Raw genomic sequence first — 72,089 nt, 5'->3', positions numbered from 1 at the left:
CCCTGGCTAGTATTTGCATGGGAGACTAATAATGGATACAAGATGCTATAGGTTATATTGCAGAGGAAAGAATCAGCAAAATATTGTCTTAGAAAATTCTATGAAATTCATAAAATCACTGTAAGTCAACAGGTGACCTGAAAGCACGTACATACATGGACTGGTTAATATTCTAGCTATACCCACTTTATCTAGGAACTTATCTCCATGCTGTTGCAGCAATCTGCTTAAAATAAGAACATAAAGGTCATTGCTAGCCAAAAGTAATATGTCAAGGGTGTTTACTATAGATCGTCCCTTTCAAACACAAAGTTCCAAAAGCAACCTGACACTAAGCACAAATAGCAACAACAGGGAGTCTCACATTTCCATTTCATGATAGAGCTAGGAAGGAAGAGAGTTGGTAATGAAAATGCATTTAATGCTCAACCAGTAGCAACACAGTAGGAAATAGGAAGAACTAAATACATGGTTCCCAAGACTTCCAGCCCTTCTATTAAAGAGGCTCCGTCCTATGGAATCCTGAGATTTGTAATTTGATGAGATATTTAAACACATCTCTAAACACATTACAGGTAAAAATAGCTGGTGTAGACATATTCAAAATGTATACCATTACAGTCCATGGTAATCTGGAATTTTGCTTCCTTATAGCAATATCATAAGATAAACGAGTGGACAGAATCACAGAGCTGGAAGGGAACATAAAGGCCATATAAACCAACCTGTTGCTATGGCTTGGAAAGAGATGACTGGTTGGGCTCAGAAGACTAAGGCCCCATCTACACTACCATATAATGCAGTTTAAACCCATATAATGTGTAGACCCATATAATGCAGATTGAACTGCATTGGATGGGATTATATGAGTCTACACTGCAGGTAATTTGCATTCTGAAACTGTATTATATGGCAGTGTGGATGGGGCCTCAATTACTCTTTAAGACCAAAGACTGTACCTTTGAGCAAGAAGTGTGGACCACTTATGAAGATACCTAACCTGGATTGAGAAGATCCAGGCTGATTTCTTCCGTTTCTTACAGAAGTTACTCAGTTAAATGATTGCTGGCGAGTCACTCTTAGGGCCCATCTACATGTTACCAAAGCTGGAGGCTTATCGAAGCTCAATTGTGCCTGAAAATGACACAATGGAGTTATCAATGGGATAGGAGGGAATTCTCCCCCTAATCCCCACACATCATTTTCAAGTGCAAAGGAGCCCTGAGAAGCTTCCAGCCTTGGTAACTTTCTATTTTAAATTGTTTTGAAGGCAGGAAATAGAGTAATGTACAATGGGGGCAATGGGCCATAGCCACTATCCCCCATGCCAATGCCAGTTCAGCAAAGGGAGGAATATACCGCCCATTACCAAAAAAGCAAGATTTTGGCCCTCTGTGTGGGCAGAAAATGTGCAAGGAACCAGAATTTTACATTCCTGTTCTCTGCACATTTTCCGCTTTTTAGAAGAGCCCCTAGATGAAACTGATGTTCTAAACTCATTTATCTGGATTTCAAGATTAATTTATAAACAACAGGTCCCCTGTCACCCTGTGGAAAGTTAGATGTGTTCTTTTTCTCTGTAGCAGTGTGCTTGATGTCTACCATGTGCTTTTTTCTGACTTAGACAAAAACTTTATAATTCAGTTCAGTATTAAGGCTTTTCACATACCTTCCAATATTTCACAGATGAAAAGGAATGCATGGACAATCAACATCAGAGTGTGGTTCAGATGGTAAAGATTTTTAATGTGGACAGACAGAAAAGTTAATAGAGATTCCACTTTGCTTTTGCCTGAGCCTACTAGAAAGGGCAAGACTTCACCATCCCCTCTCTTCCCTGAGAAGTTAATTGTGTTGAATACAAACTACTGCAAGCAAGTACAGTTAGTGGAGGACAAAGTGGAAGGCTGAAAGATTCTGGGATGTCTTTTAAACATATTTACTCTTTCAGGCCATTGCTTGTTGCTCGATGGTTGTTTTTATACTCTGTTATGTTGTTGTTTTTTATATTGTTTTATGATGTTGTCTATTTTAACTATGTTGCTATTTTAACTATGTTGATCAGGCTTGTCCCCATGTAAGCTGCCCCAAGTCCCTTTGGGGAGATGGAGGCGGGATACAAAAATAAATGTCATAAATAAATAAATGTCGTAAATAAATAAATAAATAAATACAAAAATACAGTTATTATTAAATAACTGAAAAGTTGACTCATCAGAAGATTAATCAGGACATCCCCTGTCAAATTGAAAAGTATGTTTCCAGTTTCACCATTTTGAGTGTACAATAATGCTTTTTAGATTGTTGCATTTTACTTTGTTTGTATTTTATTGCTTATTTAATTTGTTTTAGATTTTATTCTCTTTTGTGGTTTTTGTTATTTTGTGAACTGCTTAATTATAATCAGTGTAGACATCACGTAATAAGCTAGAGGAAATAAAGTTCTGACTCAGGGCAGACAACTCCAAATCTTCTAAAAAGGATTTAGAAGGACACATGGCATGGTGGTTGTACCAGGATTCCAAAAACCAGTTTCAAAACCCTGCTGCACCATGGGAATCCATTGAGTGATTTTGGGCACATCATACTTCCTCAGTCTCAGAGATAGGCAATGATAACTTCCCACTGAATAACTCTTACTCAGAAAATCCTGTGACAGGTTCTCCTTAGGAGCCCCCTAAGATGTAGATTACTTGGAGGCAGACCTGTAGCCAGGATTTTGATTCGGGGTGGGGGTGGGGGAGGGCTGAGTCTGCCCTAGCAAACCTTTTGTGTCGTTACCCCAATACCCCCATGCATATGGGATATGTTGAGTATGGTGATCAGATCATGATATGAATAAACATAACAGTTTAAATAATGCACCAGTAAGGCCTTTTCGTGAACCACCATGAGAATTTCGGGGGGGGGGGGGCTAAAGCCCCTCAAGCCCTCCCCCCAGGTACATGCCTGCTTGGAGGGATGCAACAGCAGTGAAGATTCTGCCCCCAGTTATAGGCTATTCTGTATTGCAGATCATTTAGCAACAACTGTTTTAGCAAATGAAAAAAGTAAAGAGAAGTAGAGTTAAAGTTGAGAAGTGAAGTGGAATGATGCAATAAAATTACAAGCAGAACTTCACATTCATGTCTTTGGATTCAGATAATAAAAAACTACATTATGTACCTAGCACATTCTTCCCACAAACCCAGACCCTATTTAAGATATAGATACAGGCTTGCTTCTCTGACAAATATTTCATAACACTGTGTGTGTGGAATAAGGTCTTAAGGAGGGATAGTAAGAACAACTTTCTGAAGAGTAGAGGTTCTCCACATGGTCATAAAAAGTTATTTATATTGTCGATGAATGTGTAATGAGCCTTCACAGGTTCTCTACTTCAGGCAGTTGTGGAGATCAATGTCATGGAGAACATAGGAATGGAACTAACATGCTCCCAATTTATTTGCTGTTTGTTTTAATGCCTGAAGGGGGTAATATTCATCTAACCATCTAATACCTTTCTCTCTGTGTCTTTGTACATACATACATTTACACACCTCTATGTATAGTCAAATTTAAAGTCAGCACCACAGATAAGAGGATCTGTGCCCAGCAAAATAGCAAAATAAACCAGTACAGAGAAGTCACTCACCAGAGTGAAGACAGGTTTATTCAATTTGGCCAGAAAGGATACATACAAAAGGAAAAGCTTTTAATGGTAAAGCATAATAAGAATACAGAGACACAAGGTTTTATATATTTGACAGCTATTCAAACCTCCTGCTCATTCCCCTGATTGGCTGAAAGAGAGGTTTGGATCTGCGCCCTGATTGGCCATCCAGGCAGGGATTCTTTCAGGCAGGAAGGAGATGACAGGAGATTGATCTGAGAGGGCCAATCAGCTGTAGGGGATATCCCCCAGGGAGGGGACGAGTTCCAGAAGATCTGTATTTATATTTGGAAAATGGAAATGAGTTTCTGAGTGGCTTAATTGTGGAGCTCCAGGTGACAGAAAATGTCTTTAGGGAAAAAAAGCAAATGGTCCCAGGAACAAAAAGTGACAATCTGTTTTGACCAAGCCTTGGACCTGAAATAAAAGGAGTCTGCAAATGTACATAGCCTAAACTTCTGTTTCTGTTATCAGCAATCTCTCAGTCCAAGTGAGATACTTGACAGCTGGATTTATCAGATCAAGCATGGAAACTGTCTATTATTCTACATGTACACACAATGGATCTTGATTATTACTTTGCCAGGTATAGTTGGGGGATTACTCAGCCTCTCCTGTTCCAGGAAATGTCTCTGTGCAGTGGCTGAAAGGTGAAGGCCTCTGAGGTTCATCTTGGCATACATCATATATATTATATACACATATAGGGATAGAAATAGCATTAAAGGAGAGAAGACACCACAGTAAGAAAGTTGGAAGAAAGATACATTTTATTAAGTGTCTGGAAACAATATAGTCGTTCTGGGAGAGTTTCCACTGGTCTGCTGCTGGTACCATCCTTTTCCATAATTGCGGAAGTCCAGAGAAGAATTAAAAACTAAAAAATATGTTTTTTTAATGCCTTCAGGAAACTATAAATCATTGTGTGAGGTATCATGTTCGACAACATATATACAAAGAAAGGTGCAGAAAGTTAGTTGGAAGAAAGTATATATTAACATAACAGCAATCTGCTGGAATCACCATCCCAAACAAGATGGTTACTGCTTAATATTTATAGAATCCATTCAACTGACAACAAGCCTCTGAGCCATCTTTGCATTTTATACCAGGAATGAAGATACACAAAGTGAGGATTGCAAGGATAAAGATTCAACATCCTACATCAAAGTTCTGTTAGCCATAAATCTTCTTGAGGCTGATGCTATAGAAAAGAACACAGTAAATATAAGCCTTTTTTTTTTTGCTTGCTTGCTTGGTTATGCAATTGCAGCAAATAATCTGACAACACAAACACGAAGCCTTTTAAAGGTTTCAAGTGCCCTGATTACAACCGTATTAAATCTGTGTCCTTTTGCATAGAAACTCTGGGTTTGACAGGGACTAAAATGACTCTAAACCTCATCTACTCCCCCCCCCCCCAACTTGGTATTTTATAGTCCCTGCTGTGTAGCATCCGCTACTAAGCTGACATGCCCGAACAGTGGCTGAACAAAGAAGAACCCATTGAAACTGCATTTATTTTCTAAATCTGCATAAAATGACTGTTGCAAGAAGGCACCATTCAACCACAGACTTCAAAGTTGTTGTTGTTTTCTTTTTTGAAAGGCAATAATCAGCTTGGAATGTAGAATAGTGTATTATCTCTAAAAGCAGGAAATTTGGTTTAATTTTATAATGCACTAAAATGGCTAAAGATTCAACATAAGAAAGCTAGGGTTGTTGCTATTTTTTTTAACAAAAAAAAAATCCCCATGGAGACAAGATAACAAATATAAGTACTTTTTTCCAGGGGAAATTAGGGTTCCTTCGGGAGCAAATCACCCCCATCTGCTGTTTTTGAAAACAGTGTTATGTGGCAGTCTCTCCTACTTAGTGATGCTAAAACAGTGCAAGAACAAAGCCCAACTCCAGTACATGCATACATTTTCCCCAAATTTACATAAAATTAGAATTTCTGGAACACATAATGCACCAGCCATCAGACACCCAGCATTCTGCCTTGAATTTCACAGGGGTTCATATTTCATAAAGTAAATATATATTTAAAAATCCCCTACTGTTTTTTAAAAAAAATATTTTTGATACTATGATTTAATGGTTGCTATTTGACATTGTCCGTTTTCTCAGGTCATGGCATTGAGCAATATTAGAGCTGGGTTGTGTACAAGTGAGTATATGTCTTCATTGAGTTTGTACGGAGGTGTCTTTACTCTTAAAAAAAGACAAGGAGTTGTTTTAAAAGAGTCCTGAGCTTTTTACCCACAGGTAACTGAGCAAACCATTTCATTGACCAGGAGAGCTACCCCTACTCCTCCCATACAGACAACTGGCAGATGCTTAATCACATTAGCTGCCTCTCTTTTCCCATCCTCTGCTTTAGGGGCATTTGAGACATGAATAGCATACTGCTGTTGTGAATGTTCGTTAGTGTCAGAATGGGAGAGAGTTTCAAAATGAAACCTACAGTATGCGTGAGTGCAGGTCTGGCCTAATGAGTGCTCGTGGCAAGTCACATCTTCATTGTTCTTATTTTTAAGAGAGACAGGCAGGAAGGCTCCAGCTGCAGCAAGTGATTCTATGCACTGCTCATATTCCAAAAATAAATTTTCTAATTCATTGTTATAGGTAATCTTATTTGTCTACATCATTGTTGAAAGTAATCTGCGCTTGAGGAGAAAATAGCTCAGCTAATGCATTGGGAGTTTGGCACACTGAGATATACTAGTTATAGTGTTGTGGTGGGAGATCCAAGCTATAGCCCCACGGAGCTATAGACTCACTGGGGGCAGCTTTATCCTGTCACTTTATCCCAGCAGCCAGTTGTGTCATAGCAATCACATTGTTTAAAGATAAACAAACCATTTTGGGATGATCTTTTCATATTTGGCACAAGTGCATAATACTGGCACTTTATAAGGCAAATTCCTGCACTAAGTTTTCTGCACAGCCTCACTTCCTATCCGTATTAGTCCTACCCAGCGTTTTTCTATTCTTCTTTATTTTCCGACTATATTGGGCCACTACACAGTTGTGCAAATTCATCATTTTTGTGAGACCTTCCTCCAAGTCACAATATTGCGACTGCAGCTGAAGGAGATTATCATGCAGTGAAGAGCAACAGATCAGCAGTGAGGATGGATTCAGTGATGGGTTTTCCTGTCAACTAAAATAGACAATCCAATGACGAATGAAGGACAATGTGACTATGGGACAGCCATGATGTCATGTGGTAAACCCCATGAACAGGCACTTTAATCTTACAATAATAATAATAATAATAATAATACCAACAACTTTATTTTTATACCCCACCTCCTTCTCCCCGAAGGGACTTGGAATGGCTTACATGAAGCCATGCATGATCAGTTAAAAAATGTAACACATTCGAATGTATAAAATCAATTTAAAACAGCATAAAACAACATTGTAACAATATATAAAACAAACATCAAAACCAACAACAATAGCATAATTCAGGACTCAGTATGGGTGGGTGGACTGGTGCAAAATTGCTTTTTACCAGCCTTGTGTGATAAAGTTCTTACACTAGTCTAATTCACGAGCTTGTTCTGTGGGCGAAAAAAAACCTACATATGCTGACTTGAACTAATTGAAAAATGCACAAATCTAGGATAGATTGCTCCTGGTCTGACAGCGCAAAGGATCTAGATAAATTACTAGATAATAAACATGAGTAAACAGTCAGATGCCACAGCCAAAAAGAGCCAATTTAGTTCTAGGTTTTATTTGTCGTGTCAGGGCAACCAGTCAATTATATTACATTTTTAACAGAACAAAGCAAACAAACAGGCAAAATACAAAATTTGTGAGTTTGGTAGTTGATTAAATGTCCTTTGATCAGTAGCATAACCATATTTAAATATGTGGAGGGATGTCATGTGGAAGTTGAGGTAAGTCTCCCCCTCCCCCCACTTGAGGGACTAGAACATGAAACAATGGGTTCAAATGACAAGCAAATACATCCTTACTAAACGTTACAAATAATTTATAGGAGTTGTACAACCGTGGAATAGTGTGTGTTGGCAGATGGTGCACTCTTTGAAGGTTCTTAAACTAAGGTTGGATGGTCATCACTCAGCGATGTTTCAGTTTGTGTATTCTTACACAGCAGCAGATTGGACTAGATCAGTGGTTCTCAACCTGGGGTCCACAGATGTTTTTGGCATACAACTCCCAGAAATTCCAGCAAGTTTACCAGCTGTTAGGATTTCTGGGAGTTGTAGGCCAAAACATCTGGGGACCCCAGGTTGAGAACCACTGGACTAGATGAACCTTATGTGTTATTCAAAATTTTTAAGCCTATGAAATATTAGTTAATGATAGCTTATGAGGGGTGGATTATTATAAATAAAGCACTTTGTGGGACATCTCAAAGAAACTAGTAGAGCTAATTTATGAGTAGATATGCACTGGATCACACTACGAATTTATCAGTTTTCTGCTCTTTCCCAACAGATGTACTCAGGACAGGGTGAAAGAATATGGTATTCTCCAAATATTATTTTATGCAATTCTCATTAGCCCCAATTAAGAAGGTCAGAGGTTGACTGTTATGGAAATTATCTTCCGAAAAAAAATCTTCAAGGTATTTTGCATACTGTTAGTTTTTGCTTCAGAGTTATCTTGTTGCAAATATGTTCTTCCTTTTGGTAGCCTATATTTTTATTTTAATTTCAAGACAACTCTGCATGTTTAAAAGTAAAATCTACCTAATTTCCTGAAGTTTCAATGAGCCTCATTGAGTCATGATTTTGAGGGCAACCTTCCTGAAGGCTGGAGCACAAAGTTTATGCTACCATAAGTCATGAATTAATTATTCTAAAGACTCTAAAGTAGCAATGTCACATACCCATAGGCTTGTTAGCACATAATGTCAAATAGATACTAGGATGTCTTACAAGGAGTTGTTCTTAAAACTAGAATCTCTTCTTGCCATTATAACCTTTCTCTTTGGCAGTCCTGGGACTAAATCCAATTGCTAGTCCCAAATTGAGTAGACCCATTGCATCAGGTGCTGAATAAGTCAACACTTGTATAAATTCCAGTTATCTGAGGGAGCAACTCTTTGGAATTACAAAATGGTTTTAAGCACTGATTGGGCAGTGATACCAACAGCCCAAGCTCCTTGGTTTGTTTGTTTTCAGTACTGAAGAAGCCAAAATTCACCAAGCTAAATATAACCCAAAGGCATATATGGCCAATCCACCAGCAGTCAGCTAAACACATTGTTTGTCTACCTGCCTGAAGCAGTAAGTGAGGTCAGCATCTGATATACCACAATATGTGGTCGATACACTGTGTTGGAGGAAAGTTCAGAGAGTGCCTTGGACTGGGAGAAGTCCACATTGGTGACTAAGAATGTGACATCTTTGTTTTCTAATAGTTCAATGCATACATGTTTGTTTCATAAACAGTATTATTTAAAATATTGTATAATATGACCTTCATGCTATTGTGTATAAGCTGTATATGAAACCTAAATGAATTAAGATTTTGGCCCCTTCTACAAAATGTTTTATTATGTACATATCTGCATATATAAATATTCCAAATTTTAAAAAAATCCAAAATTGAAAGCACTTCTGGTCCCAAGCATTTTGGATGAGGGATGTTCAATATGTATCTGTTACCTGCAGATTCTAGTGGACAAACTGCCACAATTGAATATCATTATGGCTATCAAGCTCAAAGATAATTTTGTTTCCACTTTTGTCATATGGTTAAAGTAAACATTCATAAGTATGGATCACTGCTTTTCAAACATCTACATTTTTGGTATAGAAAGCAAGTGTGCATTGGTATCAAACATTTAAGACATTACTTTTTTGGATTTTCACCTTCCCAGACTATGCTGGATGAGAAATTTTGGGAGGTATAGCTCTGTTTTGTAGTAAGGAAGAGGAAATTTAGTATTCTAGACTATATAAAAGTTATCCTAGAAGCATGTGCCATTTCTTGCAACAAGTTTCTTCAGGCATTCTGCACTCACTTGTGCTCTTGCAGCCCATCTGCCTTGACAAACAGCTCCAGATGGTCCTTTGACCACTTCAGCTAGTCTAAAAGGTCAGGCCAACATTTGCTAGTGTTAAATTTCTTGCACTTTAAGCCTCATGATATTCGACAATTCTAAATTAATGAACCGTTTTGTCTAAACATTTCTTTCCCCCGACAACCTGCACATTATCAAATTAGTGAAACAGTGTCTTCCTGTACTCTGGGTTTATGATGCATTTGGCATGTGATTTAAGCAAAGGTCAAAGCTGCAGGACAGAAATGGCAAGGGAGCCATGAGATGTCACATGAAGGGGAGGAAGCAGTAGCCTTCCCTAAATTTGGCTTTTAGCACACACTCACCTGATAGTCACCCGTGCAGCTTCTCACTGTCCCTATAGAGAATGGGATATTGCAGCCATGAGAATAATGACACCAGACACCAAGACTTGCTTGAACGGGAAGACTTTATTTTAACTGCAAACTGATTTAATCTTCAAAGCAAGGAGCAATCTAGTGCTCCTCACTTTATCTTTGGCAAAACCTTAACCTCAAGGAGAGATCAAAAACTGGGTTGTTCTCCAGCTGGCCAGCAACTGGAAGGCCAGCCCAAGAATCCTTTCACCATGCATAATAACTTATTCTATAAAATGTTTTATAAGTATGTGACCCAATAAAATGTTTTTTAAAGTCAAGATAATAGTTTCATCAAATTAATGAGCTTGGATAAGAGTTGATTACAACTTAGTCTGCTCTTATTGGAACTAACACTTAAATTTAGGGTTTGTTTTTTTTAAAAAAAATCCTTTAGGCTTGAGAATGGACAACAATCCTTCAAAAATATAATGTGCTCAGGGATGTCATTAAAATAGCTCCACACTTTCTACAACAGTGTCTGCTGAAAAACACAACAAACATGTTGATATGAAATATGCAGATTTTTTGCTAATTGATTTTATTTATGTAAAAAGAAATTATGTCTCTTTCACAAAAATGAAATAAAGACCCAAATGTTTTACTTTGTGACTGATACCTTACCATTCAGCTTCTCTTCTCTTTATCTTTCTTTACTCTTGGTTTTTTTCCCCTATCCTTCTACCCACTTATTATTCAAAAGGGTTATGTGAGTACTAATTAATTTTACAAAGCCAGGAAACTCTTGATAATGCATCAAAATTATCCTCCTACTGAGGACCATGTTTTGCTTGTTGACTGATCTAAGTCTTTAAAAGTTGAGGTAGGAGGCATTTGAAGATCTACAGAGGAAAAGGTGCCGTACGGTAACAGATCTGAATTTTTGCCTCTTCAGATGTTTGGACTTGCAGAATGTCCAACCAACATAGTCAATAGTGTGGTATTTTGAAACATGAGTAAACTGATCTATATTCTATCAAAAAAAAAAAAGAAAAAAAAAGAAGAAGGGTATAGACAGAAATAGACTGGAAACAAGTTACAACATATCTAGTAAAAGAAAAAAAAACATGAAAATAATTATCTAAAAGGAAAAGATGGATAATACGAAAGAAGGGAGAGCAAGACACAAAAGAACTGGAAAGGTTAAAAGACAAGAAAAAAGGAAAAGGAAAGGACCTCACTGAAGATACCAGGAAGTCAAAAACCACACTTACACCAATTCAACATCACTCCCCTCATTGTCCAATTTCCGTTTCCACACTTTCTGCACAATATAAATTCAGCAACCGAAGTCACTTTGTGGTTTCTGACATCCGGACTGTTTAACTCTCATCTCCTCTTCCCATATCCAAACCTACTGACCTTTATCTATACTCTTGTACCTCTTTCTTTTTTCCCACTCTTGTCCAGTTACTATATTTTATCAATACAAAAGTTTATTGAAAATTAATAAAGATTATTTTAAAAAACAGTGTGGTATTTTGGAAATGGATGTCCAAAAATTCTGGAAATCCAAATATTAAGGACCAGTATGATACAAACACTTTTAAATCAATATGTAAAAAGATCCCCTTACCCACCAATGAATGAACTAAACATATACTTTTGTTCTTTGCTTAAGTCACTTGTTGTTTGTTTGTATCTGTTACTTTTTGGTATAAAGTTATGCACATATGAGAGGATAAAAAATATAAATACCACTGAGGCTGCATGCATTTTTTCCTTAAACCTAAAACTGAGTGTTGCACTGTAGAAATCCTAGCTGACTAGGAGCTTACTGACGCTGGAGGGGAACTGTCAAAAGGTCACTCTTTTTCCCATCTTCAAGCTACCCACTTGTGGGATACTCACTTCTACACCTACTACTGCTCATTTCTGACATCTTTTGTCAAGATAATGTCTAATTATAACACCACAGTGTTTTTACTGGTTTTAAAAGCCCTTGTTTTGCCACAGTTGTTTCATATCTCTTAGCATTGCCTACCTTAGATGGCTCAGAAATCAAATGCAGACCTAATACTTATCCAACTGGAAACCAATGCAATTAACTTGTAATTTTCTTCCTTGGGTCTGATATTTGATTTCAGCCTGTGATTCGGTGACGGAAATGTTAAATAGAGCCAATTCTGCTGAGCACTATAACATCCCCCCCCCCCCCAAAACAGCATGGGTCAGGGATCAACGTCACAGCTACACTGACCGCTTACTTACCGCACCGCTTACTTACTGCAAAGGGCCAGTGAATCGGCTTCCTGATAATTGAATGATGCATGGATCTGGTCTGGGTTGATGCAGACCAAAGTTGCTTAATGCAGCCTCAAACCACATTAACCACAGCTTGATTCAAATTTCTTCCCCAGAATCTGGAGCAAACTGTGACTTTGGGTCCATGTAAACATTTGGGCCAGTTCCAAGACAGAACAGCCTCAACTGCTTACAAGGCCATTCTGTGTTCCTCGGGCTCTGTCCTGGCACCCTGGCTGATGGCACTCCAAATGACGAACAATCATGCCTGCCGGTCACCATTACAAGAAAGACAGAAGGGTGGTCATAAAATACTGCCAAACCAGGTTCAGCACCACTGGGCAGTAGAGCAACCAGTTATAATGTATTTCACAAAAATTACCATATTACTGCTAAATTTTGTTGGATCCACCTGGCTCATGTATTGCTTCTCTATTTCTTCCATATATTTAAAGTCATAGCCTCATTCCCACTGAAACCCCAATGTGTGGGATGACACCCCCCCCCCCCCCACACACACACACATACACACACACGATGTTGAGAAAGCTGCGGAGCTGATTTGGGGAGGAGGGATTATGGTGAAGTGTGAGGAGAGTGAGTGAGAAAGAAACAGAAACCATCCAGGAGAAGAGAGGAGTACCCATGCATAAATGATGCCCCTCTTCCCCTTTTGATTTAGGGAAAGCATGGTAGGATCCCTTCTTCCCCTCCGTATCACAGTAATGTGGAGTGGTTGGGGCCTGCCACTCACTGGCAGCGAGGAAAAGGAGGGCTTATGGGATATCCTCTTTATGAACATTTGCTGGAGTGATGTCACGCTGCAAAAATGTACCCAATCTCTCTTAAATTCATGGCTGAAGATTGGTCACCCTACAGAATGGTTAGGATCCTCCTGGCTTCATAGCGGCCAAACCAGATCAGCCCCGGGAGAAGTGGTCAATGTAGAACTGCCCCTAGTCTAGGCATCTTTTCCCTTGATCTCTTCCCTCCCAGGATTTATTTTACAATTTCACTTCTGCAGTCAAACACTAGAATTGTCTGCATGTTCAGAATGAAACTTCTAGTTAATTGAATTGGAATACATTCTCACATATGAAATTCCTCCACATGTGAGAATTGATGTCACTGCACAGCTGCTTTTGAGTTATCAAAAGAATCAGAAACTAGACCCCCCCCCCCCCAAATTATTGAAACGAGAACTAGAATTTTTCAGATTCAGCTCACGCTGACAGTTGAAACCTGAGTGCGGACTAAAGAAACTCCACAGCATCTTCACAGAACACAACAAAGTAGTTAGGATTCAGATGTTTCTTTTTGAGGTTTGCACGTATTCCACACAGAATCAAATCATTCAAACTTTCTTTATTACTGTTATTCAAGGCTCACTGAGCTTGCCTTTCTTAAACAACATGATCAAAACAATATAATTCATAAAGTCCAACTTGGAAAAAAGACACTAAACTTCAGCGAAATTCTTCCCTAGTGTTAAACATTTACAAAAATATAAACATTATCTGAAGACAACCAATCTGTATCCTCTGGACTATATCAATCCATTTGTTCTCTGGTGTGAATGAGAACCTGATTGTTCTGCTTAGTCTTTTGATTTAAAACACATACATCATAATTGCTACATTGACTGCTAAGAGTAATATTACTGACATAACTCATTATATTGGAAAAACAGCAGTTTATTTAACCACAAAGTGATTTCTCCTATGTATCTAGGCATGTTAATAATACTAGATCATTCAAGACATGGGGCATAATCCATATGTTCTTTAATGAGTCCCATTCATTTAATTGGTGCATGCATAGGACAACCTCCCTGTGGGTTGTGGCCATGGTCAATATTAATATGGCATATGCACATAGTATAGTTTGAATGGAGAGCAGAGCTCCAATTCAGTGACACAGATTCCTGCCCACTCAATGAAAAATTCTCATTTGTCCACCTGACAGAATAGGACAGTGGTGGGATGGGCATAGGTGGCATTGTCCACACAAAGGAATGGTAAATGAACACTTTACATGATTTGAGTGCTAGTGCAATACTTTTACTCCTTCCATTTGTGCTAACCTGACAAATATACAGTGCAGGAAATCCTGACTGAACATGCCCTATTACTGAGTTAGTCATAATGCCATTCCCTTTTTATGTACTAGCTATACAAAATCATTTTATTAAAAAAAAAAGAAAGCTCAGAAAGTGAAGCTATATGATGACACAAGTAGATGTAATAAAATCGGAAGAGACGGGAGCTTCACATCTTCATAACCCAATAAGGAGTAGCAGCTGCATTTAATTTTAACTTGATATGCTTCAGAACTCCTATTGATATAGGCATTTAATGATCCAAACTTAGGACCTTATTACATGTTGCCCCTCTTCCCCATGCCATTTTGCCAGCAAGTGTGGCAAACAGTAGTTGCATGGGGTGACTCTATAGCCCTGTATTCTGCTCTGGCATGGCACCACTTCCCCCATTGCAAAAGGGAAGCATCGCCCAAACAGCCTTCCCATGTTGATAGGGAAATGTCCTAGGATGCTTCCACACCAACGGGGGGTGGGGCCTCTGCTGAAAGTTGTGTGATGGGCTATGTGCCCATCTGTCCCTTAACTGGCTGGCAAGCATCCTAGGACACTTAAATTGGTAAGTGTAATGAGGTCCTTAATGGTCCTATGTAGAATAATTACTTATATGAAGGAGAAAACTTCATGTACATTCCTTGTAAGCAATGTTTCCAGGGAGGGGGGTGTACTGGTTCTAAAGATGAGCACTGCTGCCATGGGGGAACCAATTGATATTACATATTAAGAATATTATGTAGGTATTGGAGAACTACTCCTTCTTCACAGATTCTTTGTTTTTGCCACCCTCACAGTATAGCCAATACAGGGAAAATAAGTAGAGGGCAAAGCAAACTATGAAATCATAGTGGTACAAAGTTACACAAAACACAACAAACAGGAGGAAATAAAGTATTTTGTAGCCAATATGTTTTAAAATTAAAGATTCCAACAGCAAACTAGAAGCTTCACTTTGCTGGCCAGAAATGACTCCATGATCAAAGACAGGGCTTTCGGTTTGCTGTATAATATCTTCAGGCAATATACCTTCCGATTCTGAGCTTGTCTCTTCTCTTTCTTCAGTGGGTTCACTAATTAAAATGGTTGGCCCTAGCAGATTTTCCTGGTTGCATGGTGGCTGAAAGGGAAACTGAGCTTCTGTGCTTCTTTCTACATTATCATCAGAAGGGGGTTTGCACTCCAAGGAAATATTTAGATCATCTGTGTATGGTTGCAGCACTTTCTCTCCTTCAGCAGCATGAGCTGCCAGAGATCCTTCAGAAGATGTAACTGAGGAACTTTCATAGAAGCTTCCCACAATACTTATATCAGCAGGAGATATTTTCTCTTCACTTTTGGCACCAACATGGGAGAAAGTTCTCCAGATGTTTCCCTCTTCAGGCTCTTCATTGTATATGCCCTGTGGAGGATGTTGTGAAGCACTCGGAGACATTTCCACAGATAAATCCTGTCCACAAATGGCTTTGCCTTCTGTGAAAGAAGTCCATAATATTTTACCTGATGAGGCATCATTTTCAGTGTTCTGTTCTGCTCTAGTGAGCGTTTCGTTTGTACCACACACTGAAATCATTTCTCCATGCACCGTTTCATGTACGTATGCATTATAAATATCTGAAACGGGCTCCTTTTCAAATTTGGTGTCATATAATACACCCACTGTATTGCATTGACAAAGAGGATAATGTGAACCATCATTTCTCCCTTCATGTATATCAAACACTGTTTCCCTCTCCTCTGTGGGCCTGTCACTTAGTACAGTCTCTTGAGGTAGCGGAACAATTACTGCTTTTTCACTAGCAGACATTTTTTCTGGAGTACTTTCTGATCTTGTTTTAATTATATAAGCAGCTGTAACTGCCTCTGCTTCGCCTGTACTATCAAGCTCAGCTACTGAAGTCTCTTCATGTCTCACTGGGTCTTGGCAGGTAAACAGTTCATCTGTGGGAGTTACATTCAAACATTGTGTAGTATCTCTTATTCCCCACATGGCTTCACCCCCTGTTTGCTCTTTCATCTGCACTCTTTTATTTGCTTCACTTTCTCTTTCTGGCAGTTGACTTTCTAAACCACTAGAACTTGGATTCCCCCAGTTGATCTGACTTCTCTGATCATCAGTAATAACTCTGTCAGGTTCACTTTGGGAGGGCTTAGTCTCCCAAATGTTTCTGTTTGCTGGGTCATGGCTCTTATTGTATTTTTCCTTTCCTAAATGCTCTCCACTATCAAACACATCCTCTATGTTTATTGATGCAGGATGTGTAGCGGCTTGTTCTTCCATTGGTGTTATAAAATCTGGACAACTGATGCAGGACTTGCTTGAATTCTGAATGTCCTCTAGATACTTACTTTCTGTTCTTTCCTGACATAATTCACCCACAACAGAACTCATTATTTCTTTTTCTTTGTTACTTATGCTTATGTTCCCTCCATCATTTCGAGGCACTGGCTCTACTGATTCATGAATTTCCCCCTCTTTTCCTTCTTCTAGCACACTAAAAGTCATCTTTGCTTCTCCTTTGGATAGCTTATCTATGTCTGGTGCAACATGTTTTATATGCATGGTGGAAGAATCACCTAGTTTTGCTTCTGGAAATTGTTCTAAAATGCTCAACTTGATTTCCTTTCCTTTGTCAATGATACATTCAGCCTTATATTTTTCTTCTACATTCTCATCATCTGTATGCGCTCTTTGTAAGGAACATTCTGTAACATTCATATCAGCTAAGGTATTGGTATTTAACTCGCCACTTCCATGAACTTGGTTTTTGCTTTCAAACATCTTCCTTTGAGGTTCATGATTGAGAATGCCTTCTAAACCTGATTCAAGAGTTTGGGGAAAAGTTTCTTGGATGTGTTGTTCTCCAAATGGTTTGAGATGGTCATCCAGTTCTTCCAAAAATTTCCCTTTTAATTGGTTTCCTTCATTGTTTTCAAATGGAATTGCTTTGGGTCTTGTCTCCCATACTTTTTTATGGTCATCATAATCATCATCACCGATAAACAATCTTTCTGTTGTTTGACTTCCTGGAACATTGTCAGATTCATCTTTTTGAACATCTTCACATTTGCCTAAGAAAGCCTCTGTAATATGGAGAAGCTCCTTTTCCTTTGTTCCAGACCAATCCTGTAGTGATGTTTCACAGATGCTAAATGATTCTGATGATTGTACAGTACTGATTGCTGAGTCTAATCCTGTACATTTTTCTGGTGATAACTGAGTGTAATCATTTTCTGTTGAATATCTTTGTTTACTGTACAGTTCTTTGTCTTGTGGACCATGTTCTGATGAAGAGCTTATAGGCAAAGGTTGCTTAAGCAAACCAGAGTCTAGTTTTTTTCCCAGTTCTTGTGGTTCATTTTGAAATCTAACTGGCTCAGTTGTATACAAACTTCTTTCGTCCCTGGAAGACCCACTCGTTCTACTGAAGTCCCCACCTAGCTGAAAAAAATAGGGTCAAAAAGAACAGTCAGAATGTGCGTAGAAAAGAAACAGTCTCTCTGTGTGTGTGTATATATATATATATATATATATATATATGAAGGAGGATTTCGTTAAGGAAAGTTTTGTTTTTAGAAAGGAATGTTTTTAAAAGGCTTGTTTCCAAAGCATTTCTCATCAAGCACTTTTTATGGGGAATTTCTCACATCCTACCTTCTTTATTCATGAGTTCAGTAAGCTGCAAGTCCATTCCATACAAATGACTCCTAAAGAGAATATTCTTTACAAGGGAAGCTAATTCATTCACAGGGCACATTCCATTCCAGGCATGTTTTATTTTAAAGTGAGTGCACTGACACAGTACATCAAAGCTAGGGAATGTACGGTATTGTCCAGTAAAATAAAGACACATTTGCACACTGACAAATACTATAAGGATTATCTCTGTTCACTCCGCTCAGTACCCCTTTTACAGAATTCAAACTGGAATATTTTAGAGTCTAGAAAGTGTAGAATGAGTGAGGAAAGACCAGAATGAGTAAGTTTCTAGCCTATCCCCCAAATATGAAATTATATTATTTCATTGCATTTGCTTGTCATGACATTCTTCCCTGCTTTCGAATACTCAAACTGATGGTTCTATTCCAATCAATTAGAGTATAGTTTCTTGGGCACCCCTTATTACATTTACACTTGCTGCAGAGATACCCCCATTACACTGTCTCTTATTAATATGTTTTCTGCAAAGCCTCTGCAAACTATTAATAGTAAAACGTCACTCAAAGAAAAGTGAAGGAACTAATGTTTCTGCAAATTCTGTTTTAATGACCCTCTGCCAACTGGCGCTCAAATGTATCTGAGCTCTTCAGTGATGCCAACTGTCAGGATTTAATAGTGAGATGCCTGGGTTTTTCCCCCTTCTTTCTCCCTCCTCATAACTGACATTTGCATGATCTCAATAATTATATGCAAATCTTACGATTTCCCCTTCTTCTCACATAAGGCTCATGTTACTTGTCAACTGCTGAGCTGTCTTGTGAGCCATTGCCTATGGGTTTCAAAGATTTGGTTGCATTTCCATTTATTATAGATCTCCATTGTTTAATTCATTACACGGCATATAAAGTAAATTAAAATTTGAATGACATACATATACAATTCTCATTTATTGTACAGATGATCACTTTGATTTTTATATGTATAAAAAATTAAAATTGTGTCTTTTGGTTATCAGGGAATATTGGGTAGACTGTGGTTCTTCATACCTTCCTATTACTCTCTCTTTCTTTATAAAAATAATAATACTGCGACTCTGATTATTCAGGCAGTGAAAGCTCCCACACTAGATGACAACTTTGAACCCTCCAAAAGTCTGAGCCAGGAAGGCTTTGCGCTTACATGTAAAGATCCCATGATATTTCCCACTATCCCAATGGGCTGTATGTTGCTCATACTATGCATGTGCTGTTGTGTGTTTCAGCTTGTATGTTCACAAGAAAGAACAGTTTGATATCACAATTAGTCAGCTATGTACACAACTAATATGAGACCCAAACCAACTACTCTGTCATTACTTTTATCACATTTTGTAAAACCCATGCAGATTAAATCTATGTTCACTATACATACCATTTTGGATAATGTATTGGATATTTTGATAATATATTAGTATTCATATATAGATCTATAAGTCTATGCAGGACTAGTACATTCTAGTAATTGATGTTCTGCACCTGGCAAGTTATAGTCATGGTCAAGACCCATGGGGAACTTGCAGCTCAATGAAGATCTTAATATCCTACCTACTAAGGCAATTCCTTAGTAGGTAGTAAGGTCGTCATGATATATTAATGAGAGAGCCAGTACAGTCGGTGGTTTGAATGTTGAACTAGGACACTGGCAGACCAGGGTTTGAATCTCCCCTCAGCCATAAAAGCTTAGTGGGTTGTGATGGGCAAGTTACATGCTCTTGGCCTCAGAGAAAGGCAATAGCAACCCCCCTCTGAATGAATTCTGCCAATAAAGGTTTGTCTCAAGGTCATCATAAGTCCATGATAAGTTCATCTAAGAGCCATCATAAATCTGAAATGACTTGAAGCCATACAGCAACAAAACATATCAGCAACATTAAATAATAGGGATATAATAACAACCACCTCTAGTGGCCAGATGCTAAAATAACCACAACTCATAACATTGCTGTTGATGACCTGAGAAACAAATTGTTCCAGCCACTGCCTGTGTAAAGTGCCCTAAATGTAGAACAAAAAGTGTACTGAACCCTAGATCTAAATGAATGTTGATCACAAAGACCAGAAAGACAGAACTTTGAAAAACAATTCTTCAAATTGTCACCTATAGCCTGTGATAAAAAAAGAAGAAGAGAGTCACTAAAATTTAGGATCATGAGTTTTACGGAATCAAAGTATCTTATGCCATTAAAGCCAGCATGTTCTGGACTGACCCTTGATGGACCATGATGGTGGCCATATGCCCCAGGCCAAATGCTCTCTGGCCCCAAATTGGTGTTCAGCCAGACTGAGACTGTATCAGTCCTATTGGGCCATCCCCTTCTCAATGTGTTTTGGCCCCTCCCCCACTCCTCACTAGCCACAGGACTTCCTATGAGTGCCTGAGCCGTTGCCTGTCACATTTGCTGAGGTCACAATACGGCATCTGTGTGACCAAAAATAAGCAGTAAATCAACATCTCCTTTTTCGTGATTGCATGTGCACCCCAATCTGATCTCAGCAGACCTGACCATGATGGCCATGTGCTCACACAGAACTCCGTTACCAGTGAGGAGTGGTGGCAGCAAAACCCTTGGGCTGAAGCAGACATGATCCAGCTTTCCAGATGACCATGAAGTCCTCAGATACTCGGGAATGTACAGGACACTCTGGGGTATTCCCTGGCTTTGCTTAGTGCAAATTTAGATTAAGGGCTAACAAATCTGAGTACTTACCAGAAGTCCCTGTGTGTTGTAAACACCAAATTTGAGGTGTATTTTTCCATGTAGACAAGCAAAAAGATGCAGTAAAAACTCCAACATGAGTGTAGCAATAGTTGATTAGTACTTAGTATACTTATCAGCAGTGCTGAAGTTTGGAAAGATTGCAGTCTCTGAGAAATATATGTGCTATATTATCCATATAAAGGCACAACACTTACCAGTAGTTCTAATTCTTTTTCATTTTCGTTGTCATCTTCAGTTTGTTCCACATGTTCAACTACATTTTCTTTCCTTTGTTTAATTTCACCATCATCCACATATGAATAAAGGATTTGGGGGATGTCTGGCTCTGAAAGGGGAAAAAATAAATAATATCCACAAATATATTGTTTTATTGTTTTGGGTTTTTTTTTAAAAAGTAATAAAATGTGAAGTAAGGAAAAATTAGCTGGATTGGAATTGATACCTGAAGTCCTGGAATTTTTCCATGTGTCTTCGCCATCGGTTGTTAATATTTCTTCTTTACTGTTAAATGAAAATGCAAGTTGGTTTGAAATCCATTCTGCTATAAATCCACTGACCAGAAGGTAAATAGTACAATATTATCTACATAGGCTAGATTAGGGGTGTCAAACTCATTTTCACTGAGAGCCACATTGGCATTATGATTGCCTTGAAAGCTTCATAGGTCACATAAAATGATATGGACGACTAGGTTCAGCCCATGGGCTTTGCTATTGACACATGTGGTCTAGAGACCCTTGCATTTTAAGAATATTATAGGATTGTAAACTAGAAATAGAAATCCATAAATAGATTACAGGTTCCTGTTAGCCACACATTGATGTTGTTTTTAGATACTATGATGAATTATGTAATTAGAACCAACAAACTTTGTTTCTCTTACGTTTCTTTTTTATACAGTGTAGATTTTAATTTTCAATGCTAAATTGGCCAAATGAGGCAGGGTGGGAATGAACAGATTCCAAGGCGCCCGCATGATACATGGGGCCTGTTTGCCCTAACACTCACCAAGGCTACTTAACATTGCCCTATACCATGTTTTAAAAAGTTGAGGGATGCTTTGGAGCTTCTCGAAAGTTCTTGACTTGACCACACTTTGTGGCAATGCAAACAGCTGGACTGGCTCTGGTTCAAAACTGTCCATGACTGTTCACATGGCCGTTTCACTTTTCCTGGGCTCAGGTGGTCTGGAGATAAGGGATGGCACTTACTATTGTCCTCTGCTTAGTGGCAACAATCAGGTACAATGCTAATTGTTATCACATGTCTCATTTACCAATGTTAGCTTGAGTATCAAAATAAAGTGGGAGAGGGCAAGGAAAAATAAGACGAGGAACAACCACCAGCAATTTAGTTTGCAGTGGTTGCCATTTAGCTAAGGATATGAGTGAGAAAATAAGGTTGGCAGTCTGGTAATGCTGAACCATGCTTGGCATTGCCGGGCTATGTAGACTCCATCCAGCCATTGGGCTGGCTCAGGGCTCAGCTCTGAGGTATGTGGCGCATATGGATGAGTTTCTAAGTAACTGGTGTAGATTATTGGCCAATATAAATACATAAAGGACTCTGTTTTTTTTCTATTGCAGCATTTACCATCAATGCCACCATATATCAATAAGAATCAGAAACACACATTATTGTCTATCCACAGCTACTCACTGTACAGTAGAGTCCCCATATCTGCAGGGCATAAGTTCCTGGATTTAGAATGGAAATGTAAAATTGCCGATAATAGTGAACTCTATTGAAATCAACAACTTCTAACAGAAGCATACTGTAGAATCATAACAAAGAATGTAAAAATGCCTAGAGAGAACAATTCACTAGCATTTCTAGGACTTCCGGTATGACTCTATGGCTAACATCTAGCAGAATAATAATAATAATAATAATAATAATAATAATAATAATAATAATAAATCTTTATTTGTATCCCACCCAAAAGGGAGAGGGGCAGCTTACAACAAAATACAATATACATAGTAATAATGACAACCAAAACAACACAGAACAACAAATCTTAATACAGAAAAAAGTAGCCATAAAAAATATTAAGGTAAAAGATAAAAGTATATTATACACAAGAGGCAAAAACTAGCTCCTATTAATAACCAATTAAAAATCCAGTTGGTATTGGAATCAATTTAAAAACCTCCGTCACTTAAATTATAATCAACTATTGTCAAAGGCCTGCTTCCACATCCATGTTTTTAGTTGTTTCCTGAAATTCATTTGAGTGGGCCAATCAGATCTCTTTAGAAAGAGCATTCCAGAGCCAGGGGGCCACAACTGAGAAGGCCTTCTCCCTCATCCCCACCAACCTTGCCTGTGAGGGTGGTGGGATTGTGAGAAGGGAGTCCTCAGTGGACCTTAAGGCCCAAATAGGTTCATAGGAGAAGATGCGGTCACGCAAGTAGGCTGGACATGAACCATTCTCTAGAATCATTCTAGATAACTTTATAAATGTCCCCGCAAATACAGGAGGCATACTACAGTCACTCTCACTGTTACTGATATCTACTTGATCTGGAGAGCAAGTAGTTAACACTGAAATAAGTATCATCATTCCAATAGGTGGTATCTATTGCAGTTAGTACTACAAATAGGATGCAGGTCTTAGGGTCTCCAGAAGTTATGAAAATTCTTGTTTTTAAAAATCCACTCATGAGAAAAGAAAAGGTCACTAAAGTATTCTCCAAGCTGAGTAAGAATATGAGAATTTGTGTGCACTGTGTGAAAAATAATAATCAAAACAACATATTTTGTGCAAAATACACTTTCTGTGAAAAACATTTTTGTATCATGATGATCTTTTTGCTCTAACATAGGGACAAAGACATGTCATCACTGTTAACTGTTTTTTTCACCTGTCATGGCACCCCATCAAGAATAAGAAAATATACGTGTATTTTAATGACAGGAATTTGTTCTTTGTCATTCTTAGTTCAGTCAAGGATCTTGTTATATTTCATTGAATGTCTCCCATATATTAACCAATAGAAACCAATATTAACCAATTCTATGTTTTCATAGAAACCTGTAGCTGGAGGGGACCCCCAAGGGCCATCTAGTCCAACATCTTCTTCTAGGCAGAAGGGCGCCATCAAAACTCTCTTGACAGATGGCCATCCAGCCTCTAAACTAATTAACATGCTTCCCCTATTGAGTTGGAAGGGACTCCCATGGACCATCAATTTAGGAATTTCTTCCCAGCCCAGCACTGATTTACTTACTAGAAGTATCAGTCAGACATCCTCTTTGCAGATTCAACAATTTATTGGAACTCTGGCTGGTGGCTGCTATGGAGGGAAAATAGCTCTCCCCTATCCTGACTGGGGCTTTCTAATGCTGAGCAGAATTCTGGGAAATGTTGTTTAGGGAAAGGCCTTTTGAATTATCTGGCATAGAGCTCCTTGCCTTGCCAAACTACATTTCTCAGAGTTCTGTGCTTTCTTTCCCAGCAAACTCCTTGCTGCTTCTCTCTCCTAATGGCAAGAGGCCATTAATCTAAAGAGGAAAGACAGTATTTTGGTTTCCTTGTGCTGAAAATAAAACTGACTTTGGAACGCTTCTGAGATTTACAAAACGCAAACAAAAAAGTATTGGGTAAGTTTAGATTCTTCTGTTTTTGAAGCAGGCCATGCTCACGTGTCAGATATTGTCTTGTAAGAACAGATTTAACTAATACGTTATGATTTACAAGGATTAACGAAAAATGCACACCTCTACTAAACACAAAACCATTTTCCATTCAATATACACCTTATGAACATAGCCTGAAGGTAATTTTACACAATAATTATAATAATTTTGTGCACGAAAAAAGTCTGTGTATATTGAAGCATCAGAAAGCAAAAGTGTGGTCATTTCTGCTACACCTAGGACAGTTGCACTATATGCTTTCATTCTAGGTCATTCTTTTGAGGGAAGATACATAATAACATTATCGAAGATTCTGGTGTAACAATCAGAAAGGTATTTCCCCTTCTCTATCTCATTTAAGCATAACAATGAAACTAATATATCATAAGTTTCCAAAAATATTCAGCAGCACCTTGCTAAATTTATCATGGCTATAACAATCTACAAATGACTTATCGCTGCTTTTCATTTATCACTTACATTTTGCCTCTTTCCCAACACTTGTATACAAGTCAAGATGTTTTCCTTTTCTGAACTGTTTATAAGTTAATCAGGCCGGTGGTTATGAAGAGCATGTTTTAAAAAAACCACACGTCCAAATGATTCCTACAATCCTAATTAGGAATAAATAATTACATTATTACTACTTGGAACAGGTTCTTGATTTTATTAATAAAGAAATGAAAGCATCATTGACATTGCATTATAACTACAGCAACAATATTATTAACAGTAGTACTTTCTGCCAAACAACAAGAACAAAAATATTGTTTGGGATAATCAATATAGATTCAAGCACAACTTTTATGAACTTATGTCCTAGGGCTATTCCTAGGGGGATAGAAAGCAATCTTGTATAAATAAAAATGTAATGTTCGTTTGTGGGATTAACAGAACTCAAAAACCACTGGGTGAATTGACACCAAATTTGGACACAAGACACCTCTCAGGCCAGGGAGTGACCATCACTCATAAAAACACTGAAAAACACAGCAGAAAAGACTGAAAAAGCAAAAAAAACCCCCAAAAATACATTACATCACATGCACAAAACCACACACACATACATATATATGCAAACATACCTATACACACACACACAAAACCTATATAAACAGACTGGGCCACAGCAATGAGTGGGAGGGGATGGCTAGTGTGTGTGTGTGTGTGTGTGTGTATATATATATTCTCCCAAGTCAGTTAATGCACCCCATTATATATGTATGTATGGAGTGGCACAGCAGGTTAAACCGCTTCAGCTGCTGAACTTGCTGACTGAAAGGTCGGCAGTATGAATCCAGGGAGCAGGGTGAGCACATCCTGTTAGATCCAGCTTCTGTTATCCTAGCAGTTCGAAAACATGCAAATATGAGTAAGTCAATAGGTATCAGTCCAGCGGGAAGGTAATGGTGATCCATGCAGTCATGCTAGTCACATGACATTGTAGGTGCCAGCTCTTTGGCTTAGAAATGGAGATGAGCACCACCCCTCAGAGTCGGACACAACTAGACTTAATGTCAAAGGGAAACCTTTACATATGTGTGTGTGTGTATCATGAGAATTTAGGGTTTGATTTAGAATCACTAGAGCAATAGAAACATATCCTCCAACTGCCACAGTTTGTCTTAATATATCTTCAGCAGCTTTTCATTTTCAGCAGCTTTTAAAATACCCTCCTCCACTTTCTCTTTTGTTCTTGGTCCCTTATTTCAATGGCTGCAAGCAGCTCAAAGTGGAAAAGTATTCAGGCAAAAGCAAAGTTGAAATGTTGTTCCTCATGAAAAACTTTAGCCGGCTTGACCACACTCTGATATTTCTTGGCAACATGCAGCCTAGTTATCATTGATGAAATGTTGGAGGGTATGTGGAAAGACCACAGAAAAATTAACCCATTTGAAGCATCTATGCTGCTTTTAATACTGAGCAACATTTCATGCTTAGAATCACACAATCACAGAATTGGAAGAGATTACAAAGACCATTCAGTCCAAACCCCTGCCATACGGGAATACACAATCAATCACTGTCAATAGATGGTCAGCCTGTTTTAAAAATTCCATAGAAGGAAACGCAACAACACTCCCAGTCAGGATATTCCACTGTCAAAAAGCTCTTATTGTCAAGAAGCTTTTCCTAATGTTTAGATTTCTGGCATCAAGATACTAGAGCCCTCTTTCTTCAAATTAGGAATCCCTTTTATAGCCTTTAGAAGTTGATATTATATATATATATATATATATATATATATTCCCCATTAAATTTTGTTTTAGAATTGGCTCACTTTCTCCCAAGTCAGTTAATGCACCCCTTTTAAGACATATATTTAATCTGGACACCTGACAGAAACAACAATGCTATCACCTTTGTCTGGCAGCAAGACCCATTGAACTCTGTCCTGTAATTGTGTAGATAGGTGTGAGATTACTGGGCGAAGAAACAAGGCTATTAGTAAAATGATATATTTAACAACTTTTGTAGGAACAATGCATTTAGTGTATCACAAGTAGGAACTGGAGTGTTGTTAATACTTTCCAACTGTTCCAATTTGGCAGGGAGACATGGCTGATTATTCCTCAGTCATCCCATTTTTTTCAGATGCCTTTCAATGTCCCAGTATCTCTCTCCTCATACTAGCCCCCTTTTATTCTCATCTTATTTATATTATTATAAACTTAGTTCAGTTTACAAAAGGACTCTGTCCTCAGCCTTTCTTTAATAACTTGCCATCTGACTACCTCTTGATGTTGCTTGAATTGCTCCTGTTGAGGTTTCTATATAGATAACTATGTCCTTTTGCAGGATAGTCCATTCCATTCTACCTACATATTTTCCCTTGGTGATTTTCTGTTTTCTGCTCCAATAACGAATGGTCTGTGAGATGTTTGGACAATTCCAAACTGCTTTTTTCTGAGGAAAAGGGATACTGTAAACTTTATAGTTTCTCCAATGTTGCTTTATGATTTTTCCAATTCTCTTATTCATGGAATGGATAAAGCATGTTTGGCTACATCATTAGCCCAGAGTAGACTGAGCATGCTAGCTGTATGTACAGAATTTCCTAGCCTTAGCCAGGCATTTTAAGAAAATGTAAACCTTCACTTTCACACCTTTTCTAGTAATCTGTACAATTTGTTTCAGAGATCCATCAGTGTTTATAGAAACCTTGAGAACAAGCCATCAGCAAAAGTTAACATATCTCAGATGCTGACATACAAGTAGCAAGGCATGACCTAACACAGGGCAGAAGCAAATAGTTATGCAACTAATCTAGAATTGCAAGAAGAAACATTTTCAAGAAATGGGTGCTTGTACCTCTTGATTTCAGTTACATTGCTGATTTTTCTGCACATTTACTTCAGACTAGGAGCCAGCAGGTTTAGTGATTTAAGCACTGGACTATGACCCAGGAGACGAAGGTTCAGATCTCTGTTTGGCCCACTGAGGACCTCTTTACACGGAACATTTTCGCTCCATTTTACAGCCTTTATGCATGGCAAGGATGGGGCCTGCCATGAACCATCACATGATGCACACCAGGCCCTGTCCACATTTCCCCCAAATAATCTACCCACACTCCCCCCCCCCCCCTTACCATGTGATGGCAGAAAGGATGGCGATCCTTGTGATAGATTTACCTTATAGGTCAGAAATGTCTACGATAAACATGGAGACAACAAGTTCCACTGAGCTCAATGGGCATTATTTCTGTATTGTGAACATCCCCCAAATAGCATGGAAAAATATTTGAACAATTGAATCTGCCTTCAAATAAAGTCTCTTAAGGAGGGTGTTTGCTAGATATTCTCAGAATAAATTAAAATGTAATCCTTCTTACTATTTTCAGATGTAAAAAGAAGGTGTGATTTGACTTCATATCTTTCACATACTTACTCCAGTTATTTCTCTTTCTTGTTGAGGACAGGATTGAACCCTTTGCCTCACAAATAAAATGAGATGTACAAGCAAACAGGTTTTCTACTCTATAAAGCTCTGATTTTTTTGTTTGTAGAAAGAAATGTCCATCCATTGTAATTCTGTCCTCCAGCGAGTACAAAATTGGCAGCCATGTTTAATTTCCCAAAACTCAACCAGCACCTCATTATAATAAGGTTTTCAATACATGCAAAATTACAGTCACTTCAATCCACTTCTTCTCTCATAGAGTTTCCCTTTGCCCTTGAAATGTACTCAGAAGAAAACACTGCATTTTGAAGTGGGGGAAACATCACAGAAATGCTCCTTGTTATTTCAGCACAGCCCTGGTTTGTTGAGGTTACTCTTGTTTTCTTAATTGCCACCAAGAGAGCTTAGCAACACCTGAAAAGTGTTGCATTATCTTGCAGCGATCCTTGAGATGTAACAGTTAGGCTTTCTGATTTCCGACTCTTCAGCACTTCTTGATGTGCTTTCCTGAACATTGGTGTTTTAAGTTCTTAGAATAAAATACATCTTAAACTCTGTTCTTATGAGCCACTAAGCCAACCAATAAATGTTAAGATGCACCAAATAACAAAAATACCTTCATAATGTCACGATTATCCTCTTTGCTTCATAGTAGGATCTATTGATGAGCTGCTGCCTCAAATATATAGATAAGTATTAAATGCAGGAATAGTAACAGCCCTCCCATGCCATATTCAGGTACCATATACAAATGTGGTGAGGATAGAAATGAAAGTATACTAGAATAAAGCCATCAATGCACTCCTTGTGTACCAGAGCACCCATCCAGACAGTACCTTTATTGTGGTATCTATAACAATAAAGGAGGGGCTGTCCAGACAACATTCTGGACAGTCCTGAATTAATTTGCTAAAACCAGGAAAACCCTGGTTTGTAGTGAATTAATTAGATAGTGAGTTAATTCCACACCTTCTTGGAAGGCACGGGATAAACCCACTATTTCCAGTTCTGGACTGCAGAATACTGCAGTCCAGACAGAATTGCCACAGTTTACTGGGCTAAATAAGCCCAGTAAACTGTGGGAATACCCACTCCCCTCCTCCAAAGCCCCCAGACCCCTTTCAAAAGTAATGGAAACTTACCCAGTCTCCATTACATGCTTAGGGCAGCTCTTCTGGTGCATAGAAATTATACGCCAGTAGAGTGGAGGAGGGAGGAAAATCACTTCCCCGCTCTCCTGGCACATCATTTCTATGTGCCGGGAGAGCTGTTTGAAGCCTGCAATGGAGGCTGGGTAAGTTTTCATTACTTTTCAAAGGGGTCTGGGTGCTTCAGGGAAGAGGGGTAGGGCCTCCAGACATTCTCCCAGGATAGTCCTGGGAGAACATCTGGACACCCACCCCAGAAAGCACACGTGTTCTGGGATGGGTGTGGACAGGCCCTCAGGAAAATGCGTGTTTTTAAAACACGGATTCTCCTGGGATAAAGGCATGTTTGGATATGCCCAAAGATGCACAGTTACAGAAGTGTAAGCCTTGTATAGTATCACTAAGGTAACATATAGTTGGGATCATGGTACAAAAGTTATAGGGTGGATGAGGAAATAGAGGCCTCTTCATGTTTATCAGTGTGATCTTATTCCTATGTAGTCATTTCTCTATATCAAATGACAGCCAGCTCTCCTATCCATTTGTCACATAAGTCGAAAGGATTTACAGATTTGCTCTTGGTGACAAGGTCATCTGAAAGATTTGTCACAAGCTCAGTTCCTCAGCAAGCCTTTCCTACTTTGGTTACCAGTTCAAGATAAGTTTGCCCGCAATATGAATGAACCCAGGAAATAGCCTTTAAATGGGTGACTCAACAGAATACGTTTCTTTCATTGCCAAGATCACAGTGGGTGAGTAAGGAATCGACCTCTGTCAAGCAGCAAACTCTGCAGACAAAGCTGATCTTGCTAATTGGCATGGACTAGCTGGGATTGGCACTCCACCCCATGTAGCTTTGAAAGTTCTGGGAAAATAACTTTTTCATTCCCAACTTTGCAAATACTTTCCCCTGAAAGTGTCTTTTTTCTCATTGCTATGATTTTAAGGCAAACCAATGACACTGAATTTAAACCCAAGAAAGGCAAAAGAAAACAATAAAGAAAAATGAGAGCTTTGAAAATTTGCATTTTGGACTATGATTTCTATCATCATCATCGTGATCACCATTATCTGAGAATACCGAAAGTTGAAGATCTGAATAGGAATAGTTTCTAATTCTCCGAAGAAAAGTGTGTTTAACAGGGTCATAAAAGAGGCTTCCAATGCTTCTTTCACAACTGACAATTCACTTTCCTGCACTTTCTTTTGCACCCTAAATATCTGCTCCACAAGATTTCCCACCTCCTCCCAAGCATGCTTTCAGGATGCATGAAAGACTGCAGGAAGGAGGGCAAACAATTCTCATGGAAGAACTGGGATCATTAAATTTCTATTATTATTATTATTATTATTATTATTATTATTATTATTATTACCTAGTTATTTATGTATACATTTGTCCATCCACCTTAGGAGATTTAACTTCTGCTGATTTTATTTGTAAGTTTGATTAAAATGCTATCTCTAATAATAATAATAATAATAATAATAATAAAAAAAAACAATAATTTATATACTGCTCTATCTCCCCTAGGGGACTCAGGGCGGTTTCCAGGAATCTCTAAGTCCTTCACTGTGACGTGATAGGCAACTTTTGCCAGAAACAGAACTGTATTGGAGGACCTAAAGATCCCTAGAGAAAATACTTCTCAAGAAATCTGTAGGTCCTCTGGAGTGATTCTCTGAACAACCTCTGGTGGAATTGAGATGGGAGAAAGAAATGTCTGCAGAAGTTGATCACAGGTGCAGCCACACTGTAGAATGAATGTAGTTTGATGCCACTTTAATTGGCATGGCTCAATGCTATGGGATTCTGAGAGTTGTGATTTTACCAAAACTTTAGCTGTCTTTGCCAAAGACTGCTGGTGCTTCACCAAACTCCAAGATTCCATAGCACTGGGCCATATCAGTTAAAATGGTATCAAAGTGCATTAATTCTACAATAATGATATACTCATAGAATCATGCTGGAGGACATAAAGGTTCCTAGACAGATTCCATTTTTGTGGGGATCCTGTAGCCCTAATCTCCATGATAGTGGAGGGCCTACTATAGCTAGAGGGCCTAATCTCCATGATAGTGGAGGGCCTACTGTAACTAGAACATCAGTGTAAAGTGGCATTAGAAGCATAAAACTGTTCCACACAATTGTTAATGGCCATGATTTTCTACAAAGAATCCAACAACCCCTAATTTAATGAATATACTTAGACTTCTGTTAAGAAATTTCCAGGAGCCCTTAACCCATTTGTGTAGCACACATTAGTCCCACACCAAGAGACATAAACCAGTGGGGTGAGAAAGAAAAGAGTATGTGAGCATCAAATTGCACTGATAGGAAGAGTAAGCAGTAATATGGTGTCAGTCAGTCTAACATTGGGCTTCCATATAGTATGCTTTCCTTTTCTCTTCTAAGAGTAGGAGGTGATAATTAGATGATGAACAGACAAGGATTTAGTAGGGATTATAGTATAAGACTTTAAGGAAAAGAAATTACTAAGACATGACTAGGTATATGAAAGTTCCAAAATAATGATAATAGTATGAAGAGAGTCAATTGATCCTAAGAACAGCTGTGTGGAAATAAGTGCCACTCACCCACCTGCAAGGAAATTCTCACTAGGACTCAGGCATTGCCTATGAAATCCTTATCATCAATTTAAAAGGATGGTGTACATATGTGTCCATTGCCTTCAAGTCATCTTTTGACTTATGGTGACCCCATTAATTTGATGGGATTTTCCTAGGCAAAGATTAATTAGAGGTGACTTTGCCACTTTCTTTCTCTGAAATATAGCCCACAACTTCTTAATGGTCTCTCATCTAAGTACTATTTAGTACTGACTGTGCTTAGCTCCCAAGACCAGACGGGATCCAGTGCCTTTAAGATATTTAGGAACAAAAAGATTAAATTTTCCAGTTCCTGCTCTGATGTTGGATATATGTAATGGTATGGTAAAACGAATGGCTTTGGAGAATAATTTCTTTGAGCCCCAAGAAATCCAGAGTGGCCAGAGGACTTTTCATGTGCTCAATACCCGAAATGCATAGTCTATATGGAAAGAGACCATGAAGTTCCCTAGGGTCGTGCAAAGTAAATAGACAATCGTAAGACAAGTATCTTTATGGCATATTGCCTCTTAGGAAAGGAGCAAAATTTGCAAAGGGCCTCTATATAGATTTACTCAGAATGAAATATCACTGAGTACAATAGACACTACTCAGAAATAAATATGAATTCAATTGCTGTCCTAGATTTTTTAGGTGAATCCTACACCAGGCTGGCATATGCTGTTTATGACCCATGAGGAGGAAGCATATGAGAAGTGATGGAGGGAGTATGCTGTGCATAGTTGATTTCCACAGTATACAACAACATTTGGGGGAGCACTGCTGTTCAAAACTCCACTACGCTGGCACCTTATGAATTGTAAGGGTGCACCTTGGATTGTTCTGGGTGCTCTTGGACATACAGTCAAGAAGTAAGAACCTCTGCCCATAGCACAATGCTGTTCCTTGTTTCCTTTGTGTTCAAGAGTAGCTGGAATAATCATGGGTAAACCATCACAGCCAACCAGTGGCTGGGGTGATGGAGTTTTGACTGGTGGGTATTCATGTACATTGGATTGAGTATCTTGGGGCAGAAGGTATGGGATACCCTCCTTCCACAGCATCTAAAAGAGTACATACAGAGCCATATCTCTATAAAGACCTCATCACATTGAGGTCCATATGGTGGGTGATAGTGGGGGGATTTGCCATGCATTGTGGAGAATCCGGTGGGTAGCATGGGAAACCCATTGCTTTGCACCCCGCATCACTCCTTACCTATCTCACAGGGGAAGTGTCACTGCCGGGCTTCACCCCAGCCCCACCCCATTGTAGGCAACAAGAACATGGGAAGCCTCTGGTGTTCTTATTACTCCCTCTTATGGCACTTTCACCGCAGTTCATGGATGGAGCCCCACTGGAAGTAGTTGTATGTAATTTGATGGGATCTGGCAGGCTCCATCCCTGAACTGAGGTGAAAATTTTGAAAGACAGGTAAATTTGTCTGGTCTATATTTCAACTTCAATTCCTCAATGGTCAGGTCATTACTGCAGCAACTTAAGAAAAATAAAGTCAACTCTATAAATATTTAGCATACATACAGAGAATTAGATATGTGCCCAGCTCCCCGCACATGCCATTTCAGTTAGGATTGAACATTTTAAGAATGTAAGAAAATTGGGGCCTCAGACTAAAGGACTACCAAAACAATTTCTTTCCGTTTTCTCTGTAGGTTCTACATTTTCTGTTTCTTTTTCCTGTTTTTCATATTCTCTCATAAGAAAAAAAAGTATGAATGTGTTCTGGTGCAAAGCCACAGAAAGTTTAGCAGAATTGGTTGAATAGTATAAAATTATAGCAATGGAAGAACATTGGAATTATTGGTTACACCACAGTGCAACCAGTGTTGCACAGGCTGATACACTATGCACTCTCACATAGCTCAACAGCTGATCTGCTATCCATCCACAAGTAATATAGTATTTACAGAACATCCTAATTAACATAACCATTTGTGCAATGCAACAGGACTTGTGTGACTTCAAAAAGGATTTCACTCTTGTGCCCCTACTAGAAAATGAAACCACCTACATCATGCCATTACACTAGCAAAGCCACAGAAACACTTTGGACATTTTTTTATCAGCCCTACACCTTAAGAAGCCCCTGGTGGCGCAGCGGGTTAAAGCGCTAAGCTGCTGAGCTTGTTGACTGAAAGGCCACAGGTTCGAATCTGGGGAGCAGTGTGAGCTTCCACTGTCAGCCCCAGCTTCTGCTAACCTAGCAGTTCAAAAACATGCAGATGTGAGTAGATCAATAGGTACTGCTCCAGCAGGAAGGTAACGGCACTCCATGCAGTCACATGATCTTGGAGGTGTCTATGGACAATGCTGGCTTTTTGGCTTAGTAATGGAGATGAGCACCACACCCCAGAGTCGGACACGACTGGACTTCATGTCAGGGGACAACCTTTACCTTTACTTACACCTTTACTTACAGCCTGAAATACCTTCTAGTAACTTTGAGGGCACTTCCAGACTATACCTATAATTTGAGAGAGAACGTATTAAAAATGGGGGTTGCCAGATGACTTTTGTGCTAGATGCACACTCAATCGCATCGGAGGGAAAACCCAATTCAAAATGTTCTCTTTTATTCTTGTTCTGGGCGAAAAAAGCAGATTTTCCCATTACTGTGTGGCACTGCAGTTATGTAAAGTTTGGGATTTCTCTCTTTACCCCCCGTGGAGACTGCTTTTTACCCCTGCTGGTTTTAAAAAGCCCAAAACAGTTGATTAGCTGTTCGGGCTCCCACAGACACAGCAAATTTCTGGTTGGTTTCAAGACAGGAGAAGCAGACAGCCGTTAGAGGTCTCTAAAAGTGTTTATTTTAAACATTATAATATTAAATAAAACACAAATAATGAATTGGGGAAAGAGGGAAATCCAGCAGCATTTGTATTAGGATATGTGTACATATACGCATCAGCACATAATGGCTGGAATTTTTTGAAAAAAACTTTTGGTGGATGTCTCCCGTTTGTCCTTCATTTAATTCCAAGATACAGAAGAGCTATGAGGATGGCTGGGGAAGAAAGTACGGGACTAGCAAGTCTGTGTGGGGAACTGCTCTGTTCCCAAGTTGGTTTATCCCACATATTAATCCCTCATTTTGGCGCTGCCTAGAAGCGCCCTGAATGAAGCCTTTTGAAGATGCTTCATACCTTTCTTGTTTTCTAGCCAATACAGTGTCTCTGAGCCAAGTATGCAGGCTATTGAATTTTTTTACATACACTAGAGCAATGGTTCTCAACCTTCCTAATGCCGCGCTCCCTTAATACAGTTCCTCATGTTGTGGTGACCCTCAACCATAAAATTATTTTTGTTGCTACTTCATAACTGTAATTTTGCTACTGTTATGAATCGCCATGTAAATATCTGATAGGCAGGATGTATTTTTATTTGCTGGACCAAATTTGGCACAAATACCTGATACGCCCACATTTGAATACTGGTGGGGTTTGATTTTTGTCATTTAGGAGTTGAAGTTGCTGGGATTTATAATTCACCTACAATCAAAGAGAATTCTGAACTCCACCAATGATGGAATTGAACCAAACTTGGCACACAGGACTTCCATGAACAACAGAAAATACTGGAAGAGTTTAGTGGGCATTGACCTTGAGTTTTAGAATTATAGTTCACCTACATCCAGAGGGCACTCTGGACTCAAACAGTGATGGATCAGAACCAAACTTGGCATGAATACTCAACATGCCCAAATGTGAACGGAGTTTGGGGAAAATAGACCTTGACATTTGGGAGTGGTAGTTGCTGGGATATATAGTTCAACTACAATCAAAGAGCATTTTGAACCCCACCAACAATTTAATGAAGCCAAACTTCCCACACAGAACCCCATGATCAACAGAAAATACTATGTTTTCTGATGGTCTTTGGCGGCCCCCCTGACACCCCCTTATGACCCCCTCAGGGGTCCCGACCCCCAGGTTGGGAAACGCTGCAGTAGAGTATTTGATGTTTTCCCTCCTCAAGTTTTTTTATTTGGTAAAATACTCTGATAAAAAGCCATTAACTTTTTTTAAAAGAAAATTATATTTTACCTTTATTACTTTCCTCTAGGACTTAAACTATAGGACTATGCAGATCCTGCTTAGCAGTAACCTCTATTGAACACATTTAAACTTACGTCTGAGTAAACATGAAAAGAATTGTGCCATTAGAAAGTTAATAGACGAAGGAAAACCATCAATACGTGTGCAATTGGAACAGAACTATTAGACACACAGTATCTCCAGATGGGCGATTCCTGACCTTAACCTTCATATCAAGGAGAAAGATTCTCATATGAAACTTCAGATGTTAAAAAAAGAAAAAGGGAAAAAAAGAAGCAAGTGTCTAATGCCATCTTAAAGTTATGGCTTAACTTTCATGGATTAAATGAAGTGCTTTATGGTTCTTGCAAGCTGTGCCATAAGAAACAATTTTGCTTTTAAGATGCCACAAGGCTTTCTCTTGCTTTTGTTGTATGTTGGTTACCCCTCTGGAAAGATGGAGTCTTTTTTTCTGGATTGTAGCCTAGCAAACCTTGGGCATCAAGACAATAAAAAATCTGACAATCATCAGATTTTGTATTAATTAGTATAGGCAAATGAAGGTAAGTTTATTTGCTGTTTAACCCACAGGAATATGATAGCTACTTAGCTAGACATTCATCTGCCAGTTACATAATAAGGCTAGTGGGATGTTTTGGAAGTTTGGCAGGGCAATGGATATGACGCAGGAGTGATGCATTTCAATTACACAGAATATTTTATTGGTCAGAAATAATATTGGACTCAATAGAAATCAGTCCAAAGATTTTGGTTATTTTGTATCTTAGTGGTGGATAAAATGTCATCCTTCATGAAATGTTTGTACACTATTATTTGGGTTTTGTTATTGTAGTTAAATGATGGAATGCAATATTTGCACTCATTTCATTTGCTTGTGAAAAATGAATATTTTAAAAAATCTTATGACACTATGAGACTTTACCCGTATTCTTCAATGATTTATCAGACTTACAATTTTAAAAGAAAAAAAATGAGGTTTGATAAAATAAACGTGTTTGTTGTGTAAAATCTCATTTTTATGCAAACAAATTTATCTTTTTTGTGGAAAAACATGGGTTTTCTGGGAAATTTTTTTAAGGCAACTGATGCTTTGGCAAAACAATCCAATTTGTGCAAAAGCTTGTTGCATTTGACTTCTTTCTTGCTCTGTACCAAGATATCCTTTTTTGCTGACAGTGGGAAATTTGAGAGTATTTTATAAAGTCTGAGTTTTGTAGCACATTTAGGTAATACCATGTAACACAATTTTTGTTCCTGGATTATAAATATCATTTCCTAATTAGTTCAATTATAAAAATGGAAAAGTTTATTAAACTGCAAAAACTTTGTTTTTGCAGGACATCCTGCAGCACATTTTGCTGGAGTTTTTCAATGAATATCTCACTGAGTCTCAACCAATTCAACATAGTTTGTGGAGAAACTTTCCAAAAACAAAGTTTCTGGAATATAACAACTACTTTCAAAGTAAGTCAGGGGTCCTCAAACTTTTTAAACAGAGGCCAGGTCACAGTCCTGCAAACTGTTGGAGGGCCGGATTATAATTTGAAAAAAACCGTGAATGAATTCCTATGCACACTGAACATATCTTATTTGTAGTGCAAAACACTTTAAAACAATACAGTAATTAAAATGAAGAAAAATTTTAACAAATATAAACTTATTAGTATTTCAATGGGAAGTGTGGGCCTGCTTTTGGCTGATGAGATAGGATTGTTGTTGTTGTTGTTGTGTGCTTTCAAGTCAGACTTAGGTTGACCCTGAGCAAGGGCCGGGTAAATGACTTGGAGGGCCATATCCGGCCCCCGGGCCTTAGTTTGAGGACCCCTGAAGTAAGTACTGCACAATTAAACAGAAAATAACACTTTCAAACCAGGAACGTTTTTCCCCCCAAATTGTGTTACATAGTGTAATTCACTTACATTATCTATGAATATTCAAAATGTGCATGACAGCCATAGCTGGTCTAACACAAGAATTCAAGAACTATGGCATGAAAATAGAAGTAATGCTGTTTGTTTGTTTGTTTGTTTTTTTTCCGTGCACCAACAAAGAATTACCTTCCATAGTATACTGATTTTCCTCTTTTAAAAAACCAACTTTAACATGATTTTTAAAATTTTTACAACTGAAAAGAGAAATTACTGGATTTCAAATCTGTGTAGTGGAGCCCTGTTCTTGTGCATAAGAACAGAAGTGACAGCACTGCTCAGGCAGCTCAGGGGTTCTTGCTTCCCACTGTGTTATGTCATATTGTACATGATGAATATAGATTACAGAATTTGGACAACGAATTGGATCATGATTCTAGTTACGAGACGTTAATGTGTTTATATTGATGTATTATTACCCTGTATATTATGTTGTTTAATGGTTTTTTAAATTTTTTATGCCTGTTGGGTTGACTTTTTTGCTCTTGTTGTGAACCGCGTTGAGTCGCCTACGGGCTGAGAAACTGCGGTATACAAGCAAAGTAAATAAATAAAATAAATAAATATTGTCTAGCCAGAGAATATTATGTTATTTGTGTAAATAGATGGCAAATCAAATACCAAAGACCCATGGCAGTCAAGGAAGATGTCAACTGAAGGCTGCCCTTGATCTGCTCTTGGATTATCAAATTTTAATTGTTAGTCTCAAGTCTCAAAGGAAAGATTTCTACTTAGACAAGCTGAATGAGCAGGAATATTGTTGGACAATTCTCTCAACTAAGCATGGACATGTATGTTACAGCATCTGATTGCCCTATTCTGCAGCTCAGAGCAAATAATATTAGAAGTGTTGTATAAGACCCCAAGATAAATACTGACATATGAAAGTAGTGTGACTTGAGTTTGTTGCAACTTACATCTTTCTCTACTTTCACTGGCATTAGGACAACAAGCAGGAAATGCTCGATCATGTGGTCATCTCTCTCAAGAATGTTTTTATTTTTAAAATATAGCAGGACTTTGATAAGGGCAATTGCACACAATAATGGATGACATTTTCTAAAATGGCAACATCTAGGAGCAACTAGTATATTTGAGAGAAGAGCAATTTTCAGGTAGAAAAATGACCCTGGAAATGGAAGAGGCAATCCATCTCACTCAGATGAAAACAGAGAAGCATCTTCTCCCCGCATCTCTGCACTGCCAGCACCAAGTTTCCCAGAGCCCATCACATGATACAGGGCCATTTTCAGGGAGAACCTGTGGGACTTCATGCCGGCAGCATTGTGGCAACGGAGAGAAACAGAGCCCAGAGGAGCCAGGTGTACACCTGACTCCTCATAGAATAAACAGAGGAAGTGGGGGGACAGTGGGGAAACATCATGGGAAGGGATATTCCAAACCTCAGTGGTAGGGAACACAGCATGATGGCTTTCTACGCTGCCCCACAATTTCCGCCACTGTCCCTCACTTTACAAAGGGACATCTGATGAGGTCCTAAGTCCAATCACTCTCTACCTAATCTTTTTCCAAACCCCTGGCGATATTTTCACATACAAAAAGGGAAAAAATGTATGAAGAGCCAATAATGTTAAATGTAACATCTAGTTGTAAAGTGTTTTCATAGTACACAGTTGTAGAGCTATGATTCCAATGTAACTGTTCTAGTTCCTTTATATGGAGTCTAGGGATCTATAGATATGGGAAGGGCATTTAAAATTCAGCCAGAGAGCCCTAGTATTTCACAAAGCTGAAAGATGCAGCCATGACTGTTACTACTTTGAAAAGGTTCCCAATGGAATTGGTGAACAAAAAGCAAAATGATAGCATATAGTACTCATGCAATTATCATAACACAATACTACTTCCATATCCACAGGGGGCACTGTCCTGGAATTGCCATGGAAATGTAAAGCTGCAGATAATAGCAAATACTATTGGGATGAATGACATCTGATGGAATAATATCATGAAATCGTGCTGGATGTCTTAGAGAGAATATCTCTCTAGCATTTCTAGGTCATCCAACATGACTTTGTAAATTTCTGGTAGAGGTATACCATAAATCCCTATTAGAGAAACTACTTAAGGTCTAGAGAAAACACTTTTTTGGACATTGGTAAGTGAAATTGCAGGTACCAGTCCCATGGATACAGGGGTCATCGTATGTATAATACATCTTATATTTCCTTTAACTGTTTCCTCTTCAGAATGACCAGGTACTGTAGAATGTGATGTTGTATTTTTAATGATGATATAATAGAAGGTGCTCTTTGAAATCATAAGTAACATCATTTCTTTTCAACATAATTATTAAAGGCCTGTGAGTCTTGACTTTTTGTGTCTAGTCATTTTGTTTATTGAATGAAGCAACTAACCCAATAATAATAGTCAGTCAGTGCACAGGTTTACTCAGAAATAAGTACCACCGAGCTGCTCCTGGAATAGTGGACATAGCACTGCAGCCTGTGTTAAGTTTGCTTATTTTTTGACCGAGGAAACAAAAAGGAAACTATCTCTTTCCAGATACACAAATCTTTCTTCGGGTATAACAGAGACTACTACTGTTCCATTATCTGGGCAGGCTCCAAAAAGTAGGCATAAAGAGAGAAGGATGGTCCATTTTATGGGGAGAGGGGGGAGTTGAAGGAGGAAAACCATTTCCCTCATTTGTGCTGGTTATCCCCTCCCCCCCATTTCCCCATATCATAAAGACAGCAGGGGGAGGGGATAACAGGAAAACAGGGAGAAATGGTTTAACTCTTTCAACCCCCTTCTCTTCCCCCACCCATAAAATGAATTAAAAGATCTTGGAGTCCTCGTGGACAACAAGTTAAACATGAGCCAACAATGTGATGCGGCAGCAAAAAAAGTCAATGGGATTTTGGCCTGCATCAATAGGAGTATGGTGTCTAGATCCAGGGAAGTAATGCTGCTCGGACCCCTGGCCTTTGACCTGTGGGGTCCCGCAAGGATCTATCTTGTCGCCCATGCTCTTTAACATCTACATGAAACCGCTGGGAGAGGTCATCCGGAGTTTTGGAGTTGGGTGCCATCTCTATGCGGATGACACACAACTCTACTACTCCTTTCCACCTAATTCCAAGGAGGCTTCTCGGGTGCTGGACGAGTGCCTGGCCGCTGTGTCGATCTGGATGAGGAAGAACAAGCTGAAGATCAATCCCGACAAGACAGAGGTCCTCCTGGTCGATCGTAAACCGGATCGGGGTATAGGGTGGCAACCTGTGTTGGACGGGGTTACACTCCCCCTGAAGCCACAGGTCCGCAGTTTGGGTGTCCTCCTGGATTCTTCGCTTACACTTGAGGCTCAGGTGTCGGCGGTATCCGGGAGGGCCTTTGCACAACTGAGACTTGTGCGCCAGCTGCGACCGTACCTCGTGAAGGCAGATCTGGCCGGGGTGGTCCACGCCTTGGTCACCTCTAGAATGGACTACTGCAATGCGCTCTACGTGGGGCTGCCCTTGAAGACGGCTCGGAAACTACAATTGGTCCAGCGGGCAGCAGCCAGGATGCTAACTGGAGCTCATTATCAAGAGAGGTCAACCCTCTTGTTCAAGGAGCTCCACTGGCTGCCATTTATTTTCCGAGCCCAATTCAAGGTGCAGGTGCTCACCTACAAAGCCCTGAACGGTTTGGGACCACCCTACCTGCGTGACCGCATTTCCATCTACGAACCCACACGCTCACTCCGGTCATCTGGGGAGGCCCTGCTCGTGATCCCACCTACGTCGCAAGCGCGCTTGGTGGGGACGCGAGACAGGGCCTTCTCTGTGGCGGCCCCCCGACTTTGGAATGCCCTTCCAAAAGAGCTTCGTCAGGCCCCTACTCTGGCAGTTTTCAGAAGGAACCTAAAAACTTGGCTGTTCCGATGTGCCTTCGCAGATTAGGAATCCCCATCCCAAGTCCTAGATGCACTTTAGCACAACTAATGTTGCTGCACACCGCACTTAATCCCACGTTCCTCCTGCCATCTCAGCACTTTTAACCCTGTACCCCATTGCGCTGGCCGAACCAGTTTTAATAGTGTCTTGATGTATTGTCATTGTGGTTATTTTGCTTAATTGTTTGATTTGCTTGTTTATTGTTGTGTTATGTTTTCTATTGTATTGTGTTTTGTGGCTTCGGCCCGTGTAAGCCGCATTGAGTCCTGCGGGAGATGCTAGCGGGGTACAAATAAAGTTAATAATAATAATAATACCCCTTTATTCTGCCTTGGTCAGACCACACCTGGAATATTGTGTCCAATTCTGGGCTCCACAATTGAAGAGAGATATTGACAAGCTGGAATGTGTCCAGAGGAGAGTGACTAAAATGATCGGGGGCCTGGAGAACAAGCCCTATGAGGAGCGGCTTAAAGAGCTGGGCATGTTTAGCCTGAAGAAGAGAAGACTGAGAGGAGACATGATAGTCATGTATAAATATGCGAGAGGAACTCATAGGGAGGAGGGAGCAAGCTTGTTTACTGCTGCCCTGGAGACTAGGAAGTGGAACAATGGCTTCAAACTACAAGAAAGGAGATTCCATCTGAACATGAGGAAGAACTTCCTGACTGTGAGAGCTGTTCAGCAGTGGAACTCTCTGCTCTGGAGTGTGGTGGAAGCTTTTAAACAGAGGCTGGATGGCCATCTGTCGGGGATGCTTTGAATGCAATTTTCCTGCTTCTTGGCAGGGGGTTGGACTGGATGGCCCAGGAGGTCTCTTCCAACTCTATGATTCTATGACTATCTTTCTCTGTCTAGTGCTCCCTTGTGGTCTCCACCTGGATAATGTAACAGTACCCAGAGATCTTTTGTCTTTGTTAACTTTTTAGACCATTGTTGCATCAGTGGGGATTTTTACTAGCCACTGTGTGCTGAAACCATGGGAAGGACATATGAGAAATAATTACTGCCTTCATATTGGAAATAAATCTCAGAGGCAGAGCCTTTACTTTCCCTGCAAAAGGTCTCACATTCAATCCCCAACATTTCTAGACAGAGCTTGAAAAAACCCGTATCTGAAATATACTTCCAGTGGACAATACTAAGCTAGATTGATCAGTGGTCTGACACAAATGAGATTTCATTGTTAATTCACAGACAACTTACTGTGCACTGAGCACCAATTTCTTAGCCATTGCAGTATAAATAAGAAATAACTGTATGGTGCAATGAATATAGCATTGGATGGAAGAATCTCTGACACAATGAGACTGTGAAAGCCCAGAGTCAGCCAATGTGCCTGACATTTTAGAAAGGAATGTGGTTGCAAACTATTTTTATGCCCCAGTCAGAAACAGTCCATGTAAATCCTTCAGCTAGGACGGTGCATTATTAATTTTTTGATTTTCCTTACTGTTGTTATGGCTGTGCACCAATTAATTTGCAGTCACAGCCCAAGGTTGTAGAAATACACTACCAAGCTATAAATTGTGGAATCTGACTTTCAAAGATGGTGAGTGGTGACTTAATTGCAATCTTCTGAAGTTCACATTTCATTAGAAATAGCAGTATTCTAGACATCGTGCCTTCTTTTTTTGGGGGGGGGGGCTGATTGCAGAAAGGCTTCAAGTTAACTGCAGCATTTGTTTAATTCTAAAAAAATATTCACACTGAATGAAATCACTGGTCCTTTATATATTGGATAGATAAAAAACAACCAACACAACAATGATAGTAAACAAATTCTAGATAAACAGACTGAAGGGGAAAGGATGATCTGTTAGCTTGTAGCTGATTCTAAAAGACTAATATTAAAATATTTAGATCAATGCTATTACTTAATACAACATGCTTACTATATATCATGATACACAGTATGATTGGTCAGTTGTTAAGTTTATTTTATGTTGCTTTACTAGCTGTTAAATTCTTCCCAATACTGCATTTATTCTATTTTTCTTATCATTTTAAAACTCACATTATAACCCCCCCCCCCCCCATTTATTTTGTCAGAATCAACAGAATGTTTGGTATACAGTGCAATTCTTCTTCTTCACTATGTGAATCCCTATGGGAATTTTCTAAAATAAAGATTGCGTCATCTCAAAAGTTCACATCATTTTCTTTATTTAGTTCATGAATCCCAGCATAGGCTCTGAGATTCTAAATGTGCAGTGAAATAGCATAATACACTGGCTGGATGTGCACATCTGTTCATATTTGGGGCACTGCTGAGGTAAGAAAAAAGAGGCATTGGACCTTTCCCCCACATGTTGATCCAAATGCAAAGTTTCGTTTAAACATCTAGGTCATTGAGCAAGACCTGCTTTCAGCTACTGGGTATAGGCAACACATTAGACACACCAATTTGCTATGGAGGAAGGATTCATTTCCTGCTAAAATGTGTACTCTGCAAAATTCCCATTACCCAAAGCAAACTTTGACCTTGTTTCATAGCCTGAGAATGGAATGAAGAAGCAATGCATTAAGCTGATTGATCCAGTTTGCCTAGTTGGACACACATGAAGTAAAAAAAAAAATGCTCTCCATCTTGAGTTGAACAAGCTTAGTTTTTGTTCCTGTCTGTTTCCCCCATATCTTATTATTTTATTTAATATCACCAGATATTTTTTAATGTATGCACCCACAGCTCCAAAATCCAAGTTCAACAGCACCTGGACTGGAAGGCAATCTTCCTTCCCAAACCAATTCAATTCTGATGAGTGTAACTGTTTGAATGACACATATTGACATCTGACAAAACAAATAACAGCACAGGATGAATATGTAAACATAGGTACTTTGTGGTGGGCTTGGAAAGCATCATTGTCATATTTGAGAACATCTTCCCTTATATTTTGTTTAATGGAAACTTTCAGAAAATTATGACTATAGATTGATTTTTACAAATACTATTTAAGTATTTGTTTAAAACAGTGGGAATTGTTTTAAATTTTGCAAGGACTTAAAATTTTGTATATAAAACCATACAATTTTAATTAAAAGTAGTTAAATGCAGCATAGAACTTTTTTTAAAAAAATATATCTGAAATGAGAATTTTAAAAATGATATAAAAACCCATGGCTGAACAAAGTAATTTTCACAATCCACCAAAAGCTCAATTTAGGCTGGCATTTTGTTAGTGACTAACACTGCTCTAAGTAAGTCCAAATTACACCTGAGCAAATCTTGTCATTGGGAGACCAGAATTCTATAATGATCTTCATAATGATCCAGTTCCATTCACCCACTCAGTTTTTTGTTTCTATGGCTATTTGCTGGCAGGTGAAGAGCAGAGGAGTGGTAGAGAAGTATCTAGCTATGTTCCTATAGCTCAGTGGTTCTCAGCTTGTGGGTCCCCAGATGTTTCTGGTAAACTGGCTGGGATTTCTGGAAGTTGTAGACTTGGGGACCCACAGATTGACAACTACTGTGCTGGACATGCAGCACTGACATTTTACCTCCAAAGGACCCTCATGGAATTCCAAAGAATATCTTATCATTATGTGCCCTTCTATATAAGTGCAGATAGAAGTTACTCCCTTGCTATCTTTCCCTTTCACCAGCCAGCCAACAGTCATGTTGAGGGGGCTGCATTGGCTAAAAGGGAAGAAGAAGGGAATTGTTTTGTATTTCTGTCCATACAGAATTTTTATGATGTGTTTCCTCATTCAGAATCTCTGCCAGAGATGAAGCAGATCTAGTCTACCCAGAGAGAGCATCCTGGCCACAGCAAAGGGAGCAATGCCAAGTCTAGAGACACCCCAAAACTGTGAATGTGATCATCCAGAGCCAGGGCAACTTCATCCAAAACAGGTCGTATTCCAAACTTCCCTTCTGCTGATCTACACAACTTCATCTTGAATTTGAATGTGTGCCTTATATTCCATCCCTCACTGTATCCACACAACAATTCAGGACTTTCTTGACATCCATTGAAAAACAAAAAGAGTTCTGAGTCTTATCAGCATACTATAAGATCCATCCCCCACCCCCCACCCCCTCCCCGCTCTGGCACACTCTCACAACAGTTCAAGATAGATGTTTATAAAGCAGAGATCACATCCCTCAGAAATCCATAAGGAAATTAAATGGACAAGCAATAATTCTCTACGATGACATTCTAGACAAATTCAGCCAGGTTAGACTGGAATCATACTAGAATAGGATTTTAAGTCTTATGGTGGCCAAATGCTGTGGAAAGATACCATGGCTATTAAGTCTAAGAGAACCAAGAGAGAGTTATTTGTCTTGTCCTTTTGCAATGAAGTCCAAGGCTTTTTCTATCCCAATTCCAGCTCTGAAGCTAGACTGGAAAAGATGCAAGTACTTTTCATAGAAGGAAGGTTGAAAAGTTGTTATCTCAGACAGTGGAATTCAACAGCGACAGTTTCTCCAGCTGCGATCTTATTTCAAAGAAGATGAAATCTAACCCTCTTTCATAGAAGATTTTACAACCTCTACAGCCAACAAGCAAATAGTTGATCTCACGCCTCCAAGCAACTTGTTGATTTTAATTAGATTGAACAATATGAAATCCCTTAATCAAAAACTTATTGTCAACATGGAGTTGAAGACCCTGAGGATGTAAACAGTTTTATCAGCAAGGTGAGTAGCTAATACCTGACCATGACTCACCAATACTTATTACTATTCCAAGTATGAAATAATGAATAACAATAAATAAATAATGAACGCTCCCCAACCTCATGGCAGAAAGATACATACTGGGCAGCTGCAAACTTGGCATAAATAAACAGCTAAGTCCAGTCCTATTGATTTGTGTACAGTTGTGCCGGTCTGACAAAGCTTTTGCCTGTTAAAGCCAGTGATTCCCTCCCAGCTGTAGCCCAATTACACACCACCGAATGCCAACTGACTCAGCCTTTCAGGTGGCCTCAGCAGCCCACGCTAGGGCCTTTCCCCCTGCACATTGAAATGTGCTTTTGAGGTCCCCTCTTTCTGTTTATTTCAGTGTCTGATCATTGTTCTGCTGTGGAAAGGAAAGTGAAGGAGAGCCCTTTGTAATGCAAATGAGCGTTCTGGCCAAATGCACATTTTGCATTCACAGTTACAAAGCTGATTGAAGCTCTAAGCCTAGAAGGGATTTAGGGGGTGGAGGACAGGGAGTGCCATGCGTCATGTTCTTGTCCATTGCTTCTGTCACTGCTCTCTATGAACTACAGCCAAGTTCAGAAGAAAACCTTTCCTTTTCCGGTTGCTTGCAGGAAATTTCAAGTTACAGCTCTGCCCTTCTCTTGATTGTTAAACAAACCATCTACAGACCCACTAAGAAAATCCAACAAATGCTATGTTCAGCAAAGGACAAGAGGGATCCTCTCATTTCTGCAGGAATCTACCACATACCATGCAGCTGTGGACAAGTCTATATAAGGACCACCAAATGCAGCATTGCCCAAACATGAATTAAGGAACACAAAAGGTACTGCAGACTACTTCAACCAGAGAAGTCATCCATAGCAGAGCACCTGATGAACCAACCAGGACATAGCATATTATTTGAGAACACAAAAATGCTGGACCACTCTAACAATTACCATTTCAGGCTACACAGAGAAGCCATTGAAATCCACAAGCATGTGGATAATTTTAACAGAAAGGAAGAAACCATGAAAATGAACAAAATCTGGCTACCAGTATTAAAAAGCTCTAAAATTATAACAGTAAATTAAAAACAAAACTCAAACACAGGGGAACTCTAGAGAAGAAACGATCAGGAACAGCTAATCACCTCTCAACGAAGAATTCCCCCAGGCAGTAACAGGGTACACCTAAAAGCTGTCAGGCCATCAAATGCTAATCAAGGTGGCCAATTGAAACATTCACACCTAGCTCCAACAGACAAGAATTCTTTCTCCCACTCTGGACTTTCCACTGACATATAAACCCAATTTTCCTAGTTTCCAACAGACCTCACAACCTCTGATGATGCCTGTCGTAGATGCAGCTGAAACGTCAGGAGAGAATGCTTCTGGAACATGGCCATACAGCCCAAAAAACCTACAACAATCCCACTGTATTGTGCTGTGTAGCAGCTCTGTACTCTTAGGTTCCTTCTATTTCATAAAGACTACTTCTGATATTAGTGTCTTCAGAATTTCGGGTGTCTGAATTTATCTGATATTGGGTTTGAATGCTAAACTTCCATCTCAATGCTATGTGTGTTTACACAGAAAGTAGCCTTACTTAATTAGAGCTTAGGGGTACAATGCCGGTCCTATGCTCACTTCTTTGGAATAACTCCCATGCATCTTAAATTCAATTGAGATGACCATTCATACATAAACTTGGGTTGAACAGGGATGGTCTCATTCAGTTCAGTAGATCTGACTATTTTACCATTGATGTTGAAGAATGCTGGCTTTACCCAAGTTTAAGCAGCAGAATATGGGAGAAAGTGGGGGAAAGGTGCAATAAGCACATGAGATGCCTGGCCATTCCAGGAGATGGGAAAAGATGGGAGAAAACGGGGTAAGATGGTTCCTTCCACTTTCCCCTGCTTTCCCTCACTTCTCCCCCTGCCTGTCTGATGGGGTTCTTAGACATAGTAAAGTCTATAGCATGTCATCTATGACTAGACTAGGTACAGTCTGAGGAAGGACTCTCTCTGAAGATGCCAGTCACAGATCCATTGAAAATGCTGCTAGAACAATGCCACACAGTCCTAGAAACTGCACAACACCCCAAAGAACTGTCTGCTAACCTCTCCAACCCCCCCCCCCCTTCATGTCATTTATTTCTTAAGCTCCTGGGATGTTGCAAAACTGTTTTCAAAAATGTTCAGTATAGGCAGAAGCTGATGCTGGTTGGCCAGTAGTGGAGATCATTTCTGAAGAAAGAGAAAAGGCAACTTGGATAAGTCAGCGGAGCCATCTTAACCCCTTTGGAAATGGCTGGAAAGGATGTATGGACCTCTTCAATAGTGACCCTGAGGGCAGCACTACATCTTCTTCAGAGGCCCCGAGCAGACCTGGAGAAACTCTGTAGATATAGATATACTAGCAACAATAGTCCTGATGCCAGCAAGAGTCTATAGCTGGCAATTCAGGAGAACAGTAGAGGTCAGAGGTCAGAGAGTTGTTCTACACAATTTCGTATAAAAACTAGGAACAAAATGGCAGCAAGAAAACAGCAAGAGATCTGAGGAGCATGGAACTGAGAATGAAAGCAAGCCATGAGGTGCTGGAATGGATATAATTTAGATAACCAATGAATTAGACAAATCCTCCATATTCACCTCTTGCATAAGTTTGTTCCTGTGCTGGAAGTCATAAAGGGGTGGAGGGTGTGTTTTTTTTATAAAGAAAATAAAGCAATTCAGAAACCAATGTGGTGCCCAAATCATTATGCTGTGTCTGTCTGCATTCTCAAGACTAAGCAAAACAAAACAAAGATCCTGTGAAACTCTTAGCAGTAGCTGTGGGTCCAGTGGGAAATCCACATTATATTAAGGAAGATCTAACTACCTCGGGGGTGATATTTGCTCAGTTGTCAGCCTGTGCACAAAAAAACCAGCCTTCCAGTAGCAAGGAACAGCTGTTCAGCTGGTAAAGACCAAGCACATCATCACTTCCTAATAATAGCAAAAGGCTTTAGCCAAATCTACCGGCTGATTGCAGTGTGCTCTTTCAATTAGGGTGTGTAGCAACAATATGTAAAGAAATGTAACTTTTTGACCCATGTTTTGTCCTTCGATTTTTAAAAAAGTTATGAATCAATTGGGAGCATCAACTGAAAGTGAAAAACATAGTAAACTGTACATTCTTAAATGGAGAAAAGATTAGCAGCTATCAGATTGGTCTATGAATGGATGGCCAAGGTGTGGTCAAAGGGTTGCTAAGAACAAAGAAACACAAGTTTTGCTTCCAGAAAATGAACTTGCAGACCTAAATCCAGTTTGTAGTGTCAACTAGAGTAGATCCATTAAGTCAGTGGTGCACAATCTGTGGCCCTCTGGCTTTTTAGCTTGCCCAATGGTCTGGAATTCTGGGAGGTAAAGTCCAAAACACCTGGAGAGTCACAAGTTGTGCACCACTACATTAAGTCAAGGGGGATGCAATCAATGCAAGCATATGTAAATTCCACTGATTAAATTGACTTAATCTCTTTGTGAAAACAGTTGGATGACCACCTCTGCACTTACAAATGATCACATCAAAAGAATTAAATATATTCACCTATTTTGAATAATGTGTCTAAGTTTTCATTCCTTGGCAAGATCAAATAGGTCATACTACCAGTGAGAGTGACACCATTGCATTTTACCTGCCCTGGAAACATCCTACGGAATCCCCAGGTTTCTAGTTTTGTACAACAACGGTTATTTTTATTTATTAAAATAAGCATACAACATAAATATTTGTTGCATACAGTAATAATATTAGGACTTCTATTACATTTTCAAGCAGCTGAGGGTTCATTAACATTTTAAACATATTATCAACATTTAAGCACTCTCAGGCATTTGTTTGAATAAGAAAGCTAAAAGAATCTGAGATTCTAAGTTAGTATCCGTTTCCTCTTTGCCTGCAGCCTGGTAGGATCCTCTGTAGATATTTCTATAACTAGCTTAACTTTATTTCATTGCTGAGTTGTTGATTCACTGGCTGCCATTCTTTAACACAATCCTCTAGTTTCTCTCCTCTTGAGAGTTATTCTATCCATTATTAGCAAATCAATGAAGCCCCCCCCCCCCCCCATTTTTCTATATCAGGTAACTCTGGGCTTTTACAATATTTGGCGTATAATAATCGTGCTGCCACTGTCATATAAAATGAATTTTTACCCATTTTCTTTTCTTAATTCTTCATGTGGCATATCCAAAAGATACATTTGTGGTGTCATTACAAAGTTCATATTTAGTATCTTTTCAAGATATAGGTGGATCTGTTTCCAATAATTGCTTATTTTACCACATGTCCACCACATGTGGTAAAATGTGCCTTTTTCATTTCTGCATTTCCCTCTGTTATGCACTAGATAATATACACACACATGCAAATATCTTAAATATAAGCAGACTAGCTGTACCCTGCCATGCGTTGCTGTGGCCTATAGTAAGAATTTTCGAAGTAGAGGTAGATATCTGGACTATTATGAAAGAGAGGTACCTACCTATTCCTTCCCCTCTTTTTCTTCCCCTTCCCCTTTCTCTCCTTTCTTCCTTCTCTACCTCTTTCTTTCATTCCTTATTTCACTCTTTGGTTCCATCCTTCCTCCTCTCTTTCCTTCCCTCCCTCCCCCTTTCTGTACTTCTTCCTTTGTCTCATGTCTTCCTTCACTGTTTTCTTGCTTCTTTCACTTTTTATTTCCTTTTCCCTTCCTTCCTTCTTTACCTCTTTCCTGCCTTTCCTTTCATGTCTACTTTATCTTCTTCCTTCCTTCCTTCGGTACCTTTTTCTTTCCTTCCTTCTCTCCTTCCTTCCCTCCTTCCCTCCCTACTTCTCTCCTGTCTGGTAGAGTCCCTTCTAACTCTATTCTAGGAGTTTATTTAATATAGTAACATATAGTAGTAACATATTATATAGTAATAGATATAACAGTAATATATATAATATAATATTTATGTATTATATAACAATATATATAATAGTAATATATATAGCATTGTAATTATATATATGTATATATGCATATACATAGAGATGGATAGACAGACAGAATATAGATATATACTACCAACCAGTGATCTTGTATCCATCCATATCTCTCTGTGTGTGTGTCTACACTGCCATAGAATCCAATCCTAAGTAGATAATCTGGATTTTACATGGCAGTGTGGAAGGGGTGACTTTAAGTGCATCTAAGCTGTAGATTTAATAAAGAAGGATGAAGCTGGTGAGGGGGGTGGGAGAGAAAAGGGAAGGAAAGGAAAGGAGGAAGGGAAGAGAGAAAGGGAGGAAGGAGTAATGGAGAAAAGGAAAGGGAGGGAGGAAGGAGGGAAGTGAGGGAAGGGAAAGAATTAAAGGAAGGAGAAGGAAGGGAAGTACAGAAAGGAAGGAAAGGGTGGAGGGAGGGAAGGGGGCATTGTTGTGGATGAGAGAATGAGGAGGAGGAGGAGGAGGAGGAGGAGGAGGAGGAGGAGGAGAAATTGTTCATCCGGAGAGCACTGTGAACCCAAACAAAGATGGATTGGGACCAAACTTGGGAGGAATCCTCAATATGCCCAAATGTGAATTCTGGTGGAAATTGGGGAAAATTTGGCCTTGGGAGCTGTTTGGATGTCCAGCTCACCTGGAACTGAACTGGGCTCACCCCTTCCTTCCTTCCTTCCTTCCTTCCTTCCTTCCTTCGTCCCCAGCACACTCTGCTCTATTAGGGGCGGGGCTTACGGGAGCCCCTTGATGGTGGCACCCAAGGGGAGAGCTGAAGACAGAGGAAGAAGGGAAGGAGGAATGATAGAAGGGAGGGAGGAAAGGAAAGAGGAAAGAGGGGAAGGATGAGGGAAAGAGGGAGGGAGGAGAGGAGGCAGGGAAGGCATGAAGGGAGAAAATGTGGGAAGAGAGAAGGAAGGGAGAGAAGGAGGAGGGAGAGAGCCAAGGCTGACTCCAGACCGTTGCCAGCACAGGCTCTGCCACATGGAGCTCTCCTGTGTGTGTGTGCGTGTGCACCCCACCCATCCCCCATCCCAGTACGCATACCCAGTGGTATCTTCTCCTTTTTTTAGGATTTGTAAGTTCTTTTTTTGTTTTTTATTATTGATGGTCACACCTTGTATGGTGAGAAGTTTTGTTGCCAAATTTGGTGGGTATTGGCCCAGTGGTTCTTTTGTTTTTAAGCCACTCATTATGACATGAGCATTTTTATATATATAGACTAGCGGTCCCCTGCCACGTGTTGCTGTGGCCCAGTCTGGTGATCTAATGAGAAATTGTTGGTTTCAAATATATGTAATGTCTTGATGCTTGTGGATAAACAATATTTCTTGCTGTTTCTTTGTCAGGGTTGATGTGGAGATTGTCTGGTTTGCCTACTCTGGAACATGCAACATATCATTGTTCTTCTTTAGGGGTCCCTTTCAAATCTTTGATACTGCATCTGTCATATACATATATATGTGTGTGTGAATGGCTAGATGGCCCTTTGTTAGGAGGGCTTTGATTATGTTTACTTGCCCTGGTGAAGAGAGTTGGACTGGATGGCCTTACGGCAGCATTTCTCAACCTGAAAAGTCAAGACCCGGGGGGGGGGAGGGGGGTCACTGAGTGGGGGGGGGGGAGGTGTCAGAAGGATCACCAAAGACCACTAGAAAATACAGTATTTTCTGTTGGTCATTGGGGTTCTGTATGGGATGTTTAGGTTCTTTGTATAGCTCTTTGATTGTAGGAGAGCTATACATCCTAGTAACTACAACTCCCAAATGTCAAGGTCTATTTCCCCCAAACTCCATCTGTGTTCACATTTGGGCATATTGAGTATTCCTGTCAAGTTTGGTCCACATCCATCATTGTTTGAGTCCACAGTATTCTCTGCATGGAGGTGAACTACAATTCCAAAATTCAAGGTCAATGCCCACCAAACCCTTTCAGTTTTTTCTGTTGGTCATGGGAGTTCTGTGTGCCAAGTTTGGTTCAATTCCATTGTTGGTGGAGTTCAGAATGCTCTTTGATTATAGGTGAACTATAAATCCCAGCAAACTACAACTCCCAAATGACAAAATCAAAATTTTTTAAGTGATGGTCACTCCTTGTGTTGTGAGACGTTTTGTTGCCAAATTTGGTGTTATTTCGTTCATTGGTTCTTTTGTTTTTAAGGAACTCATTACGCACAGAGCATTTATATATATATATAGATTTGCATGTGCGCATATAAAGTCCAGAGCATAATTGAAGGATTTTTTTAAAAAAAACCTTTCATCTGATCTCTCGCTTCATCGGTCATTAATTCAACTTCTGTTTAAGATTATAAAGTATGAAATAAAGAGTTTCAGAGAGTTACTTTCCATTTGTGCTTCCCTTGGGCTACCTGTGTGACCTCTTGACAGCCTGATCAGCTGATCAACTGTTTCAGGCTTTTAAAAAGTGCACATGTGCTGGAGTAGTCTACAAAGAAGGAGAGAAAGAAAGTGTGTGTTTTGCATGACTGCAGGGATAAACAGTGATGCATATATGCACATTTCCTCGTCGGAATAGGAATTTAAGTGCACCTTTTAAACACGTGTCTTTTGTCAGTCGCTACAAATCAGCATGGATTTATGAGTAGCATCATTTACCGACCCCTTTTTTAACTCAGTAGCTTCCATATTTTAGGACCTGTGCAGAAGGGCCCAGAGGAGGGGAAAGCAGATGGCCTGTCTCAACAGGTACCCACATCATAGAATAGATTTATAGGTTTTTCCACCAAAATGGAAATCATAAAAACTGGAGGCTGATGAAAGAAAAGCAAATATTACTGGATACATTTGGGAGAAATTTTGAAAAGATGCATAAGGTTTTTCATTATTTTTCCAAGCTTCATCTGCCCTAGTTGTTTCATTTCACATGTGCAAATTGTTATTTTTAGATGCAAAATTTGCTGCAGCATGTTGAACTGCTCTTTTTTTTTTGGCGTAGAAACCTACTGCTGTTCATTCCACATTATTTCTGACACACCTGGAATGAAACCAGGGCACCTCCCCCAACCAACATGAGATGCACCCATTAATCTGGAGACAGTAATCTGGGTTAAGACATGACATAATGAGACACTAGGTTTAAGAAATCCATGACATTACTTACATTATTCAAACAGCTGTAGAAATTTGGTTTGTGTTGTTCTTGATGCCACCAACAATTAGTATTTAGAGTACTTTCATAACCTGAGGTGGCAAACAGTTATAATAATCTGTAAATGAATACAATACTGTCTATAGGTGAATGAAATGGGAAGATAATGATATCCATGGCAAAAGAACTTACTAGTAGGTCACAATAAGTAGTTGGGGGATTGGTCCAACATTTCTCCCATTCCAAATAGCCCCTCACGCCTGCTCCTCAGCAAATCTATCATGAGCATAAACTACAATAACTGATGAGTATCCTAGACATTGTTTGAAAACACAGGATTCTGTGTTCTGTAGCCAGAGGTAACCATTGAGCCTCTATAAAACTGCCCACACCCAAAATTTTACGGGCCTTCTGAAATATTTGTTGATTTAGTCATAAACATTCATCTCTATATGACAACCTTGCCCGATTGTAGACAAATGTCTATAACAAAGTAAAATTGCATCTATCTCGGACTAAATTTTAAATATGTTTCACATGTTAAACTGTAATTAGCTCACTATGTTGGTATTCAATAGTTTCAAGTGCAGAAGGAATGCCATCTCACAAATATTGGCTTCATCCTACTCTATGCAAGAGACTGTAATTCTGTTTGTTTGTCACAGTCCTCCCCATGCATGTGAGAATTGTGACTGCCATTCAACAAGAGGTGGTCACACTCTTCCGTCAGACAGTCTTCCTTCGACATGAGAGGGTTAGTGGATAGGGGTGCAGGTATCATACGTCCATCTTTTCTGTGCTTACCTTTTACTCAGAGTGTTGAAAGTGGTGTGCTATGTTTTTATCTAACTTTTTATCTATTACGTTTTCATTGTATTTCAAATTATTTTAAATCATGTGGTTTTTAACAGAATTGTTGTTTTAATTTTATGAGAAATGTAGAATAAGATTTTAGTGAAACTTCTATTTGAAATGATTGTAAACATTTCTGGACGCCATACCAGGAGAAAAACAGGGTTTAAATTGAATAAATGAAAGACTACTAATGCTCCCAGTGTGCTGACTCACCTGTGTATATTTGCCTATACAAGCAGTCCCCAAGTTGCAAACAAGATAGGTCCTGTAGGTTTGTTCATATATATCCCTGTGGTGTTTGTTTTGCTGTCTGTGTCCCTGTTCAGAAGATTTCACCTCATTGTTTACATTGGATTTTGAAAAAAATGACTTGTTGTAGAAATAAGGATTGTTGATAAAACTTCAGTGGAGACACATTTTTCCCATGATAACTCTTTCAGAATATACTGAAGGAGAGATTTCTCTCACTTCCTTTTGTGTCACCCCTGTTCTTAACCACAAATAATTTGTAACTCAGATGTTTGTAACTTGAGAAGTGCCTGTATTTCTTTCATGCCACTTTGAAACTTTTTAGCTTGCCAATATTTTTCCTAGACTAAGCCAATTAATTTAGAAATCTGTGAATAATACATTGTAATTATTTATATTTTCTTTGAACTAATAGGGAAACAGAAAAGCAGAAAATGGGTAAAGGGGGGATTAATCATGGAAAAGTAATTATGAGAATCTCCTTCTTTGGGGGGATGAGAAACATCCTTTTGGAAACTATAACAAAAAGAATTTTTGCAAAGGGAAAAGGGGTAAGCAAAGGGTTAGATGCAGGCTCACCTGTTTGGTATTGTCTTTAAGCAGCCTTTGATATATTTATCTGTAACTTCTTCCTGGAGTGGATAATTCTCCAGTGGTGATGGAGGAGTTGGTGCTGATGTGCTTTCCTTTTTGTGGCAGGTCAAAATATAATTCTTGTTGTCATTATTTGACCAAAATATTCCTGCTGATGTCTCATAACGTATACAGAATTCAATCTTTGCACCATCTCTCTGATATGGAGGAACCAATGAAATCTTGAACAAGAACTGGTCAGTTTCACCATCACAAGAATTAGGCACATAGTCTCCTAAGATGTCATAATAAGTCAGCCAATTATCCAGAGACATTCGAACGTAGACCAGCTTTTCAAAGGATACATTCAGAACACGAATCGTGCCCTTCATACATGTTATCCCTGGTAGAAACTCTACAGACTCTAGCCATACTTTCTGTGCTCGCACTTTTTGCAAAAGTTCATCTTGTGTGGTAGGTGGAGTAAACAGTGGAGTTAAATAGAATTCCTCCACCGGCACATCTTCATCTTCTAAGTCATCATCTGGTGCTGAAATTGGAACTTCCCAGGTATCAAACTCCTTAACAGATACGAGGTCAAAACCAAATGCATCAGCAAATGAAACTTTTCTTGCAATGATAGCGGGGGCTTCTGCCTCCATTTCTTCAGAAGAATCTGAATTCCGCCTGCGGGGACTTGGGGAGAAGCGGTGTTGATGTGTAGATTTAACATCTTCATCTTCTGAGGGAGAATCATTTAAAGAAGGAACTTCTAATAAGTTCTCCTTACTAACATGACCAGGTTCTTCAAAAGACTCCATTGGGTTCTCTGATATAAATCGAAAGAGACCCGTCCAAGTAGTTGCAGCTGATATTTGAGACTGTGTGATTTGAAACAAGGATTAATATTACATTTGACATTGCAAAAGAGACTCTGTTCTATTAATAGGAGCAATGGCTTGTTAGCTATGTTAGTCTGTTCTTCCACAGCCTTCTTCAGTCTGATCGCATTGCTGTGAAAACGTGAAGATAATATCTACATTCAACATGTAGGTAACTTGAAAACCAGAACCTTTGTTCATGAAATCATGAAATGTTAGTTATATTCATAATATAAGCTCCCTTATGTCGAGCAAACAAGACGTATCAATGCAGAAACATAGTTTCCCATACTGGGATATTTATCATATCTTGCTAATTATTTTTCTGTTGATTGTGATTTTGTCAAAATGAAAACTGTGCAATTTGACTTTCCTTGCCTAATTGATTTCAGAGCAGAAGTTCAGTGGCACCACCAGTGAACCCAGCTAATGATCGCTGGGCAATTTGGGATACGGGTAAAATAACAAGCACTGTAAATAGTACTTCAGAAGCTTCACAGACTTGTTTCACAGCTTCTGTAACCGGGAGCTGCAATTCATCATGAACTACGATTTGGATATTAAAACAATTTATAATTAATGTACACTTATAGTTTATGTGTCATTCAAAAGACAACAGAATTGATTCTACAATCCCCTCTGCCACTAATATTTTAGCACTGCCAGCACTCTTTATGACTTTCTATTGACATTCTCCTGCACCTGAGATTTAATTTATTATATCCTTAAATTTATAAAACTTTCAGTTTGAATACTTTTTAAAAATAAAATAAAATAAAATAAAGCTAGCTTTAATGATCTGGAATTAGATTGAAAACTTGCAAAAGTTACTTTTATGGGGATCACTATGCTGACTAGGTATCTCATGGGTTATGATATAATATATCATTGTCATGCTCTACAAAAGTACGTGCTATTATTACCAAATAAAAGAGCCAGTTATGAAACATCTGGCCTGGTAAAGGGACTTCATTTATACACACACACCACCCCAATATTTGTTTCAGCCAAGATGTTGTCCATTGAGGTTATGGCAAGATTGATACTAGCAGTGTGAAGATGAAAGTGGTGGCTTTCTTTCCCATTCTGTTCATTTTCATTGGTTTCACATTTATGTAGTAACCTTTGATAATTTTATTCTTGTTGAAAAACAGTACAGGAATAAACTAAGAAATAAAGGATGCAAATGTACCCTTTCAAAGGGAATGAAAGAGTGCTGGGAAGAGAACGGAAAGGAGAGAAATGCTAGGTTTTAATACAGGATTACGACCACTGTATGCTATCAGTCAGCAAAACACGCAGATCCTATGTGAGGCAAGTGTGGCAAATTGGTCCTGCCGTGCTGTCTGCCAGTTATAATCCCATTATATATCTCTGTATTACAATGTATCAAGTATCTTGGGCATTGCATGAGTCATCCTCTGACCCTACAATATGCCCATTTCTATAGATAAACTAATTTGTACACAAAGGCTCCTGTGTGGCAGCAAAATCTGCTCTTGTCTCTGCTGAACCAATACTACAACTTCATATTTTTGTTTTGACTTGTGTAGCAGCTACTGCACTTACTTAGAACATATAGGTCTAAACAAATCTGCATGCTATTCCGTTGTATTAAGGCAGTGAACTTTTGTGGAACGTGAATGCTTGGTAGGAATTAAATGAAGATAATGTTCTGATAATGAAGACACTGGAGTCCATGTTATCAATCCTGGATCTTTTAAAGCAGGAGTTCATTGAACAGGCTAAAAGTATGATTGTTACAATATATCAAATAGTCTGTCATCTCATATATTTCTTGGAGCCACTGGTGGCACAATGGGTTAAACCCTTGTGCCAGCAGGACTGAAGACCAACAGGTCGGAGGTTCAAATCTGGGGAGAGTGCAAATCAGCTCCCTCTATCAGCTCCAACTCCCCATGTGGGGACATGAGAGAAGCCTCCCACAAAAATGGTAAAACATTAAAACATCCGGGTGTCCCCTGGGCAACGTCCTTGCAGATGGCCAATTCTCTCACACCAGAAGTGACTTGCTGTTTCTCAAGTCGCTCCTGACACACACACACAAACAGCTCTAGTTCTTTCAATATGGCTATCATGATTTTCTATGGGCAAACAGATGATGACTGCTGTATGACATATGTTCTCTATCTAACAAACTGATAGGAGAAAACAGGTACCATTTTAGGAATCGGCAGGCCAAATATACCCAGAAACAGCTCTAACATTTGAAGATGGCCAATTCTCTCACACTAGAAGCAACTTGCAGTTTCTCAAGTCTTTCCTGACATGAAGAAAAATGCATTTCTTAGTTAGTCTAAATCAAATTGCTAGACCCAGCAAAAATAGAGCTATTAAATTAATAAGATTTATTTATTTATTTATTTATTTATTGTTGATGTTGTGATTTTACCCTGTTTTTTCTCTCCACAAGGAGACTCAAGTGTATGTGTGTGTTGACTTACCAATCAACAGTTGATTCACTAATAATAATAATAATAATAATAATAATAATAATTTATTTGTTTGTATACCACTCTGTCCTCTCAATGGAACTCAGGGCAATTTCCAACATATAAGGCAAAACATTCAATTGCCAGAAAGGAAAATGATACAGACAAATTAAAATAAACATCATAAAACATAAAAACCTGCTAAAACATATATCATCAATAAGAGCAAAACTGAAGAAAGGTTTGAGTCTCAAGTTGTCCATTCCCTATCACTTGAAGTTGAAAGAACTGAAGTTGGCTTCATTGGGAGGCCTCAACAGTATTGCTACATCAGCAGACCAAGGTTTAGATGCTGGTTGATCCTGCTTAATTGCTCTGTTTCCATATTTCGTATGCTACTTTACATTTCTATCCATCTTATTGAACCACCCTATTCTTTAATCAGCTCGCATAGTGGCCTCTCCCCCCCCCCCCCTCCAAAATTAGTCTGTTGTTGCTTTTGATGCTTGTTCATTGTTTATGCTGTTTTAATGCTATTTTAATTGTATTTTGCTTTGGGCTTGGCCCCATGTAAGCTGCCTCGAGTCCCTTCAGGGAGATGGAGGCAGGGTAGAAAAATAAAGTTCTTCTCCTTCTTCTTGTTCTTGTTCTTCTTCTTCTTCTGGTTGTGTCATATGGAATCCTGGATTTTGTTGTCTCATATATTGCTAGAGCTCTCATGTTATCACACCAGGGCTTTAAAGCAGGCAGCCCCGCATTTCTGCCACCTGCACAATTCTGGGAAATTTAGTTTAGGGCAAGGCTTTTTGAATTCTCAGCTTTCCCAAACCACATTTCCCAGAATTCTGCAGAACTCTGTGGGGTCCCATGGAATGATGTCATGGCAGTTAAAGTGGAATCATACTGCTACAATTGGGAAGTGTAAAAGGGCACCGGTGCAGTTAAACTGGAGACTTTACCCTCAGTTAGAGATCTCTCACTTATTTCATCACCATATCTGATCCTGGAATGCCAGGGTAATGATGAGGTCTGGATCTAAGGCAGGCTAATAAGAGGATAATGTGTGATTGTATAGGACCAGACTAGAGAATGAATCCACTTTAAATCCAGTTGCTGCCTCCTGCAGAATTCTGGGGTTTGTAGTTTAGGGAGGAGTCTTTAATAACCTCACTAAACTACAAAACTCAGAATTCTGCAGGAGGCAGAAACCGGTTTTAAAGTGAATTCACTCTCTAGTGTGATAAGATGATGTGTAGTGAGGCATAGTGCATCTGCTGCACAAGAGCTATAGACTCTTTAGGGTTTCTAAAGGCCTGTCCAGACAGGACCTTTATTGCAGTAACTCCCACAATAAAGGAGGGACAACGTTCTGGACAGTCCCAAATTAATTTGCTAGTGGATTTAGCGCAGGATAAATGTACTATTTCCCACAGTTTACCGGGATAAATACCCTCCCCCCCCCCCCCCCCGTTCTCCTGGTGCATCGTTTCTACATGCCGGGAGAACTGGCCAGGGCTTATAATGGAGTTCTGGTAAGTTTGTATTACTTTACAAAGGGGTCTGGCGGCTTGAGGGAGGGCCTCCAGATGTTCTCTCAGGCTAGTCCTGAGGGAAGGTCTGGACACCCACCCCAGAAAGTGTGCGCTTTCTGGGGTGGGTGTGGACAGGCCCCCAGGAAAAACCGGGTTTTAAAACAAGAATTCTCCTGGGATAAAGGCCTGTCTGGATCCAGCCTGAATGTGTTTTGGATGGCTGTTCTTCTTTACAGCTCCCCACCACCTTAGATCAGGTAGGCATGGGATCCATTTGTAGGGAAAGACTAAAGTCTTGAAAGCTTCTGTTTTAATTTTGTATAAGACTCAAGCAATAACTGCAGTTGAGTTTTCAATAAATTTCATTTTGTCTTTTCTATAAAGCAAACATACCTTCTATCAGATACAGACATGTTTGATTAGGTGTAGCATACAGGAACCAAGCAATGATTTCAGTTTGTTCTGCATATCAGTGGGAGCTCTGTTCCTTTCACAATGATTATCATACCACAAAAGTTTTTTTTTTTTTGCATCAATCAGCTTTCAGTGGGGAACGGTGAAGGGTTCTTTCCCAGATTACACAGAAATAATTGCCTAGGGCCTTAGTCTGCTTATCTTCATACTTATCATACGATATTTATTTCATTTCTGTTTCCATTCAGCAAGGATTTATACTTCAACATCTTGTAAACACAGGTAGTTGAATCAACACAGTATAAAATAGAGATCAGGAAACCAGTAACAGCAGAACATTTAGCCAGCTTTTCTACTCAATTTATTTTGTCCATGAATACATTTACCAAGAAACCTATGAGAAACTTCAGCAGAAAACTGAAGCATGGATATTGCTGTAGTGACTGGTATTTCTCAGCCTGATGAAGAAATGCTAAACAACAATGACACATACAAGGGAAAGTTAGAAGCATCTAATATGATTTGTCCCAAACCAGATGTCTCTGTTCCAGATATTGACAGAAGTTTATCTCAAATAATGTGTGAACAAAACACCCTGGAAAAACCTCCATTATCTTATGTTGCTTTGATAGCAAAGGCAATTCTTGCCTCACCTTCAAAGAAACTCAGCTTAGCAGCTATTTACAGATACATTGAAGATAATTTTCCTTTTTACAGGAAGCAAAGTCAAAGCTGGAGGAACAGCATCAGGCATAATCTTTCACTCAATGATTGTTTTGTCAAAGTAGGAAGATGTGAAGATGGCAAAGGAAATTATTGGAGTATCCATCCAACTAACTTCAATGATTTTGTGAACGGCGACTTTAGGCAACACCGCAGATCACACAAGCGAGAGCACCAAAAGGAATACGAGCCATGTCTCAGCATGACTTCCCTTGCACCGTGGGGATACTGCTCTTGTTTAACCCTCACTTCCCATTATCAAATGAATTCCTACTTTTCAGATCCTTTGTGGAAGATGCAGTGTGGCAATGGTCAATATTTTGCAAACACTTTCCAGAGATGGGAGACTAATGTTGCCTTCTCTCACAGAACATTTTCATCCCTGGTACAATTTGATTGAGCAAAGTGGGACCCTGTGGACTGGTTTTATGGATTACCCTCCTCTTCAACTGTGCAGCAGAACGTTTTCCTGAATGTTCACCCGACAGCCCCTGCTTTTCTTTCTTTCTTTTCTTTCAACCAGCAGAACAGAGAAGCACTCAGCTCTATCTGTGAGAACCTGAAAGGATGCCACTTACACCGAAACAAGACCAACACAGTTGGACATGACATCGCTGAGGATCAATGCATGCAGCAATGAAGAAGGAGTGATACAGTCATCTACTATAAAAGACAATGGTGTTATGTTGGGACTTCATTAGAAGCGAGTACCATTGATTTTAATGGAAAAGTCTTTCATGTTAAAGTGTAGATCAGGCTTAAAACTGTGTGCTGCAAATTGAGAAGGCAATACATATTGTTGTCACACCTGTTGCTTGTAAGATGATATCATTTTTTATTTTTTGTAGAGGAGATATGTTTTGTAGAGAAGCTATTTTAATATATCGTAGGCACTCAGATAGCACAGATGGCATTATTGCATATAAATAATGTATCATTTCATCTAACTGACAGGTTGGGTATTGTTTAGCAAACTTCAAAGAATTATCTTTAAAAATAATAAATAAATAATAAATAAATAATAAATAAAAATAACTATTTTTTTCAAAAAATAAGCTTCAGATTGGTAATATCTAACTAATAATCTTCATTATAAAGTCTAAAGTACAGATCTCATTGTATATGGAAAACCTCAAGTGGTACTGATTTTTTAAAGTGTGGATTTTGCTGATATAATGTTTGATTATGTGATCATTAATGCTTGCTTTATGTCAATGTATCATTTATTCCATTGTTTGCATTTGCTAACAACAGACTAAGCATTATAATGGGAAAACAGAAGAACTGTATATCTCTTGGGCCCCTTCTACACAGCTGAATAAAATCCCATATCCAGAATATCAAGGCAGAAAATCCCACAATATCTGCTTTGAACTGGATTATCTGAGTCCACACTGCCATATATTCCAGTTCAAAGCTGTAAATGTGGGATTTTATTCAGCTGTGTGGAAGGGGCCTTGGTTTGATGAGAAACCAGAAGCTACTGTGCAATATAGTGAGTGCATTCTCTAAAAGGTTTAAGTGTCATAACATAAACACTTTTTTAAAATGTGTGCTTTGCTAAAATATGTCAAAGCATTGCTTTTTTAGAAATAAGCATTGTTTCTAGAAATACCTAATTCTACAATCCTAAGCATACATGTTAGCTAAGAAGTCCCATTGAATTCAGTGTGTCTTATGATTGAGTGAACACACTTGAAATTTAATCTTGAGACAGGCAGGCAAAGACCACAGTCTATAATTCCTACCTAGAACTCTTACATTAGCTGTATTTACACCTTGTTGTAATTTTGCTGGTTCTTTTTCTTTGGGTGCCTAAAATGTATTTCGACACACTCAACGGAAGTTTTTAATTGCTGCAATCCTAGTAAAGGCTAAAAGAAAATTTTATTGAGGGGAAGAATCCTTATGGAGGAAGTAAAATACTAACACTTTGCCCTTCCTGTACTTACAGCGCTGTGTAATTGACCCATCACTGATTCCACAGTAAAGAATAAATATGCAGTGTTACACAATAATCCATTTTAAAGAGTTTCTAGAGGTTCGCTGTCAGCTGTGACAACTTGCCCCAAATTCAAATATGTCATGTTTATCTGATTGTTGTATCTGCTTGTCATATCACAAATTCTGTGTGCCTGTCCATGCATTTAATAAATTATGCATTTATCAAAACGTATGAGAGGAGAAAAGAAAAACAGAACTGAAATTTTAAAAGCTATAAAATGGGCATTTAAATAAAACATTTGAACAAGTGAAAAATTCTTATAACATGGGATTGTTGCATGGAGGCATGGGAGAGGGTAACACTCCCCCTGAAGCACAGGTTTGCAGCTTGGGAGTGATCCTGGTCTCATTGCTGAGCCTGGAACCCCAGGTTTTGGCGGCGGCCCAGGAAGCTTTTGCACAACTAAAACTTGTGTGCCAGTTGTGCCTGTATCTTGGGAAGTCAGACTTGGCCACAATAGCCCAGGCAACACGCTCTACATTGGTTTGCCTTTGTTTGGAAGCTTCAATTGGTCCAACAGTCTGCAGCCAGGTTGTGGCAATTCAGTGGCAATTCAAAGTGCTGGCTAAACCCTATAAAGCTCTAAATGGTTCTGGCCCAGTTTACTTGTTGGAACGTATTTTACCCTATGAATCACCTCAGAGGTTAAAATAATCTGAGGGGACCCTGCTCTCAGTTCCACCTTTTTCGCAAGCGGGACTGGGGGGATAAGAGGCAAGACCTTCTCAGTGGTGGCCCCTCAGCTGTGGAACTCTTTCCCTAGTGACATTAGCTCAGCTCCCTCCCTCCTAGCCTGGCTCTGGGATCAGGCTTTCTGAGATTAGCGCAGTGCAATAATCTAATTGGAATATGTGCAATGACTACGGAATGGCCTTAGACTACGATTTTTGGATGTCATGATTTTAATTTTGAATGTAATTTTAAGTGTTTAATAAGTATTAATTTTAATTCAATTGATTTTAAGCTTAATGTTTGCGTGTGTTTAAGGCATTGACTAATTGCCATATGTAATTAGTTAATGTCTTAAGCCACCTTGATAGAGAAAGGTGAGGCATAAATAGGGTAAATAACTAAATAACTAAAGAGGCAAGTAAAAGAGATTGTAATCAGGATATAAGAAAGTATGCAAGATACAAATAAAGAGAGGACATGTCTCCCAGATATGTAATACTGGGACCTGTGATAACCTAGTAAAGCTGATGGTGGAGGATTTGGAGAAGAGAAAAGGAAGCACTTCTTACATATCAAATATATTTAAACAGTGGGATTTTCTTCCTTAAGTTATGGTGATGGGCACTAGTTTACATGTATTTAAAAGAGGGTTGCATAAATCAATGGGGTAGAACTATCACCAGCTCCTAATCATGAGGTGCCTATGACCAGAGTACCAGGCCCCATCTTCACTGACCATTTAATCCAGTTCAAATCTAGCTTCAAACTGCAGCAGCCAGGCAACAAACTCCCACAAAAGTGTACAAAGGAAAGCCCTTCATGCTCATTGGTGCTCTGTGGTTTGTGTAATTAATTACCTTTCAGGTGTCAAACTAGTTCCAGGATTTACTCTGTAATCATCTGCACAGCAAAAATACTTTATTCAATAATGGTTTAAAATTGCATTAAATGGTCAATGTTGATGGGACCCCAGTCACCACGGAAGAATAAAAGGAGATGGATATTGTCCTATAGCTTTTAGGTTTCTGTAAGCCTCTTTGATCACTGTGGAAACTTATTAGATAGACCTTTGGACCAATACAACAAGGTTGCTCTCGTGAATTTGGGGCTCTGAGTTGACAAGTCTACCACATTTTTGATGACATTCAAGATGCAGGGAAACCAACATTATTTCTATGACTAACAGCAACATAACTCTGTGATCAAGTTGAAGGCCTGCATGTTAATATCTAAGACCCAATAATGTGAGAAATGCGTAATTAAACAGTTTATTTCTACTTCAGAGATTTTTACCTATTATAAGCTACACCACCAACTCTCCTTGGCAAAAGCAAATAATGCACAGTATTTCTATTTTGCACTCCTTGCCCCCACTTGAAAATCAGCAGAGGGATTGAGTTTATGCCCATATTCCAAATGTGACATTCAGCCTTGAATGTGTGTTGAAATGTCATCCTAATATCTCAATGGTCTCTTGAGTTATAATGTAACAGACAAGTGAAGTTATCAACCTTATGCCAAATAGGAAAGTCAAAACAAAGCCCTTAGCTTTACTTGCCCCCAAACCTCTCCTCTTTGCAGATACAGAAACACCATTTTATTTTATTGTTGTGCGCATACGCAAAAAATTCAAAGGGGAAGAGATTTAGGATCTTTCTGTCCTTGTTCAAAAACAAGGCAGGACACTGTCCTCTTCCCTGCTTTTGAAGAGCACAGACAAAATGCCAAGTGGCTGACATAAATAGCTTGGACTGAAGTCATGTTGACTCCTATAAATAAGTCCTGTCACTTGTTCAGTTCTTCTTACATCTGCAGTCTTACCCTAAACACATTGCATGAAAGTAAAGGTCGAGCTAATCTACATATTCAGCAAAAGCAGAGTACTTATGATTCCCAAATTCATAATTTCAGTGGAGACAAGACTGAGTGCTGCTCAATGTCAAACCCTTTGTAGCGAATTAATTGGATAGTGAATTTATTCTGATAAACCCACTATTTCCGGTTCTGGACTGCAGAAAACTGCAGTCCAGACAGTATTCCCACAGTTTTCTGGGCTAAATTAGCCCAGAAAACTATGGGAATCCCAACCCCTAAACTGAGTAAAAAAAAAGAAGAAAAGAACTCACCCGGCCTTCCTGGGACGGCTGTCGGAATTCTCCCGACGCCTACAAAAGATTATTGTATGATTAATAACTCTGCCTCACATGTTTAGTAGCGATGTATCAGGACCACAACAGTTTCAAAAAGGACATTGATGCCCTGGTAAAATGACCCGGGTGCTTTGTTCTTTCTTCTCTTTACTTGATCACTGAAATGTGATATTATCCCATACATGCCTAGTAATTTAGTATCTTCTTAGATGAGATTAATAATAAAGCAGGTGAATCCCTCCAGACTTTGATACAAATAAAAATATAGATAAACTAGAGACCTAATTCTTCAGAAAGACAGTAAATATAATCTTGGGAGGGATATGCAAGCACTAATAAAAATACGGATGCCTCACGACTGCAGGCAGTGAGGAAGAAATGTACAAGATTTGAGAATCTCAAGCACTGATTGAGAAATACATTCTGAAATGCAACACAATACCATATGTGACAACATTATAAATCATAATAATTTGAGTTCAAAATGTGGTTATGCATTAACACTTAGGCTCCTTCAACTGGAAATCTTTCATCCTTCTTTTCTTCCCGCCTTTCTTTTTTAATTGAGATGCATCATCACATTCCAAAATGTAAGAAATGGCACATGTTCTATTGAATAATCATTACTCTAAATTAGAATCCAAGAATAATTTTTGAACAATTACAATATCCATAGTAATTTTAGGGGTGATTGGAACAAGAATATTAGCATCAGGTTTGTGAAATTATACAAATATGAAATTAACATGGGAATAATCTCCTTCATTAATCAAGAAATTAATCCATTGTACTAGTGGATTTTTTTAAGCAGCTAATAACTGCTATAACAAGCTCCTAAGTCTACTACCTAAACAGAGATATGAAAAAGACACATTCTACTAATATGAAAGTCACAATTATTTTCATTATAGTGCCCAGTATAGCTATTGTTGGGCTTTTTATTTAAATAATCACATCAGTATAATTATTCAGTAGTTTTCTATGAATAATACTGTGAGAATCGAGATAGATGACAGATAGACCAACAGATTGTCATGACCTGTTTAAGTCAAGACATTAATGTGTATAGCAATTGTTAGGCAGCAATTGTTGTCAACCGGTGTTTTGAACCAGAGCATACAACTCTCCTGTCACGTCAGCTCCACTGCCTGCCAGTCTGCTACCAAGCACAATTCAAAATACTGGCTTTTGTTTATAAAGCCCTAAACAGTTCCGGCCCAGCCACCTCGGAGGTTAAGATCTTCTGGGGAGGCCCTGCTCTTGGTCCCACCTCCTTCGCAGGTGCAGTTAGTGGGGACGAGGGACAGGGCTTTTTCAGTGGTGGCCCCTTGGCTATGGAACTTCCTCCCCATTGAAATTAGATCACCTACCTCCCTCTTGACCTTCAGAAAGAAATTAAAAACATGGCTGTGGGACCAAACTCTTAACACAAGAAGCAACTTGCAATATGTTCTCGCTTAGCTTCTGACATGATAAAAAAAATTAAGAACAAATTTGCAGAACCTATCTTGTTTGTAACTTGAAGGCCTGCCTGTGTTGCTATAGCTGGACAAACAGCCCTGGTATCATCCTTCAAGTTAGTTCTGGAAGGGAGAGAGAGAAAGGTCTCATAGTTCTGCTCGGTGGAACTTCACACTCTGTCTCTCTCCAGTATCTCTGTTAAGCGTTAATGGCACATAAAGACCCTGTATTGCATCAAATGTGGCAATCATATTTGGATATCTAAACTTACCATATATTCTAATGTATAAGTTGGCTGCATGTATAAGAAGGTTTGGGGGCTAAAAACATAGCATTTGATATGACCCATGGATAAGTCTAGGGTCATTTCATGTAGAGGGAAAAGCATCAATGTCATTTCAGACATCCAGCTGCCCATTTCCATGTCCAGGAATTCAAAAGGCCAGAAGTAGCATTGCAGTGGTGAAAATAGGGGAGGGGCAGAGCTTATTTTTGGTTTCTCCCTGGAGAGACCTTAGTCTCTACTCAGAGAAGGGGTGGTTCCTTTTTTTATATATAAAAGTAAAAGTAGAGTAGTCACACTGGTCCATGGATATTTTACCTATTTAGGCTTTTGGGGTTGCTTTTTGACTAAAATTGTAGACTTATACATGAATAGGAGGGATAGGTCTGTTACATTCTTAAGTTATAGTTATCAATTGGAATTCCTTCCATAGCTGCTGACCCAAACATGGCAACTGGTCCATTTCTGGCAGCTAATATGATACCAGTTAGGGCTCCACTGGTGATGGAGTTCCAAGGACCTTCTCCTCCTCTTGCTTTCACCATACTACAGTCCATCATGGAGAAGAGACCACCCAACTGTTATGCTCTGGTTTTGATAGCTGTCAAACTACCCCTCAACTGATAATTTACACCTACTGGAGCATGTCTGATTTCTTTAATGGCTTGAAAGATGCCACCACCAATAGCTCCCATTATGAAAGCACCACCACAGTCACCCACTATTCTCCACTGGCAGAACTCTCATGCATTCTCCTCCATCTTGGATCCATTGCCAAAGAAATAAATCTGTATGCACTTTAAATAGCAAAATAACATCAAGGGGTGGAAGCCAATGGAGATGGTTTACTGTGAAGTCCAATCTTTGTATTTTTATCTTTACACGCCACTGATTATTGCTTTTTCAAAAAGCAATACCACATAGTCCATTATATGGAGTGAGTGTTTGTGTGTGCATAGGAGGCAGCTTTATTTTGGATAGAGATCTAAAAGGCAGCTTTGATCTTTCCAATGAATGCATGGTTGAGACAATTGAATATACTTTGCTTTTAGTAAATACGAATCAATTAAAGCTTTAGGGAAGAAAACATTAAATATGAAATAAATGGGTGCCTCTGTGCAAATTGCTAATCAATCATTTTAAGAAAAAATCTCAGCTGCCTTTTACTTTGAAAGTGAGGGATGTGAGCTGCATCTTAGCTGAAATGAATGCTATTTAGCAACTTAAGCATCTGGAGCACTTTTGATAACCTGGGTAAGATGTATTGATTTCTCCATTGATTTTTTAAAAATATACCTTTTCTGTGAGTGAGCTTCTACTGAATAGAATTGGATAGGATGGCAGGTTTCACATAGTATGAAAGCATTTAGCTTCTAAGGATGGATAACCACCAGATCCCCAAATCTTTGTATTGTTGAGTTGTTACTCACTGTGATCATGTAGATGAAGCAATGGTCTCAGTGCTAGGAATCCTGGTTTCAAAAGTTACTATTTGGCTACTTTGACACCATAGCTTGGACTAAAGGGCTGAGAATGGCGGTTAATAAATGCATCAAATAAATAAATAAATAAATATTACTTTTAATAAGGACATGCTCAGGCCATCCATTACTAAGCAGTGATAAAATGCTATTTTCAGTTAGATGTGTTAAAATATTGTTTTCCAAACTCTTCCTGGGTGTTTGCTGTGGTCACACTTTGGGCATTGTACAAAAGTTTTGAAAAATAGAGACCCTATTGCAGACTTACACCCCAGTACACAAAATCTATCAGATAGGTTACGAGAAGTAGCAAGATAAGAGAAAAACTGGGAAGAAACTAAATGACTGATCACTTTTGTAAAGTTGAAATGCCTCCCTGCAGGTTGTTCTATTGTTCTAAACTAAAGTCGAAAGTTGTTGCTGTAGTTATGTGCTTCCAAGTCGACTTTGATTTACGGCAATCCTATTGTGATTTTAGCAGACATGTGGGGACCAATTCCCACTTACCAGGCAGCAGTCATTGCATTTGATGGACTTATGTTTCAAGAGGAAACTTTCAGGTGGTCCTATCACCCACACAATCTCTGGCACAAATTTCAATAGGGCACTGCTTCTGCCTTTTGCATCACAGATTGATTATGGGAAGGGGTGGGGATATCAGTTGGCTCCTTACCAAACAAATCAGATTGATCAGATTAGCTGGTGCCTGGTAAATGGGATCTGGGGAGATCAGGGTAGGATTCACTGTGTAATAATAATAATAATAATAATAATAATAATAATAATAATAATAATACACTTAATTTATATTCTGTTTTATCTCCCCGCAGGGGATCTGAGTGGATTACAATATACAGTATACACATTTGAGACAAACATTCAATGTATTTTACACATAGTGAACGACAACATACAACACAGACGAAAGGTAAAGGCCTTCCCCTTTTTTCCATCTCTGATGTCTGGAAGCAATGCTCAACTCCCAATTACCATGGTCCCATGCTATCGAATTTTAGAATTTGTAGTTGCATGCTAATATCTTTAAAAAACCACAACTCCCATGATTACATAGCACTTAGTCATGAAAGCTAAAGTGGTGTCAAACTGCATTCATTCTACAGTGTAGGTGCATCTTATGTTTCCAAATTATTACCCTCTCAGGATGTTGTTCCTGTTCCTCATTACTCATTGCTGTGTGAATTATTTCAGTTTCAGGTAGTGGGTAATAAATTAAATAAAGATGTTTGTGTAAATATGTGTGCATGTGAGTGTACACACACACACACACACACACATATTTCCCTAACAGCTTAGCTCCATATTGCTGAGCTGTTTTGTCAGCTGGAGTTCTCCCCTATGCTGGTAGAGGTAATGAATGCTAATTCCATATTTATCCAGAAGCTAAATTAAATGTTGCATCATACTGAGATAAAAGGGAATAAACAGGTTTCTAAAGAATGAGAGTGACTGTGTGAGAGAGGAAAGGTGAGCAAGAAAGTTGCAAAACATGCAAAAAATACATGGGGATTTTTGTGTGTGCAGAGTAT

The 72,089-nt window shown here is 39.1% G+C and overlaps 1 protein-coding gene across 1 annotated transcript; it reads right to left on the bottom strand.

Moving 5' to 3' along the window:
- Window positions 1–13,670: 13,670 nt before the first annotated feature.
- PPP1R3A (protein phosphatase 1 regulatory subunit 3A) lies at window positions 13,671–57,337 on the bottom strand. Its single transcript, XM_060777664.2, has 4 exons — window positions 56,494–57,337; window positions 21,279–21,337; window positions 21,031–21,161; window positions 13,671–17,859 (listed from the first exon to the last, which is right to left on the bottom strand). Exons 1-4 carry the CDS (start codon window positions 57,306–57,308, stop codon window positions 15,172–15,174), a joined length of 3,693 nt encoding a protein of 1,230 aa, XP_060633647.2. The 5' UTR covers window positions 57,309–57,337; the 3' UTR covers window positions 13,671–15,171.
- Between the last annotated feature and the right edge of the window lie 14,752 nt (window positions 57,338–72,089).

The sequence above is a fragment of the Anolis sagrei genome, chromosome 5 (genome assembly GCF_037176765.1).
Source record: "Anolis sagrei isolate rAnoSag1 chromosome 5, rAnoSag1.mat, whole genome shotgun sequence".
Classification (NCBI taxonomy): domain Eukaryota; kingdom Metazoa; phylum Chordata; class Lepidosauria; order Squamata; family Dactyloidae; genus Anolis; species Anolis sagrei.
Note: the sequence above shows the minus strand (reverse complement) of the source record. Positions and strands in the feature narration are given on the sequence as shown.

What these genes read in the sequence shown, in the direction of transcription:
- PPP1R3A (XM_060777664.2), bottom strand. Translation starts at nt 57,308, where the DNA reads ATGGAGTCTTTTGAAGAACCTGGTCATGTTAGTAAGGAGAACTTATTA. An exon ending in TTAAAGACAATACCAAACAG is followed by an intron (nt 21,338 to 56,493) that starts GTGAGCCTGCAT and finishes TTCATTTAACAG; the next exon opens with TAAAGAAGAAATATTAACAA. An exon ending in AAAAAGAATTAGAACTACTG is followed by an intron (nt 17,860 to 21,030) that starts GTAAGTGTTGTG and finishes TATTTTTTTCAG; the next exon opens with CTAGGTGGGGACTTCAGTAG.